Source organism: Amia ocellicauda, chromosome 1 (assembly GCF_036373705.1).
Source record: "Amia ocellicauda isolate fAmiCal2 chromosome 1, fAmiCal2.hap1, whole genome shotgun sequence".
NCBI classification, from domain to species: Eukaryota; Metazoa; Chordata; class Actinopteri; order Amiiformes; family Amiidae; genus Amia; species Amia ocellicauda.
In genome coordinates this window covers 33,422,710-33,494,798 of record NC_089850.1, presented here as the reverse complement: position 1 = coordinate 33,494,798, position 72,089 = coordinate 33,422,710, and the positions used below count along the sequence as shown (strand labels likewise).

The 72,089-nt window shown below is 37.8% G+C and overlaps 3 protein-coding genes across 4 annotated transcripts; all 3 read right to left on the bottom strand.

Moving 5' to 3' along the window:
• Positions 1–34,374: 34,374 nt before the first annotated feature.
• faxcb (failed axon connections homolog, metaxin like GST domain containing b) lies at positions 34,375–50,255 on the bottom strand. The gene is made up of 6 exons (XM_066702550.1): positions 49,739–50,255; positions 45,977–46,112; positions 45,179–45,375; positions 41,076–41,293; positions 39,982–40,098; positions 34,375–37,640 (listed from the first exon to the last, which is right to left on the bottom strand). The coding sequence occupies exons 1-6, from the start codon at positions 49,996–49,998 to the stop codon at positions 37,351–37,353; spliced, it is 1,218 nt and encodes a 405-aa protein (XP_066558647.1). The 5' UTR covers positions 49,999–50,255; the 3' UTR covers positions 34,375–37,350.
• Positions 50,256–51,707: 1,452 nt separating this feature from the next.
• On the bottom strand, positions 51,708–62,971 carry coq3 (coenzyme Q3 methyltransferase). 2 transcript variants are annotated; one of them, XM_066702528.1, is made up of 6 exons: positions 62,713–62,969; positions 61,660–61,812; positions 57,462–57,561; positions 56,435–56,677; positions 53,476–53,635; positions 51,708–52,163 (listed from the first exon to the last, which is right to left on the bottom strand). In XM_066702528.1, exons 1-6 carry the CDS (start codon positions 62,868–62,870, stop codon positions 51,973–51,975), a joined length of 1,005 nt encoding a protein of 334 aa, XP_066558625.1. In that variant the 5' UTR covers positions 62,871–62,969; the 3' UTR covers positions 51,708–51,972. The 2 variants fall into 2 exon arrangements, with proteins under 2 accessions (XP_066558625.1, XP_066558634.1); XM_066702537.1 differs by lacking the exon at positions 51,708–52,163 and adding an exon at positions 52,170–53,155 and having other exon boundaries at positions 62,713–62,971.
• Positions 62,972–64,349: 1,378 nt separating this feature from the next.
• On the bottom strand, positions 64,350–71,811 carry pnisr (PNN-interacting serine/arginine-rich protein). The gene is made up of 12 exons (XM_066702518.1): positions 71,726–71,811; positions 70,742–70,859; positions 70,045–70,227; positions 69,555–69,787; positions 69,093–69,249; positions 68,537–68,730; positions 68,273–68,413; positions 68,017–68,116; positions 67,287–67,340; positions 66,599–66,772; positions 65,247–66,333; positions 64,350–64,655 (listed from the first exon to the last, which is right to left on the bottom strand). Exons 2-12 carry the CDS (start codon positions 70,827–70,829, stop codon positions 64,625–64,627), a joined length of 2,442 nt encoding a protein of 813 aa, XP_066558615.1. The 5' UTR covers positions 70,830–70,859; positions 71,726–71,811; the 3' UTR covers positions 64,350–64,624.
• Positions 71,812–72,089: the final 278 nt, after the last annotated feature.

The window sequence follows — 72,089 nt, the reverse complement described above, 5'->3', positions numbered from 1 at the left end:
ATATTTGATTATAAAATAAGATAAATTACAACTGTACAATTCCACACATTAAATGTCAATGTTAAACCTAAAACTAATCAAATTAAATACTATTACAATAAACACAGTGAGAAAAATAGTAATAAACTACCAGAAATCTAAAAATATTCTGAGCAACAATTTGCTGTTTTTTGTTTCAAAATAAATATACATATTCATATTCTATGAACATGGCAAATCAAATGTGTGTGTGTGTGTGTGTATATATATATATATATATATATATATATATATATATATATATATATATATATATATATATATAGACGCGTGACAAATTAAAGGAAAAAACAACATAAAGTGTCTCAGTAAGGTGTTGGGCGACCGCGAGTCACAAGAACAGCTTCAATGCTCTTGGCACAGATTGTACGAGTCTCTGGACTCTACTGGAGGGATGAACACCATTATTCCAAAAGATATTCCCTCATTTGGTGTTTTGATGATAGTGGTGGAGAGCGCTGTCTAACATGTCAGTCCAAAATCTCCCATAGGTGTTCAATTAGGTTGAGATCTGGTGACTGTGAAAGCCATAACATGTGATTCACATCATTTTCATACTCATCACACCATTCAATGAGCCCTCGTGCCCTGTGGATGGGGGCATTGTCATCCTGGAAGAGACCACCAGGATAGAAATGATTCACCATAGGAGAATAACTTTGTAATGATTTGCAAGTGACCCTTCCCTCTAAGGGGACAAGTGGACCCAAACCATGCCTGGAAAATGCCCCCCACAGCATAACAGAGCCTCCGGACCCCCTCACTGTAGGAGTCAAGCAGTCAGGCCTGTACCGTTCTCTTGGTGTTGCCACACATGCACTCGCCCACTTGTCGAGAATATGGTGAGGGTTGACTCATCGGACCAGATCACTTTTGTCCACATCTCTGTAGACCAGTGCCTATGGTGCTCCAAAAATGACCCCTCTTTCAAAGTCAATTAGATCCTTTCCTCTTGCCATCTTGATCCAAAATTGAGGTTAGCTAGGCCTGCTCAGCATTTGTATACAAGCCACAGAGCATGATATGATGCTAATTGCTTAATTGTATCATGCAGTACACCTGTTTGGAGGCATCTGCATTGGTTATGTTCAGGTTTTCCTTTAATTTGTCGCCTGTCTGTAGATATATAGTGAGGGAAAAAGTATTTGATCCCCTGCTGATTTTGTACGTTTGCCCACTGACAAAGAAATGTTCAGTCTATAATTTTAATGGTAGGTGTATTTTAGCAGTGAGAGACAGAATAACAACAAAAAAATCCAGAAAAATGCATTTCAAAAAAGTTATACATTGATTTGCATGTTAATGAGGGAAATAAGTATTTGACCCCTTCGACTTAGTACTTGGTGGCAAAACCCTTGTTGGCAATCACAGAGGTCAGACATTTCTTGTAGTTGGCCACAAGGTTTGCACACATCTCAGGAGGGATTTTGTCCCACTCCTCTTTGCAGATCCTCTCCAAGTCATTAAGGTTTCGAGGCTGACGTTTGGCAACTCGAACCTTCAGCTCCCTCCACAGATTTTCTATGGGATTAAGGTCTGGAGACTGGTTAGGCCACTCCAGGACCTTAATGTGCTTCTTCTTGAGCCACTCCTTTGTTGCCTTGGCTGTGCGTTTTGTGTCATTGTCATGCTGGAATATCCATCCACGACCCATTTTCAATGCCCTCGCTGAGGGAAGGAGGTTCTCACCCAAGATTTGACGGTACATGGCCCCGTCCATCGTCCCTTTGATGCGGTGCAGTTGTCCTGTCCCCTTAGCAGAAAAACACCCTCAAAGCATAATGTTTCCACCTCCATGTTTGACGGTGGGGATGGTGTTCTTGGGGTCATTCCTCCTCCTCCAAACACGGCGAGTTGAGTTGATGCCAAAGAGCACGATTTTGGTCTCATCTGACCACAACACTTTCACCCAGTTCTCCTCTGAATCATTCAGATGTTCATTGGCAAACTTCAGACGGGCCTGTAAATGTGCTTTCTTGAGCAGGGGGACCTTGCGGGCACTGCAGGATTTCAGTCCTTCACGGCGTAGTGTGTTACCAATTGTTTTCTTGGTGACTATGGTCCCAGCTGCCTTGAGATCATTAACAAGATCCTCCTGTGTAGTTCTGGGCTGATTCCTCACCATTCTCATGATCATTGAAACTCCACGAGGTGAGATCTTGCATGGAGCCCCAGACCGAGGGAGACTGACAGTTATTTTGTGTTTCTTCCATTTGCGAATAATCGCACCAACTGTTGTCACCTTCTCTCCAAACTGCTTGGCGATGGTCTTGTAGCCCATTCCAGCCTTGTGTAGGTCTACAATCTTGTCCCTGACATCCTTGGACAGCTCTTTGGTCTTGGCCATGGTGGAGAGTTTGGAATCTGATTGATTGATTGATTCTGTGGACAGGTGTCTTTTATACAGGTAATGACCTGAGATTAGGAGCACTCCCTTTAAGAGAGTGCTCCTAATCTCAGCTCGTTACCTGTATAAAAGACACCTGGGAGCCAGAAATCTTGCTGATTGATAGGGGATCAAATACTTATTTCCCTCATTAACATGCAAATCAATTTATAACTTTTTTGAAATGCGTTTTTCTGGATTTTTTTGTTGTTATTCTGTCTCTCACTGTTAAAATACACCTACCATTAAAATTATAGACTGATCATTTCTTTGTCAGTGGGCAAACGTACAAAATCAGCAGGGGATCAAATACTTTTTTCCCTCACTGTATCATCACCATAGATAAGTATATGTTGATCATGAAGATGTTTCCACTTGCATTATATATAATTATATAATCACTTTCCAATTTAAAATGTAAAGATATTCATGATTTAGAACTATTATAAAGGTATATTGTGTGACTTTATTTTAACAGTTTTAATTAAGCACATAATAATATAAATAAACATACACACAGTCAGCCCATTCTGACTCCTAATTTCACGTAGTAAGGTACCTAGGCCTGCAGGTGAGCAGTACCCTGTGCCTTTTATGTGCATTTCATGTATAGCAGGAACTATACAATTAACAACTACAGAAATATTCATGAAAAAGGATATATAATATTTTACTGTATAATAATTGTATTGTTTGTTGTTCTTTTTAGGTATAACCATGTCATCTCTGGTTTAATTGTGTTATTTCCTATTTGTGCAAACAGCTGGAGTGCATCTCAGAGCCTGGTAATGGAGTGCTTGGTCCCTTCATATTCTACTCTGTGCCTAACCTTGAGGGCCTAAACACTTAAAATATTATATTACCAAACACAAAGCTTTTCACATTAAAATAATATATAAATAAAAAATAAATCTTTGTCTGATATATTGAATAAAACATTTGTCAATCAGAAATCTCTAAGAATGTGTCGATGTGACATTTATTCTTTCATAAATCAGCCAATTCTCCTGTGGCTTGCCTTTTCCCTCTATTTTGAAACACAGCTAGGGGCACATATCATACTAGGGAGTGTGTTGATGATTGCCAGTCACGATTCCTGCCTTGTTTACTATAATGAGAAGAGTAATAAATGCATGTGACCATTCTTGGCTGGCATTTGCATAGATGAATGATTTGTCCAGTCATTTGCTCTCCAGTGATTTGAGACCCTATTGTCGGTACAAAGAGCATTCAGTCTCTCTGGATTCCACAGTGGCCAATCTCTCATTAGCAAACATCCAGTGCCAAGAATGATTCAGATAATTACCACTGAATAACTAAACTCTTTCATATAACATTTTAGATGATGGCACCAAACACAAAGTTTTTTGAGTGAACTGCTGACATTTGAAAACATCAAAAAGCCTTTTTCTTATTTTGCAAAAAGAACAATAGGCCTTAAATGTCTGCTTACTCTACTTCATTATGACCTTTTAAGTTAAGGTGTGTTTCCTATACTTTTAGTTGCAGTGTTGCAATGGATGAATTCTATATTTTATACATGAATTTGAGTACTGACACTGTTTGAAAATGGTATCTATTGTTCAGTCTGTACTGTGAGGGTCTACGTAACATAACATATTTTGAATCATACAAAACCAAATGTGTATTTGCAACCACCAATTTAAATATTATTTGGAAATCTATACATGTTACATAAGTATAATAAAAATAAATATAAATATATATATATATATATATATATATATATATATACACACCGATCAGCCATAACATTATGCCCACTGACGGGTGAAATGAATAACACTGATAATCTCGTTATCATGGCACCTGTCAGTGGGTGGGATATATTAGGCAGCAAGTGAACATTTTGTCCTCAAAGTTGATGTGTTAGAAGCAGGAAAAATGGGCAAGCGTAAGGATCTGAGCGACTGTGACAAGGGCCAAATTGTGCTGGCTAGACGACTGGGTCAGAGCATCTCCAAAACTGCAGCTCTTGTGGGGTGTTCCCAGTCTGCAGTGGTCAGTACCTATCAAAAGTGGTCCAAGGAAGGAAAAGCGGTGAACCGGCGACAGGGTCATGGGCAGCCAAGGCTCATTGATGCACGTGGGGAGCGAAGGCTGGCTCGTGTGGTCCGATCCAATAGACGAGCTACTGTAGCTCTGATTGCTGAAGAAGTTAATGCTGGTTCTGATAGAAAGGTGTCAGAACACACAGTGCATCGCAGTTTGTTGCGTATGGGGCTGCGTAGCCGCAGACCAGTCAGGGTGCCCATGCTGACCCCTGTCCACTGCCTACAATGGGCACGTGAGCATCAGAACTGGGACAATGGAGCAATGGAAGAAGGTGGCCTGGTCTGATGAATCACATTTTCTTTTACATCATATGGATGGCCGGGTGCGTGTGCGTCGCTTACCTGGAGAACACATGGCACCAGGATGCACTATAGGAAGAAAGCAAGCCGGCGGAGGCAGTGTGATGCTTTGGGCAATGTTCTGCTGGGAAACCTTGGGTCCTGCCATTCATGTGGATGTTACTTTGACACGTACAACCTATCTAAGCATTGTTGCAGACCATGTACACCCTTTCATGGAAACGGTATTCCCTGATGGCATTGGCCTCTTTCAGCAGGATAATGGCCCTGCCACAAAGCAAAAATGGTTCAGGAATAGTTTTAGGAACACAACAACGGGTTCAAGGTCTTGACTTGGCCTCCAAATTCCCCAGATCTCAATCCAATCGAGCATCTGTTGGATGTGCTGGACAAACAAGTCCAAGATCCATGGAGGCCCCACCTCGCAACTTACAGGACTTAAAGGATCTGCTGCTAATGTCTTGGTGCCAGATACCACAGCACACCTTCAGAGGTCTAGTGGAGTCCATGCCTCGACGGGTCAGGGCTGTTTTGGTGGCAAAAGGGGGACCTACACAATATTAGGCAGGTGGTCATAATGTTATGGTTGATCAGTGTATATATACAGTACTGTGCACAAGTTTTAGGCAGGTGTGAAAAAATGCTGTAAAGTAACAATGCTTTCAAAAATAGACATGTTAATAGATTATTTTTATCAATTAAAAAATTCAAAGTGAGTGAACAGAAGAAAAATCTACATCAACTCAATATTTGGTGTGGCAATCCATTGCCTTCAAAACAGCATCAATTCTTTTAGGTACACTTGCACACAGTTTGTGAAGGAACTCGGCAGGTAGGTTAGCCCAAACATCTTGAAGAACTAACCACAGTTCTTCTGTGGATTTAGGCAGCCTCAGTTGCTTCTTTCTCTTCATGTAATCCCAGACAGACTTGATGATGTTGAGATCAGGGCTCTGTGGGGGCCACACCATCACTTCCAGGACTCCTTGTTCTTCTTTACGCTGAAGATAGTTCTTAATGACTTTGGCTGTATGTTTGGGGTCGTTGTCATGCTGAAGAATACATTTGGGGCCAATCAGATGCCTCCCTGATGGTATTGCATGATGGGTAAGTATCTGCCTGTCCTTCTCAGCTTTGAGGAGACCATTCATTCTGACCAAATCCCCAACTCCATTTGCAGAAATGCAGCCCCATACTTGCAAGGATCCTCTGACCAGACTTCTCTGGACAGTAGATGGGTGTACCAGGGTCCCACTGTTTTCTGTCAATTCTGAGCTGCTGGCACTGCTGGACATCTTCCGATTGTGAAGGGAAGTAAGCATGATGTGTCTTTCATCTGCTGCAGTAAGTTTCCTTGGCCGACCACTGCATCTACGGTCCTCAACATTGCCTGTTTATTTGTGCTTCTTCAAAAGAGCTTGGACAGCACATCTGGAAACCCCTGTCTGCCTTGAAATTTGTGCCTGGGAGAGACCTTGCTGATGCAGTAGAGCATGTGCTCAGTCTTGCCATGGTGTATGACTTTTGACAGTAAACTTCAGCAACTTCACCTTGTTAGCTGAGTTTGGCTGTTCCTCACCCAGTTTTATTCCTCCTACACAGCTGTTTCTGTTTCAGTTAATGATTGTGTTTCAACCTACATACTGAATTGATGATCATTAGCACCTGTTCGGTATAATTGTTTAATCAGACACCTGACTATATGTCTACAAAATCCCTGACTTTGTGCAAGTGTACCTAGAAGAATTGATGCTGTTTTGAAGGCAAAGGGTGGTCACACCAAATATGGATTTGATTTAGATTTTTCTTCTGTTCACTCACTTTGCATTTAGTTAATTGATAAATCTACTAACATGTCTATTTTTGAAGCATTCTTACTTTACAGCATTTTTTCACATCTGCCTAAAACTTTTGCATACATAGTAGCGCATTATGGTGATATGTGATGGCTTATATATTAGGAAGCTGTGGATCCAACTGGCTGATTAATCCCGCAATCTCAGGCCCACATATTCGTAACTTTCCACAGACGCCAGTTAACTCAGCAGGTGTAACATTGGTAACACTGGTAACACCTGCAGACAACAGGAAATGGCCAGGAGCCTTATAAAAAGGAAAAACCTAATCGCTAAGTACCTGAGGGGAAACACCACAGTGGCAAGAGAGTTATATGAGCAAACAGAGAATGGAGAGTGAAGAGTGAGGAGTGAGGAGTGAAGAATGAAATGTGAGGAGTGAAGAGTAACGATCGACTAGGGAAGACTGAAGGGTGAAGAGGGAGGAGTGAGGAGTGAAGAGGGAGGAGTGAAGAGGAAGGAGTGAAGAGGCAGGATTGAGGAGTGAAGAGGGAACAGCGACAGCAGTGACCACTGTTTACTGGCTTGACCATTGTTTGTTTTGAGGATCTGATTAGGCATTTGACAAGGACCTGTTGATGACCCCAATAACAGCTACACCCCTACTCCCAAATAACAAGCGACTTTGGATAGTGATTCGGAAATTGTCAAGTCCTTGAGGAAGTTGTTTAAAGGCTGTGAGGTTTAGAGGACTTTTCCTCCAGGTTTAGTCAGCGCCCTACACCAGAGATGGGTTCTGTTTTCCTTTTGTCTCATGCTTGTCCACTCACCCATATCCACGGCAACCCACTTCCCGAGACACCCCTGAAACCTCCAGCTGTGTCATATATATACACACTTTAACATAAAACATTTTTCTTATTTCTACTTTATACATTAGTGAATATGACAGCTGTCCTCTGAGTCATTTTGTCACTTACCCTACAGACAGACAAGATTCATCCATAGCTCTAACATGTAATGCTACTGTCAGTACTTGTGAATTTCCATAAATCATTCAACAGTTATTAAAGAGGGCATCAAGCACTTTTTCCCTGCTGTTAATCAAGTCATTTTTTTCATTATTTATTTTAAAGTGGAGTGTTGGGGAGGGAATGGGTGGCAATAATATACCCAGTATTACTGTTTTCAAATTATACTCTTAACGGTTGTAAATGTACCATAACAGAATACGACTGCTTTGTAAATTAAGAGCATTTGTAATAAATAAAGGTCTTAAATGGAAAATGATCATCAAGAGTAAGTCATGTTTTTGGGGTTATCTCAGACAAGTAGGGGATAGTTTAAAAGTCAGTGTTTGGTAACTGTAGTCTATACAGCACCTAATAGATCAAATGAGAGTCTGAGTCTTCAGCCTCTAGTGGTTAAATATTTTGTTCCAGTGCATGCTATTGCACTTGTGTCCAAGCTTGTCCCAAAGTTATTCAGTTGTCAGTTTGTCAATCAATAAGTTTGGCCAGGGATGTGCTGGGATGTTATTGGCCCATAATCTACATCCAAACACTACACTTTGCCATCATATGTCCTCTAAATGCACAAAGAGGTAAACATTTATATTCAGGTATGTTTTGACCCACAATGATGCACCTTCAGTCCCATCTGACTCTGACTCTGTTTATGTTGCCCTACACTGTCCAATTATGGCAGGATTGTCCTCTACCCACCTCTGGAGTCAAATATCTTGTACTTTTCATTCCTGTCATCCCTTTCTCATCCATCTGAAGTTAATCTTGACAAATTAACAAAACAGAACTCTTTCCTGTCTCAAATACATTAACACATTATGGGTCAACAATCATGAGCATCTATGCCACTATGAAAATGAAAAATAAACTATTTTCCAGTGAAATATAACTTATTATTAATTAATTTCAGAAAATGTAGCTGCGCTTTAACTCAATATGTAAACTATGTTTACAGAAATACCCCTATATTACTTATTCAATAGTAGGAAGCTACATATATATCTGCATATGTTGTTCTAGATACTGCAACTCTGAAATAATCATTTCCATTGTAGGAGCCATAATGAATGAACTTGTTTTGCTATCTGGGATTTTATGTCACTCAAACTAGAGTACGCCCCCCTGAAGTGACCTACAAGTCACATTCATAACATGTGTGTTAGTTTGTTTATTTTGTGCAACAATGTTACGTACTTAAACTATTCCAACCTCTGCTCCGTTTAACCATTAATATTGATGCACTGTATGAAAGTAATGCAAGACCAACAAACTTTGGTTTTGACTTGTGAATAATAAAGAATAAATCTGCTTAATAATTCCATACACTATTTCCATTTTACAACAGCGAAAGAAATATGCTTTTTGGAAGACAAAGTGTCCTGCGTCCATCCGATCCAAGTACTAAAAAGTTAAACTAAAATGTCTATGCCCAATAACCAAGCCAGTTTAGCTCCAGTGCAGCATGTAGTCCTGATTGACTGTAAAAGGTGCTGTCAGCTTGTACAGGCATCACTGTCGAGAGCTCATGTCATCTGTCAGCGTCTGTTCCAGCTCAGTGTACCACACACAGGGAGTGCACTGTTGCTTTCCATTTGATAACATGCTGCCAAAAGTGTGTTACTGTCTCATCACTCTTCTCCCAGCTGTCAAAACTAGTAGTAAATAATTAATTTGCCCCTATCTGCCATTTCTGGGAGACTCTGCACATGAGGCAAATGTTTAGGGAGTAGTCCAAACATAGCTAGTGCAAAAATGTAATATAGCCATTTAAAAAAAAAAAAAAAAAAAAAAAAAAAATCTATCAGAGAATTTTAAAGTCGGCATTATTGATGGTATTGTAAATAGTTTAGGATGTATTTAACCAGTTTAAGGTGAATGAAATAACCTCCAATACACACACACACATCTCAACAAAAAATATACTATTACATTGCATGGGCAGACTATTACATTTGCATGGGCAGACCAACAACACATCGCTTTTAAAACCTGTCATGGTCTTTTCTCCCCCAACCCCCATTTAATTTAGATTTAATGTGGCTGTCTATTTAGGCTCATTTTCACTCCATCTGTACTTGCTTTTTTGGTTGCTCTGTCATTGCAACAAGTGCTTAATTCTCACTCACCGACTGCAAATGAAAACTGTTCAGTGTCACTTGGATTTTGAGAGGTTAAAATAATATTGTCAAATGTTTTCAGTTATGTTTCAAGTAGAAACATAATGGTAAAAGCATTACAAATCTGAAATGTTTGACTCTTTGACCCGCTATGTTAAAATTTGAAGTGAAAGCCTTTTTAATTCTACTGAGCAACCTGTTGGTGCACTGCCAAAAACGATGTGAGTTATTTCAATTCGTGGCAGTATAATATCATTAAAAAAGTAACCAGCGCTTGTTTTTTTGTAGTATTTTTTATTTTTGTTCAGTAAAGCTATACTTACTCATGTTCATGTTCAATTCATTATTGCCTCTGTAATACAGGGGTAAACTGTTGCTGCCAATTAAAATTGACATGTAAGTCTACGAACTCAGCAGTCAAGCAATTCAGTCATGTCTCTTTAGTGGTTCTCTGTGTCAGATGTTGGTCTTTCTTCATTAGGAAAGCAAAAACTTGTCTTAGAGGTTGTTAATGAGTAATTTATTGATGGAAATTTCTTTTTTCTTCTTTTTAGCATCTGAATTGTAATTATTACCTATTCCATTACTCACTATGCAAATAAATGCCCTCTAAATCATCAGGCTTGGATCAAAACCAGTTTGTGCAATTCATTTTCACAGGTATTTGTTATCACTGCAAAACTAGCAGCAGATGAAACAGGATAGTAATTCACCAATATGTAGACTTGCAATTGCAAGTAAGAATCCTACTGTTATAAACACACAATAATAATAATAATAATAATAATAATAATAATAATAATAATAATAAACCTTACTCTTCTTTGAACATAATGAAAATCCACATATTCCATTTATCCCCTATTTTTTCTCCATATGTCCATCTCTGTTGAAGCAGAATGTATCACCAACAAATGCTTCTAGAGCCACAATATGTCCATAACATGATATCAGTGATACAGGGGATAGGCCTATATTATAGAATATTTAGCATGAGATATTATGGTATATTTAGCTGAAATATATTCTAGGATAATATGAAGTGTGTATATCATTTCTGCTATTTCTACTTTTTAAGATTATAAGCACATCTGAAAAGTTACAAAATAGAGGTGATGTAATTTTCACTACTTTATTTATCAGCAAACCTTTTAAAGCCCGTTCTTCAGATATCCTAATTCCAGAGTATTGCTTCAATAATATGAATAATAATAATAATATTCTAAAGATCACCCATTTTCCCTTTATGTAAAGAACGCCTTCAATCGTCAGTTGTAAATGTTCATTCTCTAGATTCCCAGCCATGCCTTTCACTCAGGGTTACATATGGGTATAAACCATTAGTTTTCCTGAAGATTTATCATTCTTATAACTGCACCTTAAGATATCCAGGACTTTGACTTATTTAAGTGAATACATTTTTTCATCCTTCCAGGAAACAGCATAATTATTTACATACATTTAAATACATTTAATTCCTTACCAGATGTATACAAATGTATGCACCTCACCATAGCACTATCACCAAAGAAAGTGCTGTTGTTGGCATTTAAAATTGAAATACATTCAAATATAACAAAGGTCTCCTCCACAACTACAGAAAGTATGTACATGATTTATGGATGCAGACATCCTTTCCAACAGTCATTTTTGTGGTCAAGTTCAAACTACAACAGACATTGTATTTACGCTTCATGAACCACCTTCAGGGTCAAGCTGTGTTCCTGAATCAGAATTTTATTGCACGTACAGTTTAAAAGATTTGGATCAACTGAAAAACAGTAAGGAAAGAATGTTTCTCAGGAGTCTAACTAATCATCAATGTGGAAAATTCTCAAAATCAACAATCCTGTGCTTTGTGATCCGTAGTCTATTTTTCTAGGGAAAAAGAGAAATGTACAAAAAGGAGTCTTAAAAACAACATCTGAATAAATGGGGCTCTTGTGAGTATAACAAAATATTTGAATGACCAATCTGAATTGAAGTGTCCGGTGTACTTTACACTAACAATGGTGGAGTGCATTTAAGAATAACCTATATATAATTATCTCAGTAGCAACATGTGAAATGAGGGTGTTTTCCCTGTGTTTTCGTTATTTTTACATCATGTCCTTGAATATTTGGGATTGACCCTGTCCTTCTCTGCAGCTGTTTTTTTTTTGGTCACAAACCTGATTCTCCCTAGTTTTCGGCACAAACAAACACATGCATCACCATGAGTTAAAAGCACAGCATGTAACCCCCCTCAATTTTGCACCAGATCTTGGGATATATGTCATACAATATATCTGTGGCTGATATCTGAAAAAACAGCATAGAGCAGATGAGACAGACGATTTATGGGCGCCAAATATTCACAACAAACTTCAATTTGCTATTTTTTCCCCATCAACATAACAAAATTCTACTCCCCACCACGGTTTTACTTCAGCCCTCTGTATTCTTTTCAAAAAACACTTAACAGGGAGCTCTAACTGTAGCACTGTATCAGAGAGAAAAGACTGACCAATATTAACTTGCTTCCAAAATATTTTGCTGCAAGGCTGAGAATGGGATAGTACTGAAAATAACACGTAAGACTTAAAATAAGAAGCTATATAATGCAATATCATAAAAATATATGTACAGTAGGGGAAAAAAGAATTTTGATCCCCTGCTGATTTTGTACGTTTGCCCACTGACAAAGAAATGATCAGTCTATAATTTTAATGGTAGGTGTATTTTAACAGTGAGAGACCGAATAACAACAAAAAAATCCAGAAAAATGCATTTAAAAAAAGTTATAAATTGATTTGCATGTTAATGAGGGAAATAAGTATTTGACCCCTTCGACTTAGTACTTGGTGGCAAAACCCTTGTTGGCAATCACAGAGGTCAGACGTTTCTTGTAGTTGGCCACAAGGTTTGCACACATCTCAGGAGGGATTTTGTCCCACTCCTCTTTGCAGATCCTCTCCAAGTCATTAAGGTTTCGAGGCCGACGTTTGGCAACTCGAACCTTCAGCTCCCTCCACAGATTTTCTATGGGATTCAGGTCTGGAGACTGGCTAGGCCACTCCAGGACCTTAATATGCTTCTTCTTGAGCCACTCCTTTGTTGCCTTGGCTGTGTGTTTTGGGTCATTGTCATGCTGGAATACCCATCCACGACCCATTTTCAATGCCCTGGCTGAGGGAAGGAGGTTCTCACCCAAGATTTGACGGTACATGGCCCCGTCCATCGTCCCTTTGATGCGGTGAAGTTGTCCTGTCCCCTTAGCAGAAAAACACTCCCAAAGCATAATGTTTCCACCTCCATGTTTGACGGTGGGGATGGTGTTCTTGGGGTCATTCCTCCTCCTCCAAACACGGCGAGTTGAGTTGATGCCAAAGAGCTCGATTTTGGTCTCATCTGACCACAACACTTTCACCCAGTTCTCCTCTGAATCATTCAGATGTTGGCAAACTTCAGACGGGCCTGTACATGTGCTTTCTTGAACAGGTGGGCCTTGCGGGCACTGCAGGATTTCAGTCCTTCACGGCATAGTGTGTTACCAATTATTTTCTTGTTATTTTGTGTTTCTTCCATTTGCGAATAATCGCACCAACTGTTGTCACCTTCTCACCAAGCTGCTTGGCGATGGTCTTGTAGCCCATTCCAGCCTTGTGTAGGTCTACAATCTTGTCCCTGACATCCTTGGACAGCTCTTTGGTCTTGGCCATGGTGGAGAGTTTGGAATCTGATTGATTGATTGCTTCTGTGGACAGGTGTCTTTTATACAGGTAACGAGCTGAGATTAGGAGCACTCCCTTTAAGAGAGTGCTCCTAATCTCAGCTCGTTACCTGTATAAAAGACACCTGGGAGCCAGAAATCTTGCTGATTGATAGGGGATCAAATACTTATTTCTATCATTAACATGCAAATCAATTTATAACTTTTTTGAAATGCGTTTTTTTTTTTTTTTTTTGCTGTTATTCTGTCTCTCACTGTTAAAATACACCTACCATTAAAATTATAGACTGATCATTTCTTTGTCAGTGGGCAAACGTACAAAATCAGCAGGGGATCAAATACTTTTTTCCCTCACTGTATCTGCATATGCAGGGTGACATTTTTTAAACCTTTCTTAATAATATTTGGTGCTCAACTTCTTTGCTTCCTGTAATAATGAAACAATTTGCAGTATAATTAAAATCAAACAATATACAAAGAAACAAAAAGAGCTTTAAGTTAGAGAAGAACTGTTCTTTCCATCCGCTATTGTATTCAGTGTTATGTCCTCCATTTGAACTTCAGCTGTGAATTTAATTGGTTTTATGAAATCAGTTGTATTGCATATCAGGATTATTAAAAGACCAGTGAATATCGCAACCTTGATCTTTACCCTTGATAAGTAAGCATTTTTCAAATGCATGCTAATGCGGTAAAAAGAAATGCAAACAAAAGTAGATAATTTTATTTTGTGTATTTTGTACTGATTAGAGACTTTAATTAAAAGTGACTTTATTAAAGACATTTCAGACAAACAGTGCTGAATGTGTTTCTGCTGTATTGACCCTGAAAAATGTTTACAGATGCAAATGCTTTTATTTGTGGACACTTTCAATGACCTTTTTAAAATGTTTGAGTTGAACCCTAATTCTTACAGGTATTTTCCTTTGTGTGTTACTAACATGCACCTTCCTCTCCTCTATGAACTTTGTATTCAGTTTAACAGTAAATGTATTGTTTATAAATGTTGGAGTTTCATGCTTAAAAATAATGTACCCCATGTTTACATTTTCTAGATGCAAAACACAAATTAAGTTAAGTCAACTGGTTTAGTCTCGGCTGTTGTCTCTCAGCACAGTTGCTTATTCTATTCTGTGCTTATGAAAGGAATTGAAAATGAGGTGAAAAGTTCAACTGAAAATATGAATTTCCTTTGGTTTGCTGTGATCATTAGCAGTGTCAAGTAACTGACATCTGTATACAATATCATTTTTTAAAGAGCAATAAACCTGAGATGTGTAAGCGAATAGTTGGGGAATACAGCAGTGTGTAAAGCGTGTATAGAGAAGCAGCTCAGAACAGGATGCTTTAAATGGATGCAGAATTGTTCCCTATTATCTCACAGAAAAACTCATTAACATCATTGTACACATGACACTGCGTTGTTGTATTTCATAATAATTGTTTTTGTCTTTACAAATAATAATAATAATGTTTGTACTTGATAGTGACTGATGTTCTCTCACTGACAGGGCAGAACAGATGAGGTGTTACTGTGGCGGACAAGTTGGGGGCCCTGGTTTCTAACATGTTGGATCAGAAAATGTAAAAGTTTGCCAGAGCATATGAATAGGGAGAGATATGTGTGCAGAAACTGTCCTCTTTCTTAAACTATGGTAATGAAGGATCCCATGGCATGAAATGAAACACAGAGTAGCAGAAGCCCTGGTGTAATAGTGGGATCCAATGCAGGTAAATCAAATCTGTCACATTTCAGTTTTCACCTCATTGATTCCTTTCCTCACCTCTTCCTTTATAGAATTTACATATGGTCTACATTCTAACCTTTTCTGAATCAGTTTTTGAATTTATGTAACTTAATTGTGTGTGCCCCACCAGGGTGAGATTGACATGTTTGTGTAAATCTGTCAAAGACAACAACACATAATATGAAAACTAAATTCCATGGAGGATAAATAAGAAAGAAAATGATCTTGGTTGTAGTTGCATAATTATACATTTTAGTCAAACAGCAATTAAAGTACCATCCAGGGTGCAACGTGACCCCATCGTGGGTGAAAATTGATTCGTGGATGAATCTTAATTTAAGGTATGTTGTTCAGTTAAAATCCATTTCTAAACAAGACTTTTAAACAATAATGAACAAACATGAAAGATAACATTTTAGTTGACATTGTGGAATAAAAAAAACCCAATGTGTTTGTACTGTCATATATATAAAGAGACTTCACAGATAAAAAAAGACGAACAAAGTTTCAACAAGCCAGCATTCTTTTTGTATGTGTCAGCAGAAGCTCTGCATTAAGGAAATACATGAAACTCACTAGATTTTCTTGGCAGATCAAACTTTCCTTTCGTTTTACCATTTACAAATAGAATAAAACACTATTTAAGTGCTAAAAATATCCAATACATTGAGCTGATTCAAGACAATGTTGAGAACAATTTATATACAGCACAGTTAACAGTCTTATAGGATATATTACCACTGTTAGGAAAGAAATATGTACATTAATAATTGTATTGCTCCTATATAAAAGCATGAGAAAGAATGCAGCACAAAGCACGGTTTCACAGCAGACATACTATCCCTTTGTCTTACAATAACACTACAGCCTGCGGTGCTATTTAGTAGGCTAATAATTCCGCTCATGTTATCACAACCTGTAGCCCAACACCAGTTAAAGGGCAGAGTCTGAAACAGAAAAGTTCACAGGGGAGCTGCTACATTAGATCAAACTTTTGCACACAACTAATAACTATATCCAGGGTAAGTTTACATAAATTGTCAAACCTATGTAAGGTTCATTAAAAAAGATTTCGCTTCGTGCATGTTTTATTTATCTATTTGCAATATTTGCATATCGAAAAAATAAAATAAACTCCTTTGTGAATAGGTCCAAATGAAATGAAAAGTGATTAACCTACAGCACTGTATGTTAACAGTGTATCGCAACCCAGCCTAGTTATATCCACTATCCATTCATTTATTTTCTCTATTCCACATCTGCATAAAGGCATGCGCTGCAGTGTGCCTTTTGTGTCAGTGCCAGTGCAGAGATGCGCTTATCTCTCCTCCAGAATCCCTCTTGGCACTAAGGTCAACTCCCAGTACCTTTCAGACCTCCTGGCAAATTTCCTCACTTGAGATCATTTTTGCATTTGCTATTGTGCTGTGAAGAGGAATGCTATCTTCTTCTAAGGCAAAGAAACCCAGAATTTTGTCATGAATGCATAATTTGAATCATAATGTTGCTATCAAGATACCTTTTTCATAAACAAGGTTTAATTACACACATTTCTGATATTTTTAAGACTCAGTCTGGCCCTTTCAGAGGCTTGTAAGAAAAGGTGGCAAATTACATTGAGACAACTGTTTTAAATGTCATATATTTGATCTGTATACCACTTAAAAACTAGATGTAAGGCTCTGTAACAATATGATGTGGTACAATCAACAGTTTATTTGTTGTTTTTCCCTTTTTTTTTTTGGTATACATTTGGGAGATTTTTTTAGTTAAATATACACGTTATTTATACACACAAACGTGTAATGATGTTTTCGTTTTGAACAAAATAGTGTTCATATTTCCTGATCTTCTCTGCAAGTTCAAAATTTCAATGCCACTGTAATAATTTACATTTTATTTTTCCCATTCATGAATCTTCACAAACATGAGCTGTAGAATGAACGGTATTTGTTTACGACTCTGATATTATCAAGGGTCCTTGGACCTTGGACAGTGTCAAACTGCAAAGCTCTGATGCTGCTATTATCAATCCTTTATTATTCCTGTGACATTTTCTAATGATAAAAGATCTAATGGTAAAATATTTACACTACTGGAAAACAGTAAAAAAATACTTTAAACAGCCACTTACCATCATGCTAGCAGCTTAAAAAATGATTTATTCTGTTTTGAAAATATCTATAAAAAGAAGCAATCATAAATCAACATTCATATGTGCATGTAATCAACCTCTGTTTTATTGATTCTGTACATTCATACAAGACATGGATGCAGACACAATATCTGGAGTGTTCCTATCTGTGCAACAAGGTGAAAAATCTAAAACTGAGTTGTATTTAAAAACTATATATGTTAAATTTAACGAGCAATTATAAAAAATTAAAAATGCTGAATCACACCTCATGCTTACTCTGATAATATTATTCTTGGTTGAATTTAAAGCATATTCCCGCCCTCCCCCCCAGAATAATCTTACACAGGAGATGTTACACTTTATGCATATCCTCCACCTCCTTTCCTTCATTTCTTCTTTGCTAGGCTTCAGTGCAATTTATTCAAATATTTTGACATTTTGCTTCACCTCACTTCCAGAGCAGAAATTGTTTCTGACAGATACAGTATCAAGATGCTACTGTTTCACTCTGATGAGCTTGTACTAAAAAGACTGAGATATTGCTATCTTGTATGGAAGAGGAATTCTGACCAGAGAGGGGGTTTCTGACGCCAGAAATAGCTCACTGTAGCCACATCCAAATTAATTCTCTAATAAACAAGAAACATGTAATCAACTTACAGCCAGCTACAATGAGGTACATTTTCTTCCTTCTGGGTGCATGACATGTTGGGCTATGAGAGTAAACATATATTCAAGAATATTCAAGATCTCCCTTTGAAATCACAGAATCACTGACATACAGTTTAAGATATTAAGCCAACCAAACAGATATACATGTTTAAATACAGTAATGCAGAATAACACGTGCTAGTGGACAAAAATGGAGACAAAAATAAAATATGATTTCTTACAAAATAGCTTTGAGGTGCATTTCACAGGGACTGCAAGAACAAACAGAGACGAGGATTATTGTATTTCCACCTGCTGTACTTTTAAAGAAGCTATTAAAAGCAGAGAACACCAAGAAATTGCATTACTTGACAACAGAGCAGCCATTTGAATAATGTGCCTAATTAGGAATGGAAAGTGTTTTCCACTTGGTCATTTTGTAGTGCTGTAATAGAAAAACATTTTTACTCAAACTGAAGGCTGTCATCCATCAAGGGATGCTACTGAGTGTCCCTGTGAAATTATCACGTTTCTCCTGTTTTTAGTGATATAGCTTGCAGACTCATAGACTTTAGAAAAGCCTTTCTGGACAGAGAAATACATCCTTCTTCAGTGAATCACACTAAAATAAAAAATAGATAGTATAACCCCCCCCCCCCCCCCCCCCACACACACACACACATATATATATATATATATATATATATATATATATATATATATATATATTCAAACTAACAACCGAAACTTTAGGTACTAAATGCAGGGAACGCCAAGGTATAATACATTCAAAGAATAATCGTAATATGTTCTGGAAGTCTAGTATACACTCACCTAAAGGATTATTAGGAACACCTGTTCAATTTCTCATTAATGCAATTATCTAACCAACCAATCACATGGCAGTTGCTTCAATGCATTTAGGGGTGTGGTCCTGGTCAAGACAATCTCCTGAACTCCAAACTGAATGTCTGAATGGGAAAGAAAGGTGATTTAAGCAATTTTGAGCGTGGCATGGTTGTTGGTGCCAGACGGGCCGGTCTGAATATTTCACAATCTGCTCAGTTACTGGAATTTTCACCCACAACCATTTCTAGGGTTTACAAAGAATGGTGTGAAAAGGGAAAAACATCCAGTATGCGGCAGTCCTGTGGGCGAAAATGCCTTGTTGATGCTAGAGGTCAGAGGAGAATGGGCCGACTGATTCAAGCTGATAGAAGAGCAACTTTGACTGAAATAACCACTCGTTACAACCGAGCTATGCAGCAAAGCATTTGTGAAGCCACAACACGTACAACCTTGAGGCGGATGGGCTATAACAGCAGAAGACCCCACCGGGTACCACTCATCTCCACTACAAATAGGAAAAAGAGGCTACAATTTGCACAAGCTCACCAAAATTGGACAATTGAAGACTGGAAAAATGTTGCCTGGTCTGATGAGTCTCGATTTCTGTTGAGACATTCAGATGGTAGAGTCAGAATTTGGTGTTAACAGAATGAGAACATGGATCCATCATGCCTTGTTACCACTGTGCAGGCTGGTGGTGGTGGTGTAATGGTGTGGGGGATGTTTTCTTGGCACACTTTAGGCCCCTTAGTGCCAATTGGGCATCGTTTAAATGCCATGGCCTACCTGAGCATTGTTTCTGACCATGTCCATCCCTTTATGACCACCATGTACCCATCCTCTGATGGCTACTTCCAGCAGGATAATGCACCATGTCACAAAGGTCGAATCATTTCAAATTGGTTTCTTGAACATGACAATGAGTTCACTGTACTAAACTGGCCCCCACAGTCACCAGATCTCAACCCAATAGAGCATCTTTGGGATGTGGTGGAACGGGAGCTTCGTGCCCTGGATGTAAATCCCACAAATCTCAAACAACTGCAAGATGCTATCCTATCAATATGGGCCAACATTTCTAAAGAATGCTTTCAGCACCTTGTTGAATCAATGCCACGTAGAATTAAGGCAGTTCTGACGGCGAAAGGGGGTCAAACACAGTATTAGTATGGTGTTCCTAATAATCCTTTAGGTGAGTGTATATATATATTATATATATTATTATTATTATTATTATTATTATTATTATTATTATTATTACAACTGGACTAGTAGGAGCTCCACAAATCAACCCAGAACAATTTCATTCAACATTACGATTCCAATTGGTATTTTTCAAGTATAATCCACCAATGCATAGAACGATTTTATTGAAGTCCATGTGAAGAACCACTGAAAGCAAGTCAAGTGTAAAAGAGACCACATTTAGAAAGAGCACACAAACAATAAATCAATCAATGACAAAATACAGAAATAACTGTATGGCATAGTCAGTTGGAGCTAATTTGATAATAGAAGGTACTCGTCAAAGCTGCGCCAGTTGAAAAGGCATCAGCACTCAACATGGCTCAATCTCTTGTTTACTGTCTTAGCATCTTCATAATCTTCCCTGCGCACACTTCACACACAGCCCCATCTGGAAGCCTCTGTCCTTGGGGTTCCTGTCAGAGGAAAACGGATTGTTTTCTGTAAAATGTATGTGACGTGACAGGAGATTGAAAAGTTATTTTTCTTCGGATGAACTGGGTAAAGCCGTGAGAGATGTGCATTTGAATTTGTAAAGAAACGCGGCTCACTGGGAATATAGTTGCACTTATGAGAGGGATACAACTCCCCAGCAGTGGGATGTCTGCCAGGTTACTCATAGTATTATCTAGGGGCTGTGACACCCACAAGCACAAAGCACAGAGTCACTCTGTTAGGCCTGCAAAACAAATCACACTGACGAAATATGTGTTTCAGTAGAGGCTCCCCACAATTAACCTTTTCCTGAGTTTCTTAACTAGTTGAAAGCCAAGTAATACAAAAGGAAAGGTTAATACACCGTACCAGCATCTCCGTTAGGGATGAAAGAAAGATGCTAAGGGAGTGTGATGCTGCAGCATGGTCAGTGCACACCCATGTTTAATATGATAGGATTACTAAAGCAAAGCTCACCAGCAGTTATTCCTGTCCTTGGTTTCCCGTTTGATTTGGAGATACTGACACTGATTAGAAAAGGCATGAGAGCAAGAGGAGCACCTGACTGCAGGTTCACTGGAGCATTTTGGATGGTTTTGGTAATATAAGCCACATGTTTCTACTTGTAACTTCAAGTGAGGCAGTAATGTTTCATTTGAGAAAACACACACACACACACACACACACACACACACACACAAACAAAACATAACAAAAAAAGATACAGAATAACAAAAAATACTTACATAATTCCTGATCTGCAGACTGTTTTCAATCAGTCTTCACCCTTTCAGGACCACCTACTATCCGTTTTCTAAATTACTCCCATAGCCTTCTATTGCTCAAACAACCCAGATCTCCAGGAATTTAAATATGAAATCAGCTTCAGAGTGTGAACTCTTAATGGGGTTTGTTATTCTGATTTGTATCTCTCTGTTCCTAATATATGCTTGATTTAACCATGTCATTCTGTTTTTCCTCCCCATTGTTAACTCTTATCTTTCTCGTGGCACTCAGTGACTATTCTAGTCCTTTAAAGTCTTTCAAAGGAACTCATAAAATACATCAGAGCGGTGGATACAGATTGTTTGTATTTAAACAGAACGTATCGTTTTTATTACGAGGTCTGGAAACCACTAGACAGCAGTCGCCACATTGCATTGCTAATACAGGCCACCTCCTTCCAGGGTCAGCTGTGACAGACCTTTATGCCCAATTTTCGTGAAAAGACTCTAGATCACACTGTGGGTGACAACAAGTTAATGAGACATTGAGTACGACCTTCTGAAATTCTGAATTTTTATTTACCCAAAGATTTTATAATAATTGAATACCTTGCTATACCCAGTAGAACAGTAATTTCAGTGCATTAATTACAAAACATTCCTGTACTTCTGTAATGGTGTTCATCTAATTATTGTATACTGTATACTCACAGAGATTTCTATATTTTACTGATTTGTTGTTCATTTCGTAAGCATATACTTGAAACAACCATCAGTGAAACATATTTATCTTCATGGAAAGAACTGGAATACAGAGAATACATTTTACCTTGTTTGTGAAGAAATAGGAACTCGTCAAATCCTGGAGTTTTTAGATGTTTACTGCTGGAGTACAAGACAACTTAAAAAAAAACTTTCCCCACACGAAACTAGAATTCAATTACACAGTTGCTACTGAGTTTACCCTTAGGATTAGTATCAATACCATTTAAAAGTATGATTACTAATAAAACTAATAACATTTTGACTCCTTGGTAATGGACCAGTAGATTAGAAAATTCAGAATACATTTAACTGCCTGTAGATTCTCATTAAAACAGTATGAACTAGTTAGAACCAATAGGTAATTAAGAGTTTAATGAAGCATGCCGCAGTTAGCTCAAGTCTACTGTTTGCTTCTCTGCTGGGACTCCATTTTACTTTGCACTTATCCTACAGCAAAGCTACTCCACCAGCTCATTTGGGCAATACGACATATTTAATTAGATTAATGAATTTTTATGGCCTCTCTTAGGAATCAGCCTTGCTCTTCCTGGTGACAGTGAAACAACAGATTATATATTAGGGAGGCACTGGTGGCAGACTGAGAGAGCATCGCAGCTCCAGGCAGGCCTACCTTCTCTCTCCGGGTAGGAGCAGGATATTTGACAGGTACAACCTGTCTTTGGAACTATTTGAAATTAAAAATGCAAATGTTGTTCATGCTTTTCTTATTTTAAAATAAACAGAAAACTTTTCACATTTCAAACATTATAAATACAATATCTCCCAGTCATCATTCATTAATAGTGATTCTAGAGCTTGAATTGAAAGTTGTTTGTTAGCTTTTGCACTTTCTTTTCTTTCATTCTTCTCCTCAGAAAGAGGTAATACCATTAATCTTGGTCTTTTTTTACTTTAATTAGTTATGATTTTTTATTTTACTTTCTCTGCGTTAGATGACTTTTGAGTTTGTGTTAAATAAGTAATGTGCTGAATTATTATGCAACAAATTATCATTTATGAGTCTACACAGAAATGAAGACTTTAAAATTCCATTTGCCAAATTAAAATGTATTTATGTGTGTGTGTGTGTGTGTATATATATATATATATATATATATATATATATATATATATATATATAAACTTGACATGAAAATGTGACCTAAAGATTGTGTGTTGGTATTCCACTTAGAAAGATTGTACGTTTTCGATTCCGGTGGGTAAAATGAGATTTATCTCAATAATATAGAGGATACTTTTATAAAAGTATAGTCTAAGACTGCCCTCTGTTGGTTTACATATTAATACAATCAGATAGTGTGAGGTACTTTGCAAATACATGTACTCAGCTTTCAAGCACAAAACTGTATTTGAAGACATGTTCAGACGCAGATACATTAATTATTAAATATTTCTAAAAATTGAAAAATACACACTTTTAATACAAAACACAACAAGTATATATTTGAAAAAAAAAATTAAGCATTTCATTAATTTGACACATACACAATGTAATTAATTCCAGGTTTGGTGCTCACTTTTGAAAATATTTAGAAATAGGAGTGATAATACGTGATATGGTGTGGTATGACAAATAGATCAGATAGTCCCACCCCAGCTCATTGTTACTGATAGTGACAAAAATCTAAAACAAGCTCTAATTACATTTAAATATAAGTATTTCAAGATTGCTTAAACATTACTGATTTGCATTGGCAGTGCATTTCAGTAGTATGTTTTAGGAAAGTTTTCCAGGACCCCTGCATATCTTGCATTTTGCAGACTTTCAACCATAGCTTTTATTCTATTTGATCCCTGTCTTACTGAGCCCTCCCTTATGTCATAACACTCAGATGGCCAATTTACAAATAGGACTTCAAGAAAGCTTTAAACGGAAAGCTTGGGAATAAATATTTTGATTACATCTGAAAGTCATGAATACAAAAGATGAAAATCTAAGAAGATCTTACAGTTAGGAAAAGTATTTTGAGTCACTTTAAGTTTTCCTGGGAAACTAATTATATATTTTCTCCATAATATTAAAGAATAAACAGTTAATAGCCATTGTAATACCAAGATTACAGAATACTTCCCAAGTAGATATTATAGTAAATATTAAATCTAAAGGTAGGACATATTTAAACGTAACACAGTTTATTTTGTGTGGTCTGTCCAGGATTTACCATACATTTTGTGTTGTTTTACAATATAATTCTAGTTTTGCAATTTCATCTGTGGTTTCCTAAAGTAAGATCATTTAGGGCATGTATATATTACCAATTTTTGTCTCCTTTTTCCTTTAGTTGGTAGGGAGTTTAGACAAATTTAGGGTAATTTGAATGTAGACACTGTATACATCATGTTAATTCTATTTAAAATAAATATATGTGTAGCTGAGAACTGAGCTTCATTTTGTTTGTTGTAAGTAAAAAATGAATGCAATTAAACACTCTTCTTAAAATGGTCCTGCAGTCCAGCCTCTTTTATCTGCACCTTAACTGGTCAATTAGACAACATCAGTGAAGTTGTTTAATTGCTCCAATTAGGTAGTTGTGCTCTCCTGCAGAAGGGAGAGCAGATGGTTGCATGTTCACCAAGGCAGTCTCAGACTGTGCAGGTTTTAAAGTCTAGTCCCAATGCATTCAAAACACAGGTAAAGGTAATTTGTTGCTTTGTGATGGGGGTCATAAAGCCTCAGTTATCTTAGCCTGTTCCAGTGAGCATGGAGCCATCTGGTCACGCTACCATACACTCAGAATTAGAGGCCAAGGATGGGATGTAAATTGACAGTAAACTGCTCCCTTCCGTCTCAGATCGTAGTCCCAGTAGTGCGGGCTGCAGGCATGCTTGCGGCAGTGTGCGAAAGCTCATGGTGTCACTGCATGTGCTATAGTTCATTTGTGGCTAATAAGGATATGGCCTCTGTCTCTGGTGATAACAGTTATTCTTCAGCACTAAAAGGTCACCAACAGAAAGAAGAAAACATGAAACAAAGTGTACTTTTAATTTTTCGAAGAACTTGGTCAAATTAAACCAGACACTTCTCCCCCAGGTTTTAAAGTAAGAATTAAACTTATCCAACTCCTAAGCTGCCCTCTGTGAAAAGAGTGAACATTAAGATTGTAACATTTACCTCCCTGTCATCAAATTTGTACATACAAAGCTGGGACACAACAAGCTCAAATTTTCAACATAGCATCTGCATATACAATATAGTATACACAAATAAATAAAATCAGATCATAGTCAGCACAAAAGTTCGAACAATTTTGTTGCATCTTCATCAGAAATTAAACTAAATGCTTTTTTCAGAAGGCAGTCTTCATTTCCAGCCTATTTGAGTGCAATAATCAAGAATTAGACAAACACACAGGTTATCCTCTTGCATTAAATGGATGATGAGAAGAAGATTGGATACAAAAAAACAGTGTTTCTTCTTGACCTGAAAGAGTAGGGAAAATATCAAGGGTTGCCTAGAGCTCTGTCCCACTGTCAAACTGAAATAACACAATCAGCTCTGAGACCACATTGCCATAATCTCTAGGCATCCTTGGGGCAGAAAATGACAGGCCATGGACTTTAAAGAAAGTGGATGGGTGTGAGTAGATATGATAACAACCTCAGTTTGGGTTTATGGGAATCACAAGAAAAAAAAAAAAAAATCGTTCTGGTCGAATCATTCTTGATTACAGCCAGTCAATGCACGATCACAGCTAAATCAGTGGTTGGTCGATAGCACAGAGTTGAACTAACAAGTGAGCTGGAGAGCAATCTATCATAAGTTTGTGCTGTGAATGTATAGAATGTTCCAGGGTTATTTATTTATTTCACTTATATAAATCTGGGCAATATCTTTCAGCGTTTAATTAGCTTGAGGTCCTTTTTTTATATGGTCTTAAGATGATTCTAATCAGCCCCTATGAGAGTGTAGCCTTCAAATCTCGACAAAGCTCGCAGCGCAGACCTGCACTGTCATGTGGAGACACCAGGCTTTATCATCCCAGGAGCCTGGCAGGAAGCCCTGGGAATTTTTAAGACTCGCAAAATGCCAGATATCAATATCCCTGTTTGCTGTAAATAGGCAGCAATCTTCCTATTTAGATGGCAGTGTTTCTGTTTGTAAACAGCTGAATAATTGAGCCAAATTCAAATTTCCACCAGTCCCAAAATGGGGTAAACTCTGACAAGGAACAGCATGACAGATGGTCTTGTAAAGATAGACTAAACCCTGCCCTTGGGCTTGCTCTGGAGGAAAAAAAGCTTTCAATTGTTGTTCCAAAAGTGGGTTGTTGTTGTGCAATATGTGATTATTCTATAAAGAGCTTATATTTATGGTGTCCATGTCCTTGTCCCATTGTCTCAGTGTTTTTAATTTCTAAATGCAATCAAGTGTGACATGAACTATTTACCTTCCATGTCTGATAGAGCTAAAATATGCAGCTTCTCAACACAATAATCCATAATAATGCCATGAAGTTGAAGCAGCTTTGCCAATATCCTGTCTCCCTGTCTATTTCTCTTTCTTTCTCTCTCTCTTTCTCTCTCTCTCTCTCGCTGTCTCTCTCTCTCTCTCACAAAAAAAAAAAAAGAAAACAGTTAAAATCGTCCAATCACTTTGGGATTGCTAATTATTGTTATAGAGCACAACAATTAGCGACTTAAGGTCTAGCGGCTAAAGATAACATCCTTAAAAAATTAAAATCAAAAGCATGGTTAGTGAGATAATGTATAAGGGGATATCAAACACAAGCCTTTCGTGTCAAGTTGCCTTCCTCTGGGCTAGGTATATGAAATAACTGAGCTACATATGAAGTAAAAACTAAAACTTTTTGTAAGTTTTTGTAATTGTAAGTTCTTAGGTTAGACAAAACATATTCTGTGGAATTTATAAGCTTAATTAAAAAAGCAAACAAACAAAAAAATACATTATTTCTTAATACTGTTTTGCAATAAGAACCACAGAGAATATTCACAGTGTTCAGTATTTCACTATGACCCAGGCCAAAGTGGACTTGGACCCTTCTGCCAATCACAAATAACAATTGCAATACTAGCTAGGGGCTTTCCTGATTTAATTTTTCTTCCTCAGACCTAATGCAAACCGGGCATTGAGTAAGATGTTTTTAATTTGTAATTAGAGAGTGTGTTGAAGCTTTGATTTTGTCCAGATTTAAATTAAACAATATATAAAGCAGATATTAATTTGTATCCCATAAGTTCTGCATTGTTTCATAGAGACAACTATATCTACCCATAAGAACAACCAAGCATTAACCTAAATCTTTAGACCATATGCAAATAAATATCACCATAGTGTCTCAGGGTTTTAGATATGTTTGCCTTAACTTTAATCATTAATCTGGGATATGTTGGTTAAGTTTAGTACAGACTTAAAACATTACATTACAGCATTAAACATTACTTTATTTTCACCATTGAATTAATGTACCCCCCTCCGATTACACAATCTACATATTAACATTTTCATAAACGGAATGCTTTTGGTGGTTTTTAGTTTGCATTTAACTCATACATCTGTTAAAATATTGTGTGAATATTAGATTCAGAATAACTGTTTATATATCTTATCATTTTTATAGAATTTATTTAAAAACTTAAATTGTCTCGACAGACACAATCCATTCTTCTGATCAGTTTAATGGCGTGGAATGTTTAGCATCGAACTGCAGGTGGATCTAATTGACTGGCAAAAGGTCTTTACCATCGAGAGTCATAAGAGAAATAAATGTTTCACAAAAAAATGATTCTGATTGGCCCATTCATCATATATAAACAGCATCTATGTGGCTTTAGATATCCTCTTCAGAAATATGTCTTTAGGTCTAATTGTTTTTATGATACACCACAATGAGTAAACCAATTTATGTTTCATGATTAACTGTTTTTAAAACATAATTCAAGGTATTAAGAAATATACATCTTATTTTAACGATTATTTTCCTTTATATTCTGAGACAGGAATGGAAATCTGTATAGACATTTTGAAATCAAATCTTCCTTGTAACCAAAGCTGCCTCAGCCATTCCTCCAAAGGACAGCTGTAACATTTAGGCAGCCAAGAAAGAGTAGATCAATCACCTGTTGATGTCAGCTCCTGGAACCTCCATCTTTGACGTCTGTGGAGTCCCACCTGAAACTGGGGCGACCACAAACAGCCTTTGTATCTCTTCCAACATGGCTGTCCAGAAAGGCCACCTGGTTATCCCACACAAATTTAGCAGGGTGACCAGCTGGCCCTATGGTATAGGACTGTGTTGGTTCTGTGAAAGTAGGCAGAAAAGACCAGATGGTCAGGACACTCACTATGCCAGCTTTGTGGCCCTCAGGTGGGTGACCAGATGGATTCCTGTCCCTTCACATCAATGGAGAATGTAGGAATACATGTCTGTGTTTTCTGGGGCCCCAGATTCCAGACAGGTAGGACAAAGTGTAGTCTGGTAGAGGCCTTTGACTCTGGCCTTTCCGGAAACCTTTACAGGTGACTAGATTTATCTACAATTGGCCCCTAAGGTCCACTGTACTAGAGAGACCATAGGTAGACATCTTGTTCCTTCCAACGTAAGTGATCTAATTAAAACCCTACGAATGATTAACAATAATTATTTAATGCTGTTGCAACAGGTGACAAACATTTACACCCTTCTGCATTCATCCATTTATAAATAGAGTTTTATTCCAGTACAGGGTCACGGTGAGCTGGAGCCTAACCCGGCAGACACAGGGTGCAAGGCAGGGTACATCCTGGACAGGATGCCAGTCCATCACACCCTCCTGCACTCTACAATATTTTCCACTGTTCTACAGAAGAAGTGCTGCCTCTTCACCATATCAGGATCATAATCAGGATATTTGCAATCAAAAATGTTGATATTTAATATCCACTCTGTACAGAGCTGTTGGGATGATGCATTCATGTCTGCAAAGGTCTTACGTACATTGTCCCAAGAAACCTATATATAATGATCCCATACATAGCAGCATTGGCACTTAACACACTTGCTTGAAGGACCAGCTGGATTACATCCTGAGACTGACCTCTATTCCTCTGAATCCTGTAGGTGATTGGTGTTTTATTCAAAGCCCCGCCTCCTTCATTGATGTTCATTATTCAGATGAGTTCTGAACGTGTGTCCTATCTTTGGGATTATAGTTATTCAACATGATAGTGAACAGCAATATTTTTTTCCATTTAAAAATCATACCTTATTTAAAACATAAAAATAGAACAGTATATATATAAAAAAAAACAGCCCACTTTTCCTCTGTACCCCATTGATGAAAGAAATAACTATATATTTTTTACTTTGATTTAACTTGACGTTTCTTCAAAAATATCAGAGGACGAATCTTTATTTTACATAGAAGCCCTAACCTGTTGGTAAAGCATTTTATTTATTCCCGTTTACAGGTTTAGTCCTGTATTAACACAATTGTAAAACATGCGCTCCTAGATTTTATAAAACCTGAGGTAGACAGCTGACAAAAAAACTAAACAAATGGAGTTACTACAACAGTGTTTTAAATCCCTGAAATCACTAATAATATGAAGTCAATGTTTTCCAATTTAAGTGTAGTGAAATTAATCTGCATTGAATCAAATTATGTATGATCTGTTTGCAAAATTAATTTAAAAGCAATTTAAGCAAAACCACCATATAACTCTGCAGTTACAGTAACTGGTCACATTGAGTACAAAACCCTTAACCTCTCCATAGAAAAAAGCCATAACACCATATATGGGCTATACGCTGCTTTGAATAATGAGATAAAATGTTCAATTTTTGTTCTGAAATATATTTGATAATATGTCTGTTATAGCTTTGGTGCCATTAAGTCAATTTTAAATTGCCCGTACTGTTGTTGTGGTGGCAGCCACTGCTCCACCGCCAAGAAAGATATTCACAGATGCTCCAGTGTTTATTTGTTGACTCTGTGTAATTTGTTTGCTCTAATTTGTTTTTGTGTATCATGGGAGTTCCCTTTTTAATTTCCTTTTCTCTGTTTACCTCTCTTTGTGGAGCAGTGATCTGTTAAGCAGTGAGAGAGGGAGAGAGAGAAGCAAAACCCAAATTAAAAAAAAAAAAAGCATTGCAGATTGTTTTAAGCTTTGGCTGCCCCATCGGGCCTAAAGGCCTTGCTCGAAGCCTGCACCTGCTCCTCCTCTTGAGACCCAGGGTTCCTGATCTGTATCCCTTGCCTTCAGCTGCCTGATTCCCATTATCCTAAGTCAAACAGCATTTTCTACATTCACGCCTCCAGCACTTGGCATGAAATTAATAAGGCTGGCTGATATATTTCACTGGAAGCATGCCACTCTTTAGCAGTGGTGTTAGATTAAAAATGCTGGCATGCCTAATGAACAGAAAATCAGTACATCCAAAAGCTTAGTGTGGTGAAGCAGAGATTTGAGGTTTATCAAAAACATTCCAACCATTGCTTTTATTTTCTAGAACATATATACTGGTAAATAAAATGAAATACTGTTTAAGAAATGCGTTTATATAATTGTGCGATCAGGAAGACTTTCAACACTTCTTGCTCCACTTTTTCTAACTCCACATAAACTCTGTATAATCTACCCAAAATAAAAAAAACTAAACAAAAAAATCGGCTTTTCTCCAGCTGCTTTGGAGTTGTACCTTTACATTCTTACACTTACAGAAATAAAAAAGCTACCCAATCAACATGATCAGATTTTCCCAAACTATGCTCAAAAAAAGAGGTATTTAGATTTATCCGAAGATTTTGGTAACAGACAAACAACACATTACACAACACACAATATGAAACCCTTTTAGCTGCCAATTTCAATTTTGACTTTCTTATTCTGAAAAAAACATTTTAATCACTGTCTTCCTGCCCTCATTATCTGTTTTAAAATATTTAGGCAATTTATATTTCAAAACCATTTTTTAAATAATTTTGCTATGCTCATACAATTCATATTTTATTAACATTAACAATACAAATAACATGCACTCATCCACGACTAATACAGTACGTTAATTTTGTAATGCTTAATTATTATTCAGTCAAATATGGATGGTTACCCATGGGGTTATATGTGACTTCACCTCAAAACATTTGTTTTAATAGAAAATGTAATATTTACTATATACATGTATCTATGTATGCATATGCAAATGTATATGTATATAGAAACACACATACATTCATATAACGTACAAATTGCTAAAATAATAATTGATCATGTGACCCACTGTACTAATAGTATATACACCATGTGACAGCTGTTTGTATCAGTTCAGTAGCTCAGTTGCACTCAGGCGGAAGAAGAGGCTTCCCAGACAATGCTATTTAGGTGTTGTGACGCTGGCCCACCCTGGAGCCGAGTGCTTGGCCGACTTGTGTCTATCAAGCCTGTCTCTCTGGCGGTCCTTGAGCCGCAGTGCTGGCTGGAAACCCCCAGCAGGATTCCCAGTGTGCGAGACTCTGACAGCCAGCAGACGCAGTGTGATCGGCTCAATCACAGAGGTCTTCAGCACAGGACAGGGCTGCACTGTTTCTCCTCAAGAGTCTGCTTCTCTCTGGGCTTCACTCAGCACATGCTGGATGAAGTTATTTTTGCTAGATAGGAAATGATTATTTTGGACTTGACATTGGATAGTAGAGTTTAATAGCAATGTACATGCTAAAATTAAAAATATATATAACGTGATTGAGTTAATATAATATATTGCCTCAAAATTAAAGACAAAAAGTAGTCTTATTACATCCATGTATATCCACAGGGGTGCAGTTTTTCAAGCACAAACACCTTGAAATATCTGGTTTGCAGAGTCCCGTTTCTTTCCTCTTTCCAAAACTCAACAAGAACCTTGATAATTGTCTTTAATCGGGGCCACAGGATTATTGAAGCCCATTAGAACTGATTTCTGTCTCTTAAAAATGAAGTCTACATCGTGTCTGAACTCTATTATTCTTAAAGGACCGGACACCCTTTTAATAGTTCAAAACATGTAGGTGGAATCAGGGAAACACTTAATCTGTGTCTATCCCACAGTACAGCCTATTACATTTGCACCAGTTGCAGCCCTGCAGATGATGAATCATCACATCTACCCGTCATGTGGTGGGTTATGCGTCTATGGTGCTGTACAAGAATTCATCCATCCCCAAACATATCCTGAATCATCAAAAAGTGTGTGGATCAGTTGATTGTTAATTTTATACACACAAGCAGTGGCTTTGATTGGACCTAAACACCTCTGCTCAGGCCTCCTCCCACGCAGTGACACGATTCAATATTAAAGTGGTTATGCTGTTTGTCCTTAAATGGTTATGATTTCGATTTGAGAGAATAGTAATTTGGGGGCCGTATCCAGTGACTCAGATGAGGACAGATGTTGGTGGAAAAGCAGCTGAAGATCTTTTGTTTGGTGGCTGGGTTCCACAGTGAGCAACGGCTTTGAATGTAAATATACCCGGGAGATTTTTGCTTTTTTTCTGTATCCTTGAATGAATACTAAAGCAACTGGTTACAGTAGCCGGTTCAGAACTCAATGGAAGACAATCGCAAACTGAGCTCTCAGGAAAAAAGTGTGTCACACCGTCCAGCCACCGTTACAGTGAACAAACACAAAACACAAACTGCGTGCCATGTACATATCTGATGCTTGACGTGAGGCCGGACATAATTCATTTCTCACAGACACACACAAACAGAATGCACACACATAGCCATCATATTTACATACTGCTTTTTGGTTCTGTACTGGAAGAATTTAAAAATACTGAATGTATTATCCCTTCATATTTGAGGTCACTATTATCAATGCTCTGTTTTAATTATAGTTTACTTTCTAATTGACTTCATAATGTAATATTCCCAAGGGTTTTTAGTTATTAAATTGGAATTCAATTTAATTATAATTCCTTTAAAAGCCAAATTAAATACATTAAGGATATTGAAGAAACCGTACAAGTGTTTCATTACATTTTGTGACTTATTGTATGATGTGATGTAATTTTGTCATACCGGCTTTTGCTGCTGTTCACCCTTTAGTTATGAATTTGTCTTTGTATGCGGGTCATACATGAACACCAGGCCTTGATCTCAAAGGCGAATGTCCCGGTTAAACAAACAAACAAACAAACAAACAAACAAACAAACGTTCATTATATACTCAACACCTCAACTGTTAGTGCTGGTTTGGTACGGAAAAGCTGAAACTTCACGTTCTTTGAAAAAAGGTATGCCAGATTGAAATAAATAAAAAAACACTTATTTCAGTAACAGAATCTGAAAGAAAAGCAACACATATTTAGTTTTAAATTATGCATTATTTTACCACCTCCAAAAACACGGATATATAGATTTAAAAAAAAAAACATAGTCCTGTTCTAGAATTCTGTACTGTAATATCCATGATATGGGGATTTATGATCTACATCTACAAGCATTTGAATTCCACTGTTATTATTTGTGGATAGATTAATTTTTAAATTAAAGTAATTAGTGATATATTTTCATTGTGTATGAATTGATGAATTAATGTCATAAAGTCTGTGTCAAAAAAAGAGGGAACATTTTTAAATTGTGGCAGTGCCATTAATGTTTACTGAATGAAGGCATAACCTTAAATTAACTGGCAAAACTAACAAAGGTCTTACAAAGTTCACGTATTGTTGCTAAAGAAAGTTCTCAGGTTTTTTTAATAAGCTGGCATGTTTTGGGTGCTTTTTCCATTGTAACCACTGTTTGACTGGATCTGAATTCACCCGATTCTTAACTGCTATTTGTAAATCCCATGAGGTGTTGAGAAAATCAGTGTCCAGGGAGGAAAATTACTAACCAAATGGCTTTCTGATTGAGCCTAGCTAGCTGTGAAGACTGTGTTTGATTATATGCCAGAAATTGCTCAAAGGGAAGTGTGAGAGCTGAAGAGAGCTAAATTGAACCCTTTAATTTAGTCATTGTTCATGATTCAGATTTGGATATATTTAGATATAACGGCTCAGTCTCATAATCTCGGTTCCAAGAGCTCTGAAGAAACACCTTTTACAGGTAGAGGGCAGAACCATCTCTTTTGTTTTAGAAATGTCAAATCTGCTTTTAGAGGTCATTGCATGTAATTTAAAAAACTTAACTAGTAAGTTGTTTAACTCCCAATGTGCTTTCTGATACACGGAGCAGGGTAAAAAGGCAATTAAAATCAAAGATCAAAAACCTCAAAAAAACCCACCTTAACAAAGTACATTTTTTCTCTGTAGTTTTAGAAAAAATACCAAAACTATACCTCAGAATCTTCCTGCTACATAGATATTGAAATAGAACAAGTTATTAAAAAAAGGGAGAGATACACATTTAAAACATGATGCAGGTGATTAAAATTGTCACAGCTATATTTAATTCAATATTCAGTTTGTTTGAATAATCATTTACACATAGCCACATGTCTGATTATAATACATTCATTGGAAGTCATTAGTACATCATATTTTACAGTGTTTCGACTAATGTACAGTTTTGGACACTGATGTACATTACCTAATATAGTGCAGTTCCACAAGAGTTTTAACATATATGATGTCAATTCTTTAATATGGCTTTATAAACTATTAATAGAGATATGTACATGGTCACAAAGCAGTAAAGATCCCATTAAATGTCAATTGGATATCCACTGCATTTTGATACTGGGAAAAGGACCCTCAGGATGTCTTATGCAGGTTCCTATATCAATGCACTATTCAGCACACAAACAATGCCAATATAACCCAAGACTTATTTACAGACATACCACACTCTCCTTGTACAGTTCATTCCTAAACTGTTGTGTTGTTTTTCAGGTTTACAAAATAAAATGCTCTAAAACAACAGGCTCTGCTATATTGTTCGCACACGGCTTTTGAACGTGGTTAACAACACTAATCTTTATACACATTACCACAGGCTTTTCAGATATGTGTAACATAATCATGGGCTCAGTCTTGGACGGTGTTAGCAGAGCTATTAATTTCATTCATCTTCTGAATTCAGAAAATAAAATCTAATCGTGTATTTACTTATTTATTTGGTATTTTATGTGCATAGCTAATTAACAAGTCACACAAACAATACACACACCATACCCAAACTGAGGAAATAAAGTCAACAGTTCTTTCAACAGTTGTATCATTTTGGAATATCACTTTCTTGCGGGAGAGTATACTGAACACGTAAATCACTTGCAAACTAAACCTGTGGACTGAATCTTCATGGGGTCCAAGAGCGAATATTCTGAACCTGCATTATTAACATCTGACCACACAAATGACATGGAAATGCTACAATGTATACAATATTTCTCAACCTGGTATTTTCCCCTCCAAAGTGCAAAAAATTAAAAATAAATACATATGGACTGACTCGGGCCTCAAGGCTTCAAGTTGTTTTTTTAATATAAGTTTGTTTTGTATATTTTAAATTTCCATTGAACTGATATTAGATTTTTTCCCACTAAGGCAAAAACATGTAAATGTGTCTCAATCAAATCATGCATTTTGACAACCTTACATTATGTGACACAAAATGCACAGATTATGCTGAAAAAAGTCCTAAACTTGATTAAACCGGTTAAGGAGTTACATCAGCCACTCAGTTTAAAAGTAGCTTTTTAAAATCTGCATTGAGTGCATTTGAATGTCTATTGTGTTGAATATTTCAGGAATTGATATTCCTTTTTTAACAATGCAATGATGAACTACTAGTTTTCCTAGCTGACAAAACCTGCAGTATTACAAATTAGTCCGTTCAGATGTAATCAGTAGAAATCGAAGATACAGTTATTGCATTCTGTACAACAGGCAATTTCATACATACAGACATAAAATGATACATTAAAGATGTTGTCCCATAAAGCAAACGCAATCTTTCCTTATAAAAAAAAAAAGAGGAATAATTGACTGTAGTCATTTATATATGAATCACATGAAAAGGTAGTAACTTAGATTCCCTGTTCTTTAGGATGAAAATGTAAGTGAAGAGGTAGTGATGTCCCAGTTCATGTCAAGGCATGATGTGACATAGATGGTAATTGCTCCCGGTGAAGAGGAAGTTTATTTTATTTATTTTTTATTTTTTAAAGGATGCTTTTCCCCTTCTAATCCAATGCCACACTCCTGAATAACTCAAAATGTAGATTAGGGAGTACAGAGGTATAGAGGAATGCTATCTTGGATCAAAAGTATGTTATCTTTATCCTACAGCCACGATCGTGTCAGGACATTTATCAATTCAACGCTATAAACTGCCGTGAGAGAAAGACCTTGTGTTTCTGAAGCTTTCATCAGACTCAGTCTAGCGCTGTAGCATCAGCACCTCGATGCGTTTTCTGGTGACAAATGTAACTGCTTTTAGACGCTCATATGAAAACATTTCTTTCTTCTTTCGATGTTATTTTGCTTTTAAGCCGAATGCAAGTGTTCTCGATTCACCTACACGCACTTCAACTGGCCAAGAATAAACAGCTGTTGAACGATGGGGAATAAGAATTACGCATTCAACACACACCAACAGAAGTTATTCATCTGCTGCTGTATTTGTCTTCTCTTACAAACCTGAATGCCATCAAGAGTAGGCTTCTGTATAGTACGTCAATGACTGACAAAAAAATATGCAACAAGGATATTTTAATGTATGACCAAAACAAGAATTCATACAAATTCTGTGAGTTCTCTGCGTTTAGAGATCTAATGATTCAGAACATTTCTCTACGACAAGCCTGACCGGCCATATCCGGTCTTGTTTATTTTCTTCTCCAAATGAGCATTGTCATGGGTACATAAAACGCACCCACCTCCGCGTTCACCGCTGTTTGTGTTGTTCATGTAAGGAATGTTGAGGAACGTCCGTTCAACATGCTATGTAAGAAGAACTCGTCAAGAATGTACAGACGCCTATATATATATATATATATATATATATATATTTTACACCTGAAAAAAAAAAAAAATACATACCACAGTGAAAAAAGTCAGATGTCTTTACCACTGATATCCTAATGAAAGTCATTGGTCCTTTTATAATGCTTAACATTATAAATGAATTAATGAAACACGTTTAAAAGTTACCCACAAGCAGTTGTTCTTCGTTGATCATGTCTTCTGATTTTTAGAAGAGAGATAAATGCTCCAGCTGGACTCCCGAGCTCCATCCGTGTGCTTCCTGCAATCCTACCTGCTAATCAATGTATTCTGCCTATCTGCGTCTCACTATGACAGACATGCCTTTATTTCTTCAACGTATTCCTGCGCTCATTCTGGAGAGGCAGGTGTGTGTGAGGGCCTACATATGATTACTTACTTGCGGGGTTTAAGGGACTAACATTTGAACTGCTCCTGATCTGTGAACTCTTCCATTTCTACGTCAGAGTCAAAGAGCGAGTGGCCGGTGTAGTCCGTGTCTGGCGTGTGGGAGCAGGAGAAGCTGTTTTCTGTCACTTCCTCTTCGAACGTTTCAGTCCGTGAATACAAGCCGTACTCGTGGAGCTGCGTCGGCGTCAGGCTTTCCTCACTGGTCTCGTCGTACATGAAGTCAAAATCGTCACACCACTCAGGCCAGAACTTTCTTCTTATTCTCTCACAGTACATGGCTAGGTTTATTAACTCACCTGCAGATGACAAGAGAGGTTAGCTATATCTCAAATGTGGATACCGATAAAGACAGAATAAAATGCTGTTTTGGTATTGAAACTGTTAAAGCTTTGGCAAAAAGACTAATCATAAGCTATCTGTACATCAGCATTCATGTTTTCCCTGTTTCTGTCTTTTGCTGGAGAAAAAACAACACAGAGCAGGAGCAGCATCTTGTGGAAAAGAGGTGGTTTTACACGTCTGATATTATGTGTAATTCCTCAATATCACCACAAGAGGTCATCTTTTTGGCTTGCGCTTTCACAATTACATAAATCTTGGAATGCCTCGTTTTAGTTTGTTTTCAATAGATGTGATATTGAATGATAATAAATAAACAAGGGAACTATATGACACCTAACAAAAGACAAATTAACGTAAGAATCTATCAAAACACTATTAGAATTTTAAAAAGAAAAGTAATGTAGCTAAGGCTAGACAAGGAAGTGTTCAAACTTTTTTGAAATACAGAATTGCCTTTGAGATTAAATGTAAAGCATATTCATTGCAATGGTCTCTGTCATGTTCCACTTAAATCAGCCATGTTTAAAAAGTCTTGACATTTTAATTGACTTTTTTTTTATTCCAAACTGAACTCAACACTTACAGCATAGCTTTGAAAGGGGCCAAGATAAGAAGTTGGTCACAAAGTGATTTTGAAGCCAAATATTTATATTTTTAATAGTGCAAATTGATGCTTGATACATTTATGTAAGGAGCTTATGTGAAGTGATGTGAAGAAGGTTTTTCAAATGACTTTGCCAACAACTTCTAATTAGGCCTCTTTGTGTCATACTACTAGGTCATATGAATGAGAGATTCTGAATATTATTCAAATTTCCAGTATCCCCTGCTGTCAGGTGTTAATAACATAGTCTACACATGTTAGATTGTGTGCTTGCAAATCAGTTTCTTCAAGAGAACAACAGGGAGGAGAAAGTATTTAACAGCCTTAAATACAGTACATAAGGCTTCAACAATGAGCTTTGGAGAGTTTTAAAATGCTATATGCTTCCCCTTGCACACTTTTACATCTCTATTTGTGTGATAACTCACAAGCTATTTCTCTGCAACAGAAAATAATAATTCAAATCATACAAAAGAGGGACAATAAGAACAAGTTACACACAATATGTATAACTAAATATGACAAGTAATGAGTGAAGTAACAGGACATTTGAGACAATATGAACTATCCATACTGTGAAAACGTATTTGAACAAACTGCTAAAATATGCAAAGATAACAATAGCAATTCAATAGGAATATACACTATGTATTACTAAATACACTATGCAGAGTAGAGCAGATAAAATTAATGTTACTTCTCACAATAGAATTAAAACTAAAATAGATGGTATATTTTGGGCCAGTGCACCCAATATAAGTTTATTTTATACATTCAAAAACACTGTTTGTGGTTAAACTAGGATTAGTTATTCTGGGATTATGTTTTAATCACAGTTGCATTGCCACACAACAATATAATCCAGTATTACTAAATCATGGATTAAGCATGCAGGTGTATCCTTGATAATTCCTTGCCAATGTAAAATCCAAATGGATGTATTCTTTCTGTTATTTTTCTTTAAGGAAATCATTACTCTAAGGCAGGGGTCTGCAACACTTGTGTGTGGAACATTACAACATTTTGAGGTGGTCCACGGAGAGCTACTTAAAAAATGTAAACTCACAGTTAATGTATTTTTAATTTTAATTCAAGAAAGAAAAAATATATATAATTTAAGCGTACACTTACATTGCAGGTCTAACGCGACCTCTGTTGCTGCTTTTTTGCTAATTTCTTTGAAGTTTCATATCTCATCAAGACAGTTAAGCTTCATACAGGCATTCAGACTTTCATTTAGATATTCGGTAATGTTTTAATCACTAAATTAAAACAAACAAACATCTAAAACACCTAACCGTGCGCTGTCAGTTGCATGAATAGTAGTAGTCATAATCAAAATCGGATTTGTTTTTTTAAATTCTTTTGCATCTGTCGATCACTGTGACACTCAAGAGCTATATCTGGTTCCTAAAAGCGAGCCCTATGTTGCTGACCCCTGCTCTAAGGCAATCCACCTGAGGTATGCTAGCACCCCAAAGATAAGTTTTCACTTAATCATGTTTGGTTACAGCTTAAAACATTATAGAGCACATAGTCTTGCTGTCAGTATTGAGAGGAAATGGGAACTGTACATTCTTCAATTATTAAGTGAGAATGGAGTGGTGTCTTGGAAAGAAAACATGATCAATATTTGATGTACAAATACGAGTGGTGAAGTAGTCATGATATGAACTGCTGAGCAGCATTACCCTTAATCAGTTGCTCAGGCCTTGTTCCAGGTAGTGTCCACATTGCTTGAGCTAGATGTCCAAACACTGTAGCATCTACTGATGAAAGTTTTGGTCCCATTATATATTTCTTATCACCTGTCGCAGAAAACAAATGGTATTGATTGAAGTTACCACAATAATGGAAATATTAAACATGAAATCAATATAATGTGTTGTAACCCACATCAAAACAATAATGGTAAAGTATTATTACTTCAAAAGGTTCTGTCTTGTGCACCATAATCGAAGAAACGTAAGCTTTCAAAGCATGCATCCTTCATCATACAGCATGGGCCAATATGGACTGTAAAAAAAACTATTCAAGAAGTATATCATGAGGAATTGACACGAGTTTAGATGACATGATTTTTGTTGTTTTCTATTTGCACTGACAAATGCATTTGACCAATAAAAACTAAAACAGTTCGGGATTCTTTGTTGTCTTTCATCTACACACTAATATTACTCACATGCCAGTATGTAATTACTAGTGATAACATTACACTCTCAGTTTCGGAATCATGGTACATTTAATTCTATAGTAGTCAATATTAACCAGAACATCTAATGTAGAATGGCCTTGTTTTCTTTGATTTTCAGGGGACATTTTATAATGATCCAGTAATTAATGTGTTCATTATTTAAAATGTTCTTAGGTTCATTTCAGATTTATTCTTGACTTTTTCACTTGTAACTAACAACCTAGCCAGAACAAAAAATCTCATATAGTGCAGTCTGGACAATTCTCATGCAAAATAACATCTTTCCCTCAACGAATAGAGATTACCAAAACTGGTCATTATTATTATTATTATTTTTATTTCTTGGCAGACGCCCTTATCCAGGTCATCAGACAGCTTGGACATTTCAAGACGTCTGCCAAAATTGGCAACCAAAAGAAAGAACTGCAAACATATTTGTGAAGGATATAAACATTACGTCATCTCGAAAACAAACAAAAAAACTAAAATTAAAACGGCCCACAATCGCAAACCAGATAGAAGCGTGGCGTTGACAGTGCGGTGCAGTGTGTGGTCACGTGCTGATCCCTGACTGACTGAATATTACTGCACCTAAAATAGTTGCTAGTGTTCGCATGTCCTTCTCCATGAGCGCATAGATCTCCTCCTTGGAGAAGCGGCCGATGCCGTGGCCGTACATCTCTCTCTTGACGATGCCTCGGGTCAGGTGGCTGAGGATCCACTTGAGGAGGTCGCTGAGAGGCCCGGTGACAGACAGCATCTTCTGGGTCTCCTGCAGATTGTCCACCCACTGACAATAAGCAATGGTCCTGCCGTGGAGAAGACACAAACACATGCCCTTTCAGATCACTCTTTTTGTCTGTAATCTCCACACTGTGAAAATACACAGTGCTATGCAATCTGTTTATGCTTCCATTTCATATATATTGAGGGTTAAAAGGCCTTACAATATACAATGTTTTACAATGATGAATGACAGGAAAAGACTTCAGTAAAGCAGAGTTTATTTCGCCTGTTTGTTGTGACCCTTTTCTTTTTCTAATATTGTCATTTTATATAGTTATTTGTCTGCAAACAATTACAGTACCTTCTGAGATACACAGATGAAATATTAAGTTATGTTTCTTTCTTATTCCTTTCATTAGGAGATCTCTTTTCAAATAACACAATTTCTACTCATTAAAAGTTGATATCACAAAAATGGATTTAGTCACTTGGAAACATTGATTTTCAGATAAGAGTCACAGGCCTGAGATGTTCTTAAAGGATTGATCACAGTTATTCTGTAGCATTATTCTTCAGGCTGAGGAGTCTGTCTTAAGACCCAAGTTCAGGATGAGGCACATTTCTTTCAGCTGATAGGAGCACTAAGAGGCATGTTTCAGGCCTTGTCCGTACTACAAAATCAAACTGCCTGAAGTAACCAATAAGAGTGTTTTTAAATGTGGTTTAAATACTGTATAACTGCATCTTGGGGGAAATAAATCCAACAGAACAACACAGCAATGATGGATAAATCCAGCAGAAGATTCTGAGATATTTGATGTATAAAAATAAATTAAATAAAAGTAGTACATTTTCCATAATTGTGGCCAAATGCTTTTACTAACAATAAATAATTTAGAGCTGTACCTCTGCTCCTTCTGTGATTGACTCCAGTTCAGTTTAAAAAGCTCTGTGCTATGGATTCTAACCTTATTAAGTATTTTAGTGCAATTTAAAAAACAACTAATGTGTTTCCACTCTTCTTCAGAACCCTGATTTTATAGATATAGATAAGGCAAATCTAATTCCCCAGAGCAGGATAATGATGCTTAATCAATGCAGTGTCAATGGGTAAACAGCTTGCAGGACATTTGCAGATTCAATACTTGTGCATAATAGTACAAAATAAATGGTAGCTTCTCTTAATCTTTAATGAACTTCTAGTAACAATAAAGAGCCACAGTCATAATACATCAACAGTAAATTAGGCATTATTTTTTCTACTATATGTGGTTTACCCATTAAGTTGCTTTTTTTATGAGACTTTTATGTGAATTGCAAATACACTGTATCCTGTCTTGGGTATTTCCACCTTTTGAATGAGTAGTGTGGATTGAGCCTCTAAATACAGTGGGCTCTTACATGTTGCAGACCCCAATCAGTCTGACTTACAGGGCCTCTTCATCGCCCATTTTGTTACTGCTATACAAACATCAAACAAACTAACTGCCTCATGCTAGCAAGGGATCCACCCACAATGGCAATGCTTGGTTATTCAGAGGTTTCTATTGAATTTATTGTTCTCAAAAGGTGTTATTTAAAAGTAAAAAGTAAAACAGAATAACAAAAACATCTGAGAATCATTGTGTTTAAGTACATTTAAAAATACAAAACAACTGTCATAATATCATATTTCATAAACCTTGTTTAAATTAGCATAACGATCACATTCTGTTTGATCAGTATCAATCATGTTCTCAGACTGTTCACTTGCAACATTACAATTTTACAACTTCTCACGTTTAAAGTTATTGTGCGATTTTGAGGCTAGCAGAATGAATATTAAAGATATGATAAAAATGTAAGACGCCATTTCTTTTTTATATTCTTCTGCAAGTTTCCAATATGCTTATTAAGTACATCCTTCAGTTATGATTCTTGGGTGTCACAAACCACTACATCCCACTCTAATTACAATCTTTATTGCACTCCCAACTATTAATAGCACTTAGAAAAGTCTGTAAATAAATAAAGTGACTGGACTTAGGCTATCATATTGCCTGAGCTACTGCATGAGCAGAAAGGCTTACAACTGCTTTTGCACGTTAATCTAATGATACTCCACTTGCACACAGGCATACTGGCTTTAAAAGAACGCAAGAGTGCAAGAACTATAATAGCAGCAGCAACAACAACAACAAAAACAATTATAAAAGGCATACAAAGATTCTCAATTATACTGAAGTCATTTCTGGAAGCAGTGCACACTTGTGTGTCAGATGGATCTCATAAATTAATGAAATAATGAATTAATCTGTAGTTTACAAGCTGTACAGATGGCATAAACTTCACAACACATAAGTATATGCTAATTAACACATAAAAAATATTATTTTATGAGTTTAAGTTAAATCTGTGAATATAAAAACTGTCCTGTTTATCCCTTTAACCAATGTGTCCATTTGTGTGGAGCTATAATGATCAGCTGATTGACTCCTTTCCCTAAGAAAAGTATTTTGGTGTAAATTGAGCAAGTCGTTGTTTTAGCATGTTGAATTAATCTTTTAATGCAGGTGTGAATATCAAAGGGAAAAGATTAAAATGTATTTAACTGAAGTCTAACAGTGTAATTCAGATATTCATTTGCTGCTCATATAAACGTCTTATTACCTAATCTCACCCCAGCATACAATCCAAGTAGCAGCAATTAAAAAAAAAAAAAACCTCCATAAAATTCTCACATTTTTGGACAGAGTTAGAATGAACATTTTGCACATTAAGCAAATTGTTAGATCCTTTCAACATTTTATTTAATTCACTTTCAAAAGAATACCTCTGAAGCATTACAATACAACTCGACTCCTAGTGCTTAGTATTCAGGGGAGCAGAGCAGGACATACCAGCTGCAGAATCTTTTCACAGGAATTCAGAAAAAGCAACTATTGATTTATAATGCTGCACTGCCTCCAGACACAGGCTGACCACATTCCCAGAGGTGCCAGATGTCTGCTTCACCTTTGGTTTTACTCACGGATGACACCAGAGAACTTCACTAAACACACAGATTTTCATTTTTACTTTACAGAATATGAGAACTACTACTGTAACTGGTTTCCTGGTTTCATTCCTGGTTTCATTCTTTATTAAACCTGTTGAACATCACACCAATCTTCCAAAACAATGTGCTAGCAATTTTCCCTTTTGAAAAAATGGTAAAGTCTGTGTGCTATAATGGCCATTAGTTATAATATCTAATCAAAGCTAATAACCAATAACTTATTCCCAGATGGAAATATCGGAGCGATAGCTTTTTGTATATAAAGTTATACCTGAGTTGAAAGGCAAATCTAATTTCTCAGTGTAGCCTAAATGTGCTTAGTAGTTGCAGCACAATACGTTGCAAATTTGAGGAAATGTATTCTCTCCCATTTTTATGACATTGTAAACCAAAATACAACTATGGAAGAACAAGACAATAAGCAAGGATTACAATTAAATGTAACACAGTCCCTGACCACCTTCTCGTGATTTCTCAAGACACATCTGTTCAAACTGTACCTGTAATACATCTGTTCAGTAATTTTGCACTTTATATAATAATGTTCCTTATGCTCTGGCTTAATACCTTTTTAGCTAACACACCTAAACTTAATACCTTAGTCCCTCTGGCACATACTTGGAACTTTATTTGTATTATGTCTGCATCTGTAACCTCATTGAACTAGGATGTATACTTTTTGTAAATGTGTATTGATTTTACTGCTGCACTTTTGTAATAATTAAATACAATTTTGTATTGATTGTATTACTGCACTTTTGTAATGCTTAAATTGATTATTGTGTAACCTGTAAGTCGCCCTGGATAAGGGCATCTGCCAATAAATTAATAATAATCTTTAAAATACAATACAAAGGTCACATGACTGAGCAACATTGAAAGTGATATATATATATTTTTTTTTTGATCAAAAATGAAATCTGCGACTTACCAATAAAAGTGCTCTTCAACCATTTTAGTCACAGCTCTAGATACTCCCTTTTCATGAGGGTTCAAGTTCTTATTTAAATTTACTCCCAGTTTATCCTCTAAGAAATCTATGATGAACTCAGTGCCTGAGACTTTCTCGTGGTTGTATTCAATCCAAGGCATCTTTCCTTGGGGAGAAAGTTTTCCATCAAAATAATTCTAAAAAACAGAAAGAGAGTAAGAAAGAAAGAAAAAGACAAAGAATGAATTGCAGAGGGTTATAAAGAATGATTTATATCTATTAATCCTTCAGGTTAAAACTAAAGGTAAACATGCCAGTGAGTGAGAAAGGCTTAATGCTTTAGCTGCTATACTTCATGCCTGCTGTCAAGATGAACAAAATCAAGGTTGAATTAACTCAATACCCAATTAACACAAACTTAACTTAGGTCCACAAGCAATTCAGGCGCTGTTTCAACTTGGAGTACATTTGTTTACAGATTGCCAAAAGGCACTGTACCTCCATTATGAAGACTTCTTTCAAGCTGTTCTAGTTTTTAGTCTCGTGGAGATTGCATTTCAAAACATAGAATTAAAGGTATTTGAGTTTCCAGTATTAATCCTTCAAAATGCTTCAAAATGCCCAAAGTGTTCTGAAGGTGCAGTTTAGCCTTTGCATGGTCAAGGAGAAGCTGTGATCACTGAGCCATAACAAATCTCAGCTTCTATAAAAAGACTGCACAAAACAGTAACCTCTCACTATCCCAACATATGCTGGTATAAAAAAAGAAAGAAACTAGAAAAGAAACAGAAGCAGTACCTGATAGGGTAAATCCACCATTCTAAGGTATGTTTCCATCTTTAAGCAAAATGGTGACAAACTAGGAACTCCATTCTTTGGCCTTGAGAATTGATGAAGAATAATTGCATCTTTTGAATCAACTTCTTGTTCCTTTCTGTAAAACATTGGTTCATTTTCAATTCAATCAATTCTTTCAGTAATGGCCAGGTCTTTAGAATATTACGATATTATATATTTCACCTTCAGTAATAACAATCACCTAGTTGTATCAAAGATATCTTTGTATGGATCATGCATCATACTGATCATGCTGACCACAAATTTAAAACAAACACACATTTACATCCAATAATTATCATAATGCGATATAAATTCAACTACTTCACCAACACACCTCTGTTACTCAACAGCTGTTTTTATTTTTAACAAAAGAGATCTAATATCAGTTTGATACTGTAAGGAGTCATTCTGGATTTAAAAGTTGCTAGTGGTTCATAGCCAATACAATATATAGTGTAAGACTATATGGAATGGAAGGAAACAATTTAAGAGAATGGTTTAAACTGTAGATTCTTGTTATTTAATGTGTTATTCTCTTTGTTTTAAAAATGTGTTTTGTGGTTCAATGTTGTTTCTCCTTAGATTAAATCATATATGATTATTTCAGGAAAAGCCTGTTCTGCAAGCACTTCTTTCAGATGATTGTTAGAAACCGTGGAGAGGAAGCAAACTGGTGTCTCACGAGCTCATTGCTGCAGCCGTATCCAGCCAAGCATGTGCAACACTGGTGTGCTTCCCCAGGTCATCCATGACCCAGCTTTCACAAGCCTATTACTTTATATTTATTTTTTAGTTGAAGAAGTAAAATGCTAGCAAAATCATGAACTTGTAGGTAGGGAAGTGAATAATGAATGCATGCTTTAGCTGACATTTATGAAATTACTTCAAAATGTGAAATCGATATTTGTTTGAAAAATTGGTAACTGGGGGCAAAGGAATGTTTTCTTCAGATTTATGTTTACATGTTATGTCCTGATATTTTTCCTTCAGTTTACTAATTAGAAAAAAAGGCTTTACCTTTTCCAAATAGACTGCAAATTATGAAAAACATCTATTTAAACATACATTTTTTTAAGTATATACAGTACTGCAGGGGTTCCCAAACTTTTTGACCCAGGGACCCCTTTACTGCCATGAATTTGGCAGGGTACCCCCACCTACCAAAGGTCGGAATTGAGGGAGGGGGGGTGCGGGGGTAGTTCTGACATGAAAAAAGAAAAAACAAGAGCAGGCTAGGCTGACTGGTTTCATTTCTTTTTTTAAAGATAATCCGCCATTACTTTCATTGCGGCCCACCACAGTTTGGGAAATGCTGCAATACTGTGCAAAGGTTTGAGGCAGGTGTGAAAAAACACTGTAAAGTAAGAATGCTTTCAAAAATAGACATGATAATAGATTATATTTATCAATTAACTAAATGCAAAGTGAGTGAACAGAAGAAAAATCTAAATCAAATCCATATTTGGTGTGACCACCCTTTGCCTTCAAAACAGCATCAATTCTTCTAGGTACACTTGCACACAGTCAGGGATTTTGTAGACATATAGTCAGGTGTCTGATTAAACAATTATACCAAACAGGTGCTAATGATCATCAAATAAATATGTAGGTTGAAACACAATCATTAACTGACAGTTTACTGTCAAAAGTCATACACCATGGCAAGACTGAGCACAGCAACAAGACACAAGGTAGTTTTTGAAGAAGTACAAAGAAACGGGCAACGTTGAAGACCGTAGATGCAGTGGTCGGCCAAGGAAACTTACTGCAGCAGATGAAAGACACATCATGCTGACTTCCCTTCACAATCGGAAGATGTCCAGCAGTGCCATCAGCTCAGAATTGGCAGAAAACAGTGGGACCCTGGTACACCCATCTACTGTCCGGAGAAGTCTGGTCAGAGGTGGCCTCCATGGAAGACTTGCGGCTAAAAAGCCATACCTCCGACATGGCAACAAGGCCAAGCGACTCAACTATGCATGAAAACACAGGAACTGGGGTGCAGAAAAATGGCAGCAGGTGCTCTGCACTGATGAGTCAAAATTTGAAATGTTTGGCTGTAGCAGAAGGCAGTTTGTTCGCCGAAGGGCTGGAGAGCAGTACACGAATGAGTGTCTGCAGGCAACAGTGAAGCATGGTGGAGGTTCCTTGCAAGTTTGGGGCTGCATTTCTGCAAATGGAGTTGGGGATTTGGTCAGAATGAATGGTCTCCTCAATGCTGAGAAGTACAGGCAGATACTTATCCATCATGCAATACCATCAGGGAGGCATCCGATTGGCCCCAAAATTTATTCTACAGCATGACAACGAACCCCAAACATACAGTGACAGTCATTAAGAACTATCTTCAGCGTAAAGAAGAACAAGGAGTCCTGGAAGTGATGGTATGGCCCCCACAGAGCCCTGATCTCAACATCATCAAGTCTGTCTGGGATTACATGAAGAGAAAGAAGCAACTGAGGCTGCCTAAATCCACAGAAGAAGTGTGGTTAGTTCTCCAAGATGTTTGGGCCAACCTACCTGCCGAGTTCCTTCAAAAACTGTGTGCAAGTGTACCTAGAAGAATTGATGCTGTTTTGAAGGCAAAGGGTGGTCACACCAAATATGGAAATCAAACTTGAAAACAATGGATCATAGTGCAGTTGTAGGATAGATTTGTGGTACAATTAATAAAATATACAATTTTAAAGAAATTGCATTGTTACAAAATAAAACAGATATTAAATACATTGAAGTATGCATGGATTTATATTTATGGTATAGTAGAACTGACACTACCTGTACTCGTCTTAGTTACATTTTATTTCTGTTCAGGTCCTGAGCAGATTCTATTCGACCACATTTATACTAGGCCTGAGCCAATCTATATGTTTTGAAACATCCTTTACTGTTTTAATTTACTAATAATAATTTATAAATTTTGTTTATAGTTACCAATTTTCTGGGAAGGACATTTTGCTGAAATAGTTCAATCTTGACATGGATGTTAGCAAAGGATAAAAGGTCATTCAGACCTGAATGCAGGATTAGGGACCTTAATGTCTTAAAATTGATATTTTTATGTTTTTAAACATACAAACATGAATTGTCAACAATCTAATAATATCTGTTCCCAGTTGGAGAGGTTTGTGATCTAGTGTCCTTGGTATTCATGTCAGGAAAAGGATTAGGATAGGAAACAGGCCTGTGTTGCAGGAAGTAGGTAGACTATGTTTTCCTGCAACACAGGGTATAATATAAAAGCTGAAGTATTCATGCTGATGGGAGACATGTTCTATTTTTAGTTCATAATATACATAATGTAGCATATGATTGTCAACCAAGCTTTAAGTACCCAAGCTCGCATTTGTATTGAGCTTCACAAGCACCCCAGATAGTCACTCCATCAGGAGGGCACAGTTTGCATAGTCATATCACCATGGACTCATATGAACTGTTGTTTTCCAAGCATTTTTCTGTTCCGGTGCAGCACACCCAACCCCTAAGTCCCATTCAAAGGGAATAAGAGCACCGATACAAATCAATGCACAAGTCATTCAATGCTAACATATAGGCTAAAAATACATTATGCAGACGCCCCCAGATTTGTCATTTTACCAATAACATGTAAGGTGGAGCAGATGCTTAGGTACGAGTGTGTGTTTATGTCTTTATATAAGCTACTGGCATCCTATGGGAGGTGGGGTGTGTGGTATGTCACCCTTCCTTGTGTTGTCCTACCTGATTGCCAGCAGCTCATGGAGAAGGTAGGCAGCAGCGGCGAGCAGGGCTCCCCCGGTCAAATACAGGGTTTTCTTCCACCAGGAATCTGACCCCAGCCCCGACATGATCCCGCTGTAGTCCTGCAGAGGGAAAGTGACGATGTACCCATAAAACGAGTAGTGATCATCGGAGCCACACAGTCCGAAGGAGAAGCTTTGATTCCTGCTCAGATCAACCACACAAGACCGGGACGAGGCGAAACCAACACCCCAGTACATGCTTTGTCAGATTCGCCACCTGCTTCCTCGGCACTAGGTTTTTTAGGCTTCATTAAGATGATTGCATGAGTCTTAATGGTCGAAGATGGGTAATTTCAGTTGCAAAATGCGAAAAGACAACATCTTGCTTGATCCTCGTCTCTGCAGCGGGGACAGCATCCTTGCGCAGCTGCTCCGGGCTTTTGTCTATGGCCGTGCACACGGTGATGTCATTGACTGTTACTGATTCTGTCCACACCACACGGAGAACAGTGGGCGCGCTCGTGTAGCGCAGATGTGCGCAGGCCTGCGCGGCTCCACCAATGGGATCGGTGGGATTCTGCAGATCTGCGCAAACTGCGGGAATCTGCGCTGCAGGAGCGGGACCACGCCCTCTGTCTAACCATCTGGGATGAAAACAACAGCTACACAAAAGGGAAACCCAGAGATAAAAAACAAACACACAGAAATATAGTAAATAAGCCGACCTTTCACACGACTTAATATAGTAAAGCAAAATACTATTTTTTTTTTGCAATTTCGCCTCAAACTGTGAATGGTATATCTATACTGTACCAAATACGTAGTGATGCGATAATATTATTACAATTAATATTATTCATGTATTTATCTTCAACATGATCATCCTAAGTCAAATGCAAAACAGCACAGCAAATTAGCTCCACTGATATTCCTAACTTGAAAAAGTAGTAAAATGAAGAATGATAGTGTTTTATTCTTATGCAGTTATACTATTACTCGTACCACAGTTATATTTATTTTAAATAAAAAATAAATAAATAAAACATGAGACAGTGTTGCCATTTCACCAGGCCTCCGCTCACCGGAATATTTTCTGCTCTTTTTCTCCTCTTGTTTGTTTGGGTCACATGACCAGTACTACAGTGATTTCCCATTTCCCTGCTAGTGTAACAGTGCAGAAGGATTTACTGCATAAACACACTGACAATACATTAATTGACAAATGTATGAATTAAAACATAGAAGTGAATAGATATAAACACACTTTGAATTACACAATTAGGTACGTTGTTTTAATTATTACAGTACATAACTTACTGACAGTGATCAAAGCCAATTTCAAGTCAGACACAGAGCAAAAGACCCATGAAGACATATTTACAGGTATAAGACAATCTATACCCCGAAATATGTATCCTTTGCTTGCTTGCTAAGATTATTTTACACACTTAAGTCTACAGATATCACAATTCTGCAGTTTTTTTTATGAAGAGAAAATACCTACATTTATGAGATTCAGATTGTGCGTTTTATTTATGAGCCAAAACTACCATCCACAATTTCATCCCACAATAAAAAATACTCTGTACTCATGTAATTTGATCCAGTGTGACGGGGCAAATTCAATCATGATAAGCCTTTGTCCTCCCTAATTCTGCTTCCGTCAGATCTTCCTTATGAAAAGCATTAGAGCTGAACTGTGCCTAAATTGTTTTCTGATGAACAGCTCATGAAGTAGTCATTACTTAGTGGTCAATAAAAAAGACACTCATTGCATACCTTTTATATGTAATATGAACAACATCCAAGTACCTTACTTTATTTTAACATAAACTGTCATTTGGAGCCAAGGATTTTTCCCTAAAATGCAGCTTCCACAATTGCTACATTTCACCCCCTTTTCAGTACGACATGCGTTTGTGTAGGTTTAAAGTAGTATATGATAATGAAAGAATCAACGAGATAAATATGGACCAAAAAACCTTTTATTCACAAAATAGATCGAAATAAATGTCCTTGCGTGCAGGAAGGTTATCACAAGAAAACAAATTCCAAACTGAACTTCCTCAGGTATTATTTTTTACATCAGTGATTGACTCACTGAAAAACTAGGGAACTTATTTGTATTGTCATCCTTAAGTAAACCATGCTTCTGTTGCTTGACTAATGAGATTTACACTGTAAAAGGATTCTACAACCACTGTACCAGAAAAAGTCTGGAGGAAATACTAGTTATACTGTATATCCTTCGCTGGTTCCCTTTTGATCCTGATCTTCTGAGGTTCTGGTGAAATCAGACTGTAATTGCATTTTCTGCTTCACTGCATGAACTGCATAGTTTAGGGCTGTACTTTCAATCCAACTCCAGGAGCCAGATATAGGGTTGTAGAACATTCCACGAATACACTCAACACAGAAACCATCTGAGGCAAAGAAAAAGGAAAAAGGGTTAGATTCGATTTTTTGAATGGCAACACATACCAGCACTCATCAAACCAAGGGAATCTTCTTGTATTCAAATTAAACTAGCAAATGGAGTCCTGGTTTGGCAATTTGAGTGCACAAATGCCATGTGGGAATTGTTCAATACTGTTGTATAGAATGAAAACAATACATATAAACAAACATCTTGAGCTACATCATTTATAATTATCTTTCAAGCTCAATGATGGGCTACTTCTACATGGCAATCCTCTGGTGGTCCTGTCGTCCGTCACCGCAATAGGTTTTGAAGAAACTGGAATGTGGTGCGATTTATTCTGCTCCCACAGTAATTTTTCTGACATTGCAGAGCTCGTTTGACATATCTTCTGGGCTTCTCCTTTCAGCTTTCCTCAAAGCCTTTGCATGAAATGCCCACAGAGTAACTTACCTTAAAAAAACAAGTAAATGCTGCATGACTAATTCTGTTAAGAAACAGCAAAATTTAAATCTCAGTCCTACTCTGTGCTGGTTTTTGATCACATTGTTGGATTATTCCATATTCCATATTCCATATGAGTTAACACAACACAGTCCTCCTGCCATGCCATTTGTCTTCACACCAAAGGAGGCATGGACACCGACACGCAGGTGGCTCACACACAAGCACATTTGTATTGTATTTCTTGTTACAAACAGAGCGACAAATCGGGGGGGATGAGAGAGACAATGCACAGGACACATTAGGCTTTGGTGCTGATGTCTGTGAATGGGAAAACAAAACAAAGAAGGGGGAGAGGGGGAACGTGACAAACTAATAAAGAAAAAGATTTAGGGAGCACCGTTCAACTCCAGAAATATCATAGTAGTTATGAGTATTAAGCAACTTGAGCCATTTCTCCGTGTCTTCTGTTGCTCGCGAGGTTGAGGGTGAGCAAGAGATACTTTACTGCTGTATTCTCATTGGTTGAAAGTACAGCCAATCATATTTGCCCTTGGAACGAAAGGAAAAATCTGCTTCAGTCCTGTGTGAACGCTGAGGTAGATCATAACATGAAGCGACATCAGCGTGAATGACTCATCCCATTGCTGAGGTGAAATATTTTCATTTAATTTCCATCCATAACAGACTATCCTTGACGTTTAAGGAAAATAATAATTAAGAATAAATGTATAAATTATCCAATTAAAATAATATTGCCTCTTCATTCATTTAACCACTGTACAGCTCTTTCATACTGAAACCAAGACATCATTTAGCGTAACAGTCTCTTTTTCCTCCCCACAATGTAAAAACTGCATTGCCACACTCACTTGATTCAAGAAGTCTTTCCAGGTCCACAGGACTAATAAACTTCTCCCAGTCATGTGTTCCACTTGGCACAATTTTCATGACTTTCTCGGCCATAACAATCCCTAATGCATAGGAAAGGTTGGTTTTGTTCAAAGTGGTAATGAACAAAGATCCTCCTGGCTGAAAAAGAAACAAAATACAACACAGTAAGCCACGCATTTGCAGTACAGTTACCTGCATCTTACTCGGCTAACAAACTTCAATTTTGTTCACCAGTATTAAAATCTCAAAACAATATATATTTATGAACCGGGTGTTCTACACAGAATAAAATACTTCTCTTTTTGTTTAAGTCTGCTATGAACTGACATCAGTATGTCAGGAAAGGAGTGCAGCTGTAGGAGTAGCTGAGTGACGGTTGGTTACATCTTTAAAGGCAGGTAAACCACCAGCAAATAAACAATGAAAAAAGAGCCCTATTTACAAATTAGCCTTCTGCTTCACTTAGGTTAATAACACATCCTGCTTTAAGAACATGGCTCCTTCCATGAGATGCTTGGTGTCCAGAATTCAGTTTGATTGCATCAGAGTGGATCTTGCAAACCATTTTGGATGTGACATTTCAGTGACTGAACAGCGTTGAGACAGCCCGAGTTTTACTGCCTTCAGGAAACTGCAGTACCAGCTGATCCGAGTGTCATAATGAATACGGAGGAAAAAGCTCCAAAGTCAGAAACAATCTTTAAAGGTTTCAATATTTGTTTTTAATTGTACAGGGCTTAGGGAAAACGTGTCTGCCAAGGAATAAAAGGAGACAGTAAAGAATAATTTGCTAAAAAAAACTAAAAAGGACAGACAACCAAAAGTGACAACAGGCAAGAAATAACGCCCCCACCCCCGTCCCCCCAAACAACCTCCAAAACGCACAATACACAACTCCAGCACCTAGCGATGGAAAATTGAATAAGTTCAGGTTCTTCAAAAAGGATACGGATTTTACCATCCGTCGAATCTTTATGCAAGCCTATAAATATTTCACCTGTGAGTTTAACAGCCTCTACTCATTTATCAGTTTTCCTCTTTCTTTCACAGTCACTTCTGTTGTTATACCTGATATTATGTTCTTTACTCCACGATGCACACATGGACTCCTTGACTTTCCTTCCGAGACTATCCTTTCTTTTGAGGGTTATAATAAGTAGGCTAAATATAAGTGCATGTTACATTGAACCATATTAAGTCTTATATAGTAGCTTTCTATGATGCAAAATTCTGTTGGTGAACAAATGAGGAAGAAAGGCCTATCACTTCTCCTCTGCTCAATTTCAAACTCTCTGTGCAGCTACCTAACCAGCCAATGAGCTGCCGGCCTGTCACAGCGTCACACATCTCTCTAGTCTCAATCATTTCTGAAATCTCTGCTCTGAAATGCACACTCCATTACAAGGGGTCATAATAAAGGCAAAATCACAGCAAAAAATATATAATTATTAAATACATACTAAATATTCACATAAGACAATGTTTAAATTTAGCTTTCCCTTCTTGGTAAGATTTCTGTAACATTGTCCAGGAGGCTCTGTAATGTTGACCACTAGTTTAAGGAACAGATACAGCTGACATCCACTCTCTCCCCATTAGTTTTCCGACATCTCTCTTAACCCCAAAGCCAATTGATTTAGACAAAACTAACTAGGAAGAATCAATTCCCGACAACCAGGCTGAATTCGGGAAACGTTTTTTTCTTGCTATGTCACAAAAATACAATATACATATGATTCTTAGCAACTGCAACAAACAAATAAAATGAATACATTTAGAACTGAAAAGAGATTTTAAAGATTTCACCTATTTCTTCCCTTCCTCATTCCAGCCTGGGCTCCTTTTCAGAATGTAGCCAGCTGGTTTACTATGATATTTCTCCAACTAGGAAAACTACTGTCCCCAACTCATCATTAGTGCCAATTCCATTTCCTTATATATGCATCATTGATCTGAAAATTCAGATTTTTCTATATTACACCGATAACCCTTGAACTTGCATGAACCTGTACAGAGTTCTGAGGCCCAGCAAATACAAACACTATCATCAGGCTTCCCTGGACTTGGAAGCAAACGTCAGAAAGATCCCAGATACCCGTAATTGGGAGGGATGGAATAAATCCAATTTCCAACCAGTGTGATATAAATAACGGATGTGGAAAACGCTTCAGTGGAGAATCAGAGTTAGCATAAAGCAACAGTCCTCCCAGTTTAGGGTCAACATGCAGAAAATCCACCGTAATTTGAATTCAAAATCAAATGTTCATTTTGCATTATGTCTCCTTTTAGGAAAATTGAATGATTTCACTGTCAAATGAATTACAAAATGAGATTTGATAAAAACAAAACAAATTACACTATGAATGTAACTGACCACATACATTTATGGTTAATATATATACACACATACACAGACACATGATTTGGAAGACAAAATTGGAGACAATAAGCTCTATTTTGTGAATCAATGTTAAATAGAACTGCCTACCCTATATATTTTAAAAAGGGCAATACTGGGAACAATATTTCAAGCTCTTTAGCTCTTACTAATTCAAATTTGTGTTCTTGTATTTTCCACACTATTCAAACCCTCAATTGACATTTGCAAAGTAATTTAAGTGAAAAATGGTTCTATTACGTATTGACATATTTTAGGGCAAAATACTGTCTTAGCTGGAATCTCCAAATACCTATTATTCAAAGGGCTTTGATTGATCTAGGGACACATTATGTATTTAGGCAAGCTGAAATATTTTGTGAAGTTATACTATATTTTGCTGGCAATAGGGCAATCCTGTGGATGACAATCCTGTGATGAACAACAAGTGATCTTTTTGTGGAGTGAAGTCTGACAACCACTATAGCGTCAAAAGACATCAAAATATACCATTACACAGAAATCTGGATCAAACAAAGTACGTTAATTAATTCACTCACCTTCAACACGTCACAGCAACACTGCACGAACGCTTCCGGGTCACTCACATGCTCGACCACTTCAGATGCCAAAACTGCATCGAACTCCTCCTCTGCTTCTTCAACAATGTCTTCGAGGGCACAGGGCCTATAGTGGACCCGCGAGTTCAGAACAGGATCAAACGATTTGTGCAGCTCTGCAGTGTGTATGCTGTCCTCTAATGGATCGATTCCGGTAACCGAAGCCCCAAGTCTCCCCAGCGGCTAACGAGAAATCATTGAAAGCATTAGGAAAGGGCTAGTATTAACAAAGACATGTCAGAGATATTAGAACAGACGTACGTTCTCTCGAGCCGAGAAGCTTTTTACACAACCAGCCGACCGCTTATTAGTAGCCTTATCAAAATAAATGAATGTCTTAATGACATAAAAAGCTTTGGAACTGACTTTTCCTGCCTGGTGGGAAATGGTTAAAAACACCTTTTTAGAAAGTGCCATGACAGTTTACGAAGGCGACAAATTAGAGGCATCTATCACCAGGAGTCATCTCCAATTTCGTAGAGCTGAGCAGTTATGAAGTTATGTCTTATAATGATGCTATTTTTTGTGATGTCAGACACAAAGCTTATTTGACAGACTATTAAAGGCACATATAAAGTTTAAGTACTTGATTAGACCTGATACTGTCAGGTCTAATAAGGCTACTCTACTGGGAAGTCTTCAGTACAATAAACAAAATGCAACTTACTATATGAAGCTGTGGTGCTGTTAAAAAAATTGTTGAAATGGTGAGTGGCCAGGCAAATAAATTAAGAATGTGTTTATTAACTCTTTATTTTCAGGTAAATCTTAAACCTTTGATCTTGATTTTGGGAGTACAATTTTCCAAAAAGCAGATTTTTTTTTTTTTTAAGGAAATGTTTTTAAAAAAATGACCTTACAGCATGGATTATAATCTTTTTCCAAAAACACTTTATCAGATAAGATTATGCTTTGCATTCCATATTCATCCTTCAAAATGTCAAATAATATTGAAATCATAAGCTACCTCACTCAGCAGTCCTCCCCCGCAGCCAACATCCAGGATTTTAAAACCAGACAGGGGGCCTCCTGATTTCCGACCACCATTTAAATTCAACAGATTATCCCTGAAAGAGAGGGTGGAGTTTCTAAAACATACAACTGTAATAAAAATATACTCTCACAGTTATTTTAATTATTACATGCCCTTTCATGTTGTTTACTTTGTGTCTTAATGCTGAAATATCTTTGATTGCATTTCGTACGATACTATCTTTATTCTCATTTATTGTAAGCTTCTGGGAAAAGACTATTCATGAAAAGTTAATGAAAATTGTATTATTTGCATTTCATTTAACAAACAAGCAGCATATATTTAAAATGTGCTTCACTCAAAACGTATCCAAAGGGGGGAGGCTTTCCAGTGAGCAGCCTGAAATGCATTTTCTGTGCTGTGCAAACTGGTAGTGAACAAACATCTTCCAACGGATGCACAGCTCAGCCCAGTGTTACAGAAAATGTAAATATGTCTTTGAATCTACAAACCAGATCTCTCTGGTAAATTAATCTGACCTGAAAAAGCACAACTGTCTCGTCTAATCACAGTACCTAGGGCTGCTCCAGGGATGGCCCAGAGTACCTCTGTGTGCTCTGACAGTCACACCTTCCTGCTCACATTCACAATCACAATCACAATCACAATCACCTCCCAGCTACACTTCACTCCCCTGCCCCGGCCTGCCGTCCTCCCCCCTTGAGGCAGCTTCTGCACAATGTGCAGGAAACGCCGCGATCTCCCTCCTCATTACTCGTACAGGGACGCTCCTTTTGTGCCCTGTAATGATCTGCAACCCCAGGCAGCGAAGATGAGAGTTTCTCAGGGGGCTGCAGGGCAAAGCTAGAGCTTTTTCCATTACGTCATTTCTTCTCCACACTCTAACCATCTTATCCATCTGCCCTGGCTTCCCTAATGCATTTGATTAATTCCTGCTTCACTATGCATTTCATATTCTAGAGGTTAAAAAAATCTTGCTACAGCCTTATTTATAAATACCCTCCGGCCTATTTAAAATAGCCCCTTGCAGAACCTTACATGTCTTTCTTTAATCATCCACCTCAGTGGCGATAACAGCAGAGGAATGCATTTGTCAGAGGGGGATTCAATCCCATTGCAGATCATAAACTGGACAGTAAATAGGCAACAAAAAACAAAAATAAACATTTCCACATCAGCCAGGAATGAGAAGGGGTTAAAAAGGGAAACCTCCCGGGTTTGTTTTCCCCCGACTGTGATTAATTAATCAGATTACATTTTCCATTTTCAAGACTAGTAGCATTTTTAATGAAAAGGGCTAATGTGTCCCATCTAATGTCTTCTGCTCTCATCTCTCCTTCACTGAGATCTCCATCACTTCCATGCCACCCCCTCTCCAGTTCATTTTGTTCTCAGTCAGATATTCCTGACACAGAGAGACAATTAATTTATTTATTTCTGAAGTGAAGTCACGTATTAGAAATTGGACTAATCAATCATCAATTACAATAAGAACACTTTAGTTCTATAACCTGTAAAAGGCTCTGAGAGACTCTAAATAACTCTTAAAATGAACAATGAACTTAATGGTTGCTGCACTCAGCAAGTAATACCATATGTGATTCATCATGTACAAAATGGAGAGACCAGGCCGGTTAACAAGATATAATAAAGACTGTCCTATTTGATTTGGGTTTGTACATTTGAAATTAAATGCAGTGTATAAATACAATGTATTTCTTAGGCCCTCTAAAAGAGATTCAGATTGCTATGGGTCAGTCTTAAAAAGTCATCACGGCATATAATAACACAACGTTGGCAAGTTTTTTAGTTTTTTTTCTTCTTCTCTCCTTTCTGAACACCTACAACACATAGTATATAAGAAGAGAAAAAATTAGAAAAACACCCAGGAGGCCCAGTCTTTTCCAGAAGCTTGTGGATCAGTGCACACTATAAGCAACAATCCATCAAAATGAAAACACAGCTGTTCAAGAAATCAATGTAGTTCATATGTATATGTGGTATATATTCATTAGGACGTTTTGAAAAAATACTTTGTATTTTGTCAACCAAACATGCTGCAACGCCTGGCCATATTGAACAGATACCTCCCATGATCCTACACTCCGACTCCACCAGTCATTCACATCTACACTGATATCCCGATCACAACATCAGCAAAGCCTTAAAAGGTAAACACAACCCTGGACCCAATTCAACATCTATAAAAACTAGACATGGATTCAAAACATTACACTGCTTAATTTGTTACAAATATTTGTACATTTAATGATGTAGGCCTATTTGCATTCATTCATCAGGTGTCATTGCTGATACAGTGTATGATGACCGTGGCCATCTTTTCATTTCAACTAACTAGGAATATAACTTAATTCTGACCATGTGATATCCTCTGGCACAAGTATCGCCGAGTTGTAAGTCTGACCACACCAAGTCCTAATCTCTTAAAGTTGACAATTGTGGGTTAGTGTGTTATCCGTTTATAAACATTAAATCACAATACCATAGAACCTGCCATTTGGCTGTAACCTCAAAACCTGAAGATCCACACGACATTGATGTCTACTAACCCATGGTTCATAGAAGCCAATACAGTTTGCTTTGCCTCTTATAAGACTCATTTACATCTTCAGAAGCCCATTACTGTAATGTCTAAAGATCAAATAGTTGGGTTCTCAAAAATGCAGTATTATACATCTGTTCCTACATCTGTTAAAATGACGTGTCTGAATTCTTAATTTCAATGTTCCTATCCTGACCATTTTTTCATTTACAATTTGACAAACCAACAGTCGCTTTCAAGATGTCACCTTTCATTTGGTACAGCAGGGGTGTGTCCTTAAGGCGACCATCTCTCTCCGCTGCACCAAACACAAGATGACATCTAGAAAGTGAGTGCAATGAACTAACAAGGACATTTCTTAAAACGGTTGTAACAACATTTGGTGAAGCATAATACGTTGATTTTAAAAACCTATACATATAGCTCAGGAAAAAATTAAGAGACCACTGCACATTTGTCTTATATCAGCATCTCTACATGTATGGCAGCCATTCCATTCCATTCATATTTTTATTTGGATGTTGGGAGAAATGTTGTCAGTAGTTTATAGAAAAAAAAAAATGTTCATTTTACCTAAACACATAGAAACCAGAGAAACTGATAATTTTGCAGTGGTCTCTTAATTTTTTCCAGAGCTGTATATACTGTATATAACAGTAGATGTGTGTGTGTGTGTGTGTGTATATATATATATATATATATATATACACATACATACACACACACACACAATATAGGCTATATATAAATGTTAAAAGTGTGACATGGAAAAGAGAAGCCGTAGATTGAAGCAAGTGGAAACATCTTGGGGAGGCCTTCATCGGGCAGTGAATCGATACAGGTTGATGGTGATGATGTATAAAATGTCTGTTTACTTAAGCCTGCATTTAAAGCTGTGTTCCTTCATCCATTTTCCACTTCTAAGTTCAAATGATTATGTTATAAGTTATAAGTCATGCTTTTTAAAAATGAAATCACGCATAATGCAATGGAAAAACAAAGCTCTCCCATCACACAAGCAATGTTTAATGATTTTCTAGTACGCATTTAAAGCTCGTTTCAAATTACTGTTGCTTTTTCAGTCAACTTCACTGCTTTTCCTCATATTCTTATACAGACATTTCTGTGCTTTGAAATAACTGCAGGTGATTTCCAAAGAACATTTAGTTCAATGTGTATAAGAATGCATTTTTTACATCCAGAAAAGCATTCTTGAGCCAATGCCTTTAAATGCGGACAACAGTTTCTGTTCATGTCAATGCTACAGTGCTAAATGAACTAAATAGATTACAGACATTTAAAATTCATCCAGCACAGAGTCAGAGTGAGCCTTAGCCCAACCCAGCAGGCAGAGGGCGCAGGGCAGGTACACCCTGGATCGCACACCCGTCCATTGCAGGGCCATTAGGGTCTAATACATTCAACTGAAATAAAATAATGTACTAAAGTTTTATGTCTCATGTCTTTGGAGGCTGTACACCAGTGTTACACTTCTTGCAATCCAACATGTTCAGAACTAGGAACAATTCAAATTAGAGTAGTAGTATAATATTACGCTACACACAGAATATATACAGTGGCAGCAACAATAAAACAAGTTAAATATACCTTATAAAAGGGACCCTCAGATCATTCATTGAATGAAGAGCTGCAAAGTCACCCGTTTCATCCCACCATTTGTCAGCAAGTGACTGAAATTTCTTCATTTCACTTGGGTCCAGTGTTGTCTTTGATGCTGTGCTCATTTTTGTGACAGAAGGCCTTGAAATAATTAAAGGTAGATTTAATTTGTGGGTTTTATAAAAATATATTTATAAACTTATTGTGATATATATTGATAAATATGAATACATACACACAAAAACATTGAAATATAGTAATATCTGGTCTGGTACCAACTTGATAAGTAGACACTTAGTGGTGCATTACAGTTGTACGGGTGTCACTATATATTCCCACCATTGCCAGCAGTTCTGCTCTGTGTGTGTGTGTGTGACCGTTTGTATTTGTCTGTGGGGGTAATTATCAATCAATAAATCAATATTTCTGTCAATTTGTTTGTTTTAGTCATTTCTCATTGTTTTCATCATTTTGGGATAACAGTTCTTAGTACACTAATTTAAATTGTGTCTTTTCATGACAGATAACGCAAACAAAGTGGGATTTTAAAATTGAACATTACCAATTCACACAACAGGTAAGGATTGTTTTCAAGCCAACACAATCCGCATTTTCTAATTTAATCCGGTTGAGTGGTCAAAAGTTAGAGAGTTGTGGAAAAATGAGTATATGGGCACTTCATTAAAAAAAAAAAAAAAGTACAGTACAGACTTGATATGGAAACTGACAGCAATGTGGAGATGCACTACTGAGATACAATATATAAAAGCATGAGCACTTGCACACAACTACCAGGGACATTGAATTGAAGGGACATCAACCTCATTTGCAACTCTTGACCTCTTTAAGCTTAAAAACACAGTTTGCACATAAACATACAGAATCAGAAATATCAAGAATATCAACATATCAAGTCTAATGTATTTTTTAAATAAACTCAATGTTTTCCGTTTGTGGGTGTGTGAGTGCAGGTGTATTTGTGTCGATCACACATCCTACTGCAGCTCATCAATGGGGAATGAATGTAGAGGCAAGGCTTACCTGGAGTTGGCCGGGGCAGGGGCCGGTCTGAGGGGTCGTGTCCCACGTCTAGACACGGCGCTCAGACAACACCGCGACCGCGCAGCAGCAACATCTAAACCGCCGGAAAGACCCAATAACTTCTTCCTCAAAGCAAACGCAAAATGAAATCGTACCATGTCTTTAGCATGTATTTAATGAATGCGGATGTGTACATGACCGGTCAAAGCGACCTGCTGCTTCCGCCTTTTTCAGAGACCGTGTAGAAATGTTCACCGCGATTAGAATCGTTCCTCCTGTTCTGCACCGAAATGGGTTCGTGTAGCGCAGATGTCCGCAGCTTTGCGCGGATCTGCGCTGCTCCACCAATGGGATCGCTGGGAGTGTGCAGATCTGCGCAACAAGAACGCGACCCTGTCTGTCTCAGTGATGCTCGATCATGAGTAGTTGAGTATCTAGTAATAACCTCCCCCAGATTATCGTCAATTTCCTTCTTTATAAAATTAGTATTCTGTTGACAGCAAACGAATGTAAAATGTAGAGCAAAAACATTGTTTTAAAAGGAAACGAGGCTATTTATAATAAAAGTGCAGGAAACAATGTAAATAAGGGCCACCTACTGTATTTTAGGGACAGTATCATAGAGCGGACTTGTCTGCACAGGATTTCAAAAGGTTTGCAATAAAGTAATACTAAAACCCTGCTCCAGTTGTCGCTTTCTCTGTGGCATTAGTTAGTATTGTCATGGTCGGAGACTTTAACCCGAGTCATTAAATAAACACGTTTGAGATGCACATGTGCTCAAGCTTCCTCTTTCTACATGGTTCTACATCAACCATTGCTGTTGATGCTACTTCTAGGTCATGTAGCCAGGCCAGTGTTCAGCATGGTTTTACTGCTTAATCAACGTCTCTTTTGAGATGCATGTCCTGGATGCAGAAAGTGAGAAAAGGAATAATGCTGGAACTTTTTTTTTTTGTGCAAGAGAACGCTGAAGCACAGGGCATTTAGTATCAAAACAATTACGGTCCCATGCTTCAAGTTTAGGATGTGAAGGAAGCGTGCATGTGAATGCAAACCAAGGATGTAGACTTATCAGGTTTTTCATGGCATAACCATTTGATTTTTAATCACATTTTCCACTAGTTTGGTACCAATTTGATTAGTTGCTACTGGCTACCTGCAGTCATAGAAAAACACACACACTGTTAGGAGAGCTGGTTCACTTTATTCGTTTTTTTTTTTTAACCGTAAGTTGAAAAGAACTGTACATCACAGTTAACCTATGTAAACTCATACAGGATGATGTTTAAGACTTCCAATCATGACGCACTTCGCACACAATGTCCATGTAGGAAAACTTAGCTTTAAAAAAATGCAAAGAATTAAAAATCACCCAGTAAGTTTTAGATTAGTCCATTCAAACACATCAGCCTGCACACTGCACAGTTTTTAAAATTTATAATGTATAAAAAAATATGAGGGCACAATAAATGCTTCTGTGATATGAACAGTTACAAAGAACAATGTTGGCTTATTAGTTTTAGTAAGGCTTTTGTTTTCTATACCTTCAGGAAGTCAATTTCCTCTTTTTGTTGACATTACAATCTGTGTAAATGCTATCAATGGTAGGATGCTTAAAATAACTCAGACCAATGTTACTGATTTTTGTTTTATTGGACAGCAATGTACATTAAGATGTTTTGTCTTCTTTAAAATGTTACAACTGCAAGATTGATTTTAACTACTAACCTCCAATAAAGGAATACAGGGGAAACCTATCATTCAAAAAAATGTGTTGCAGACAGTACTTTAAAAATTACACGTATTTACAGGAAAAAAAACACCTACACAGTTGCCTCTATAATGAGACAAGCCTTTAAAACTCATGGAATTTTAAAATAAGTGCACGGTTCAGGTGCCAAATTATTCCTCAACGCTTGCGACGTATTGGTGTGACCGACCTGCAAATGAAACGAGGAAAGACATTAGTTGTGTGCTGAGCAGCCTGACATTACTGGGTTCACATTAGAACAGTGACACGGTTAAGACTGACAGGCCTTTGAAAGCCTCCTTTGTCAATTTAAGTCCTGAAAACAGTGTGGAGGGTAGCTGGGAACATTTCTTGCTTTCGCACGCTTTAAACGGCATTTACGGCTGACGGAAGGCATTAGGCCTTTGCCCCAATGGTAAGGTGGTACTGTAGAATATACAGATCCTTTGCAACATTGCACGACTGCTAATGCATCAGAGTGTACTTCCAGTCACAAATCTCAAAGGAGCTTGCAATGCTTTAACCCCAAAATCTCCCTGCAGGGAGCTCAATGGAGCCTTATCAGCACCTCCTAGAAAGGAAAGGGGACTACAAAGGGGATTTTAAGGAAAAAAAAAAAGTAATTAATTACTTAAGCATTGGAAATTAATCATTACCGTGTTAAACATTCACCTTTCAACAAAATCATACAGAAAGTATCTAGTAGATGACAAAATAATTACATAAAACAAACAGACTTTAAATATATACATAGATATATATATAAAAAATTGAATACTACCTTGATCGTGACTTAGACTTGTGTTTGCGGCTTGCCTTCTTACCAGACTTGTGAGATTTTTCCGTTGATCTTGAACGACTACGCTTGGATTTCTTAGACTTCTTTTCCTTGCTAACCTCTGGGGATCGAGAACTGCTCCTGCTAGACTCTGAATCGGAGTACTTTTTACTATTTTTCACCGAGCTTTTCTTGCCTGTCCTGCTGTCCTGCCGCGAGAGCCTACTGAACGACTCGCTGTGAGAGTCTGTGTGTTCGTTCTCCTTCTTTCTCTTTTTGCTGCTACCCTCATCCTGGCCTGCTGATTTGTAATCTTTATCCTCTCTTTTTTCCCTGTCTTTGGTTTTTTGCCTGTCCTTCTTCCTGTCTGTCTCTCTCTCTTTTTTCTTTTTGTCTTTATCATTACTCCGGCTCCTGTCCTTCCTCTTTTCCCTCTCTTTGCTGATCTCCTTCTGTTTGCGTCTACTGCGGCTGTGGCTCCTCCTCCTGTCGTTACTGCGCCGCCTGTCCCTGCTCCTGCTGCGGCTGGCCCGGGCCCTATCCTTCGACCTGCTCTTGCGTCTCTCCCTGCTGCTCCTCCGCTCTCGGGAGCGGCTGCGGTTCCTCCTCCTGTTCCTCTCTGCACTCCTGTTCCTGCTGGCTCTCCTCCTGTCCCTGCCTTTCTCTTTGCTGGGCTCCCTCCTCTGCCTGCGTGCACTCTTGCTGCGGCTACGCTGCCGTACCCTGTGAGAGGGGGAGCGGCTCCTGCTACGCTTTTTCTTTCGTTTAGGAGAGGAGGAACGCGAGGAGCTTCGGCTGCTGACCGAACTGGAGCTGGAGGAAAAACTGGACCTGCTGCTGGTGCTGCTACTGCTGCTACCACTACTGCTGCTGCGACTGGCACTAACTGACGAGCTGCCACTCCTGCTCCTACCCAGCCTTTCCTTCCCTGTCCTCTTGGGCTCAATGAGCTCTGCCTCACTGCGAGACCTTCTCTTCTCAGTGATGGGCTCAGCATCTCTGTCTTTTACTTCCTGTTTAACTGAACTGACCACCTGCTCACTCTCATATTCACTCGTATCTTTGATCAATCGTTCAGCTTGTTTGTCTTCTGCAATGAAGAAAGAAAAAACAAGGGAGCGTTACTTCGGATGCCTTCACCGATTGGCCATCAGGAGTATAACTTTCAGACAAGAATAAAAATGCTTTTAGCAACAATGTAAAGACATTTCAAGATCGAAATCATGCTTCCTGGTACAAACAATCCTTTTTAATGTTCAGTAGCCATTTGATTTCTGATACGTGAAGGGGAGAAACAGCCAGCACCATTAACTGCTCTGCTTCTGTTCAATATGAGAACATCAAAATGAACGCACCGTCCAGTATCTGCCTCTCCTGAAGCAGTTGCATCTCCTTCTCTTTCCTCCGGAAGGCGTCCAGCTTTTGGCGGATTCTGTGCCGCAGCTCCTCATCGTCTGTGTCGGACGACTCTGAGCCTCTGACGCTCCTCTCGTCTTCACTGTCATCTGAACCGTACTCACCCAGCCCACCTGCATGCACAAACCCGGGCTCTTTTATACGAGACAAGCGCTGCGGTTCACACTATTTAAACTGTAGTCAGTCAGCCAGAGAAATAATCTGGCGAGCCCAGAGGCGTTGACTGAACAGGCTTCCCACTTACAGCTGTCTCTCTGATCACACTATCACAACTGTAGGCCCTGTATCAATGTCACTAAATTAGGCACTGCATGCTTTTCACAAATCCAAGCAAATGAATCTAAAAATGGTGCTAATCTTGGGTTGCGTTGGCTTTAATCTGGAAAACAGGTCTAATGTGGTTCTGTGTGGCTTGCTCCTGAAAACCCAATGCGATATAGAATCACAATAGAGCCAAGATCAAGAAACCCAAAGCAGGCATGATTTTCTTTTTATATACCTTTTTTTTCTTGGAGTAAAATAGTAATCAGCATTCACCTCAAGTATTGTGGGGGGAAAACCTTACTCCCTTACTTACAAATTAGCCCTTCAACCCCCCTCCCCCCATTTAAAACAGGAGTTACTTACCGAGACCAGTTAGAGAAGCCAGTGCACTGGACTGTGCCAGCTGCTTTGCAGGAGCTTTGTATCACATCAACAACAGGAACAACATGTTAAAACATATAGCCACGATTTCAAAGTCATGAGATTCTATGGAACAGACAATGCACTATCAATGCAGCTTTGCAAAGGAGAGAAGAAAAATTAGGAACAAGATCCATTCAAGATAGGAAAGACGTTTTGTTTTTGTTTTTTAAATACAGATTATAAAATCAGACATCTTGGGAAGGGGGGAAAACCACTCTTTACTAATGCAGATTCCCACAATTCAGAAGAGCTGACTTTTTAAGTTAAACTGGCACTGGTCCACCTGTTCATTAGAAATAGTCAGATGAGAGTAATTTTGATGCCCTGTTAAAGATCTGAAAAAACGTTAAAGTGAATGAATTAAAGATGAGCAGCATTCTTAAATATCCACTGGATAAATAGAGTCCTTCAGATGACTTGCCACCAACACCTCTCCACTGCATTAGCAGAGACTGGCTAGGAATGCATTTGATTTCAATAATGCTGAAATAGCTCTGAACAAAGACCACAACTAATTTAATTACACAGCTATTCAGAGAGTAAATAAGATGCTAAAAACATTCCAATGTAATTCCCTGAACAATTCTACACTTTAAGAAAGGAGATCATGTAATGCTTTGTAATCTTCTGCCATAATTTGCTCCTACAGAAAGCGGAGTACAATATATACCTTTAGTTGCCTTGCGATGCACATCTTTTGCGACATTATAGATTTCTTCATTGGTGACCTCTAAAAGCACTTCTGTCAGGAGCATTTTAGTCAACATCATCTGTTGAAACGGGACAAAGGGAAGCTTGCTGTAACCTTAACACTTTCCAAAGGATGCGGTCAAACTCGATGGTAAAGCATGTGCAGCAGTCGTGCAGTCAGGTGGGACGGATTGAGAATGAATGCTCCATCGCCAGTGAACACACGAGATACCCACCAGCTGGAATTCTCTCTCCTCGTCAGTCATTTCTGCTTCACTCTGCTCTTCGTGAACCGGGGACGGACTCCTCGTTTCCGGCTCGGGTTTTCTCATTTCCGTCCTCTCGTCGTCTTCCTCCTCTTCCTCGTCATCGCTGTCCTAATGGAACAATACGACAGGCTTGTTGGAAAAGCCCGCTGTTGTCTTAATTTAATTCTTCAAGGGATTAAAGGAGAAGCAAAGTTGCATATATCGGAGTGAACGCACAACGTCGAGACTTACAAATTTACTTTTCCGCGGCAGTCGGGGTCCATCGCCTTCCTCTTCTGGCAAATCGTTGACTTTCTTCTCATCTTTCGCCATCTCGGCACGTTGCTTTTCCATTCTCTCTTTCTCCAGTTTTTTCTGTTTTTCCCGCTCCATCTTTTCCAGACCCTCCCGAATCCATGCAGGGAGTGTCCTTCGTTTCACAGCATCTACAGATTAACATTAATATTGTTAAATTTTAGCCTTAAACTGCCATAGTAGAAGCATAGTTACTACTTTCAGCAGATTATTTCCTTAATTGTATTTTTTCATAGCAGGTGGAGTTGGGATTTCTGCACGTATCCAAATAAATCAAAAAACACCAATCTGGAAACAAACTACATAATGACAAATCTATGAAACTGGAAAACCATGTACAATCTTCCATACCGTTATAAATCAGAATGAAAATAAAATTAAATAAGCTAAACTATGTGAAGATTTGATTAAACTGCACAATGCTTAAGAAAAAACAAACAAGACAAAAACAGATTAAAAGTAAAAAAAAAGAAAAGAAAAAAGAAACACTTGCCCAGGGCAGGGGGCTCCTGTTTCACTGGTAGCTGTATAGGAGACCTCTGTCGCTCCCTGAACGAGGGGGGTCTGTCTCTGCGGTTCTGTGGGGGTCCCTGCTGCCAATAAGGAGGGTGAAATCCCGAGGAGGGGGGACCAAAAGCAGCAGCTCCATGCTGAGGAGAGAGACAATGCCCATCACACTGCATCCTCAACACATGCTAAGGCACTTATTAAAAAACAATTTGGTTTTTCAACAAGAATTGCACTCATTCAATTCCAACAGTATGTTAAAAATACAACATCACAAACCAAAAAAAGAGTATTAAAGGATTTAAAGATTATGAGGCAACTTCTGATTGCTTACCTCATCAGAAATTATTTAGCAAAAACCATTTCACTTCTCTGTCATTTATCTGGGTATAATATTCTGAAATAAAACTCCATGCAACTCCTGTCAAGTTGTGCCTGCTGCTCATACCTGATAATCAAACTGGTTCACAGGCATCGGAGCCATCGGGAAGCTCTCAGGCTGCCCGCCGAAGGTGTGGTTATTCTGATTGAACATGCCATGTCTGGAGTCTGGAGTGAACTCAATGCTGTCCTGGCTGTTGCTGTCTTCAGACGGAGGCACAGCATCCATGGGCCCGGGGCCTGGGGGGATCCACGGCTGCTCAGGGGGTGGGTGGGGAGGCTGGTTGTGCATTCCCCAGTCTGTAATTGTCAACAAGAGGGAACATTATCAGTCAGTGGACACTCAAACCACACCAAAAGAAGTCTGAATGCAGCCTTAATTATCTGAATATCAATCACCCAATATCAATAAAGTGAAGCTGTTAGTAAACTACACTCATACTTACATAAATAAACATTGATATTTGGAATTGTTTACATTGGCCACTTTGTTATTTTAATTTTCCTTAAGATCTCAGGATAGGTGTGGGATGAAAAGGAGCACAAGACAAACAAACCTGGCTGCCACATCCTGTTGAAATTTGGATCATTCTGAAAGGTCCCATGATTGTTCGGACCAGTATCTAACGGCTGGATTTCCTGGCCATTGGGTTGCAGTCCCGGCTGATCCAGTACAGTCTGTCCAGTCGCTTCTCTCTGAGCAATCCAGGCCTGTGCCAGAGCTGCCCAGTCAACCTGGCCTGATACAAAATAAGAAAAAAGTAAATGGCAAGTTTCCTTTGGTACCAAATTACTGTGCGTCAAAGTGCATTTCCAAAGATGTCACTCTTATTGTCTTGCAGATTGACATTTCTGTTTAATAAGTTATAATTAGACTAGGAAATAGGTTAAAATTAATTGCCTCTGTGTAACATTGTGGAAAGAGAAAGGATTGTACTCGAGTCTCACAGTATCTAGTAGTTTCATATCGTCAGAAGAAAAAAATACCCTTGGTAAATGATTTGGATTTAAGGGGAAATTTTAAAACACACAAAAATCTCTAGATGTCTCCTTCTGTATTTGAATACCTACAGGACACCTCCCAAGGGGAATTTTCTAATATTAGACATTTTTTTACAGTCTGGCTTTAAAAATTTAAAGAGACTGAAGAAACATTTTTGTGGTTTTCCATCAACTAGATCACCACTGACGCATTTACAATAAAACATCAATTATTCAGAGTAAAAAGACAGAGAAACACAGTGGCACTCTTACCTGGGTCTTGCTGGTGCTGGAAAGATTGCATCCACTGTTGCTGGCTCAAAGGCCAGTGCGGCCACGGCTGACCACCCTGATCCCACATGTCCGATCATAAAGTTCACAAGTCTGGGTCCTGTAACATTCAAACTTCATTGAAGGCTATCAAACAGTTTGGGGGTCCATGTACAAGCACATGATCAACTACAAAGGTTTGTGACTGCTCAATTTAAATCTCTGTAAACTTGCTTCAATCTAATAATAATGAAGTTGATCAATATTTGAGTCAAAGTTGCATTACCAATTTTATCAATATTTTAATATCCATCCATATAAATAAAGGCATGGTTCCTATAAGAAACAGAAAGCATAGGACACATTGAAATGTAGGCAACATATTAATAATGATATTGACTGGAACCCCCCCCCTTCCGAGACGCCAGATCACTGATCAGACCAGGTACTTGAATGATTACAACCGTTTACAGTGGTTATCCTAATAATTGTTAGTTTCAAACCCAAACAGAAGCTACTCAATCAGCTATAACACGCAAAGAATCAAATATACAGAGGGAAGGATCCAAAATCTGAAACTGGGTTTACACATGATTAAATACTGCAAATATGGACAGAGCGCTAAGGGGGGGATGAATTAAATGAGTCTGTATCTGAGAAAGCGACACAAAGTAGCACAGCGATGAGGACTTCAATCATCTCTGTGGGCATTAAACAGCCTCCAGTGCAGCCTCTTGATTTCCCCGTGTGCTGTTGTGACTTCGTACCCAGACCGGTGTCACCCCGAGGTTTCGCACTGTGCGGGGATCCCTCAGCTGCTCCCCCGGGCCTCGCCACCATCAGCACAACAACACACGACTACGGTCTCACACGTTTCAGGCTACAACTCGTTCGTGCATTTCAATCTGAGGATGCGTCTAAACACCTGTATCGCTTGATGCTTTCGACATCAACGGTAAAAAGGAAAACGCGAAAGCACCAGCTCACTTTATTTCGCCCAGCTCCTCTCTCCTCAGCTGCTTCTTCTCCGCCTCGCAGACAATATGGCGCCTTGGCTTCCAACCCGGAACCGGAAGCTCTGGGGGGGAAGAGGAAGTCCGGGGAGAAAATGAGGGAAGGATCGCTCTGTGATATCGCTGGTATAGAGCGTGTGATCATTTTAGCAATGCATTACTAAAGTAAAACCATACAAAAAAAGCGAAATGGCCCATTCCAGTATTTCTGGATTATTGCTAACAAGTAGAAGTAGTATAATTATATATGAATTGCACAGTACCTCGACGCTGAGGATCCTGCACGTTTCAAATTCCACATTTATGAAGACAAACATTGAAACAAACATTGTTAGAGA

Coding starts and splice junctions, on each gene's coding strand:
- faxcb (XM_066702550.1), bottom strand. CDS start 49,998: ATGTACTGGGGTGTTGGTTTCGCCTCGTCCCGGTCTTGTGTGGTTGAT. Junction 46,113..49,738: donor CATGAGCTGCTGGCAATCAG/GTAGGACAACAC, acceptor AATGTTTTACAG/AAAGGAACAAGAAGTTGATT. Junction 40,099..41,075: donor AACACTAGCAACTATTTTAG/GTGCAGTAATAT, acceptor TTTCTGCGACAG/GTGATAAGAAATATATAATG.
- coq3 (XM_066702528.1), bottom strand. CDS start 62,870: ATGGTACGATTTCATTTTGCGTTTGCTTTGAGGAAGAAGTTATTGGGT. Junction 53,636..56,434: donor GTTGCTGTGACGTGTTGAAG/GTGAGTGAATTA, acceptor TTTCTTTTTCAG/CCAGGAGGATCTTTGTTCAT. Junction 52,164..53,475: donor GGAAAGACTTCTTGAATCAA/GTGAGTGTGGCA, acceptor TCTTTGCCTCAG/ATGGTTTCTGTGTTGAGTGT.
- pnisr (XM_066702518.1), bottom strand. CDS start 70,829: ATGTGGGATCAGGGTGGTCAGCCGTGGCCGCACTGGCCTTTGAGCCAG. Junction 68,731..69,092: donor ACAGGAGCCCCCTGCCCTGG/GCAAGTGTTTCT, acceptor GTTAATCTGTAG/ATGCTGTGAAACGAAGGACA. Junction 67,341..68,016: donor GCATCGCAAGGCAACTAAAG/GTATATATTGTA, acceptor TGTGATACAAAG/CTCCTGCAAAGCAGCTGGCA.